The sequence below is a fragment of the Bradysia coprophila genome, unplaced genomic scaffold, assembly GCF_014529535.1.
Source record: "Bradysia coprophila strain Holo2 unplaced genomic scaffold, BU_Bcop_v1 contig_70, whole genome shotgun sequence".
Classification (NCBI taxonomy): Eukaryota; Metazoa; Arthropoda; class Insecta; order Diptera; family Sciaridae; genus Bradysia; species Bradysia coprophila.
In genome coordinates this window covers 1,719,635-1,791,723 of record NW_023503941.1, presented here as the reverse complement: position 1 = coordinate 1,791,723, position 72,089 = coordinate 1,719,635, and the positions used below count along the sequence as shown (strand labels likewise).

Sequence of the window (72,089 nt, the reverse complement as noted above, 5' to 3'; positions counted from 1 at the left end):
TAAGTGGCAAAACACCGTGTTAATTTAACTTTGCCAACGCACTTCAAGCAAAAGTGATCATAGTCGACAGCTGTCAGTGTTTTACAAATGTGTGACATACTGTCAACTGTCAAGTTTCAGTACCCTATTAACAGTACCACACATGCTTGAAGTGCGTTGACTTTGCTCAAGTTTTACCCGAAACCTTTAGTTTTAGTTTCTATGTGAAAAAGAGAAAACACTCGTAGGGGAACAATACATTCCCCTGTCAATTTCAAATAGTGCCTGTTTGAATGTGCTAGGGGTGTCGGGGAGTCTATGGTACATGGTTCTGAAAGAACAGGTTAAGACCACTCTGAGGTGATCACGAAAGCGGTGACACACAAATTGCGTCAACGGCTACGAAGTTTATATGAAAAAGGCAACTTAACAAATTTTGTTAAATTGCTAATTTTTCTAAAACAAACATTTTCTTTAAGTTGATTTCACACAATGAAAGTGTAAAACAGGTATGGTCTATTGTCCGCCCGGAGGACTCATTTTCATATTATTTTGACATAAAATGTGAGTACGTTTAAGACGAATTCGCCGATCGACCATACCTGTTCTAGACTTTCATTGACTTCACACACAATCTGCACTGAGTGCGTTTATCAATTTCGGTGTCACCCACCCTCGTGACTGTCTTAACCTGTTCTTTCAGAACAGGGTGCCACATTTTCGAAATCAATTTAATGTCTCTTTTTACAAACATTTTGTGTCAGTGATCCCTTTACACTTTACACGTTTTTTAGTGGTTGGCAGTTAGCACACGCGTTCTATTCTTGACATACGAATTCCATTTGTTCATGCACCCAGAACACGAAAGCATACTGGCATACCCTTTTTAATAGCGATTATTTATTTCTTGAAAAAGGGCTGGCAGTTGGAAGTGTCTTAATTTCGGGTCTTAGGCAACGCACTTCAAGCGTGAGTGGTACTCTATATAGGGTACTGAAATTTCACAGTAACACACTGTAAAAAACAATTTCATACAAAATAGTACTCTATTTGGTAACTTATTCTTATGGCAGATAGAATGTTAACATCTGCGGCAGCGGCTTTGTTCAAAAAAAATTGATATACTTTCTTATAGCGAGGTTGTGTTGGATCGAACATTCTGAAACATGCTACTCAATCAGAACAGCGTTGAAAGAAAAGACAAAGATGTACAAGGTGGTCACCCAGAATCAGAATCAATTGGACGACAGCAAAAGACAACAATATTGGTAATATTCGTATTTATCCGTAAAATCCTTACATCACTCATTACAACTGTCGTGTGTGACTAGCGTGACTACCCGAATTCCAATCCATACGATACAAAGCCCGGAGAAAAACCGTACAAACTGGAAATTAAGTGGCCTTACGTATTTATATTTGCGTATTTTCATGTTGCATTTGTGATTGCAATTTTCACGCCCATTACTGCTCGGACCTTTTTGTGGGGTAATAAAATGAACGAATTGAAAAATTTGAAAAATTTGAAAAATTAAAAAATTTGTGAAAATATTAAAAAATTTAAAAATTTTGAAAAATTTAAAAAAATTTGAAAAATTTAAAAAATTTTGAAAAATTTAAAAAATACTAAATTTAGGAAAAAAAATTGAGGCGAGCAGAGCTTACCAAATACCAAAAGCGAACAAATTTGTTCTACCATACCCATCCACACACACACACTTAAAGGTGTTCTTATATGGGGCCTATATGGGAATTTCGAGGAGCCTTAGCTCCGAAACGAGGCCGGTTCCCCCCAATTTTTTTTTTCTGGAATGTCTTAGAATGACGACTAGAATCTACTCCCAAAATTTCAACAAAATCTAAAGAAGACTTTAGAAGATAGGAAACACGGACGGACGGACGGACTAACAAAGTAACGTTAGGATTTTTTCATTTCGTTTAAAGTACTGAAATTGACCAAAATGTATGGAAATGGGGCTTCTTGGAAGATTTTTTGCGTGGCCAAATTTTAAGCTGCAAGAACGTGTGATAGCTCGTTGAACTCGTACGGACGCCTAGTTTTTTTTAATGGTAATTTGGAGTCATTTGTATTTGAATTGTAGAACTTCAATATTTGCTGTATATATGGTTCCGCAGTCTACGACAAAAAATGTTTTTGAAATTTTTTCTAGTAATAGGACTTGCGTCACGGGCGCTATGCTAACGCGCGCCCATGATTGTGCTTTATACTGTCTGTCTCGCTGGGACATTTTTTGTTGAAGCGTGTGGCAAGGTTGTGTTTCGAGCTGAGGCGAGGAATATATTTCACACGACACGCTTCAACAAAAAAATGACCCAGCGAGCAGTACAATGCTTTGTTGCCTTGCGGCCAGAAAATGTGTCATTACTGTCTTGCTCAGAGCCGGTCTTTCGCATTCTCTGGTCAAATTTTTTGTTGAGGCGTGTGCGATGTGTTCGGCTCGAAATACAATTTCAACACACCACTCAACAAAAAAGGTCCCAGCAAGACAGTACGGTACTATTTCATGCTAGCGATGTGAAAATCCTTATTTTATCCACTATGAAGAGTTGTGAAAATGTCGTTCTGTTTTTATTCTGAGAGGCGTCATTTTAGGTGAGAAAATAGTCATTTTCTTCTCTAAAATGGCGGGTTCAGCGTGTAGAAATGATCATTTTCTCACCTGAATACCAAAACACGTATTTTATTTTATTTTCTTTAAAGTGGAAAAAAATAAGGATTTTCGCCACTATGAAGAGTTGTGAAAATGTCGTTCTGTTTTTATTCTGAGAGGCGTCATTTTAGGTGAGAAAATAGTCATTTTCTTCTCTAAAATGGCGGGTTCAGCGTGTAGAAATGATCATTTTCTCACCTGAATACCAAAACACGTATTTTATTTTATTTTCTTTAAAGTGGAAAAAAATAAGGATTTTCGCAAAATGCCCACATGAAAAACGTTGCGTTCACCTTGGGGAGAATTAGGAAATTCCACCTTGAGCGAAACTTTCCTATTTTCTCCCCTTGGTTAACAAATAACTATTCTTTTTTCTGTGTTGTAGGGTTCATGTATGGTGTGGTTTCCTCCTATGGTGTTACGGCTGGAGCACATCGTTACTGGGCACATAAATGTTACAAAGTGACGCGTCCATTGTTTTTCATTTTCTTGTTTTTCCAAACTACATCTCTGCAATATTCGGTCATCGATTGGGTGAGAAATCATCGGGTACATCATAAGTACTCGGATACCAATGCTGATCCCCATAATTCATGCCGTGGATTTTTCTTCTCTCACATCGGCTGGTTGATGTGTAAAAAGCATCCGGATGTGAAAAAATATGGGCAACGAGTTGATATATCTGATCTGACGTCGGATCCGGTGTTACGATTTCAGAAAAAGTAAGCAATTTTGCCGTTAGGTTTTCTGCGCTGTACGGCAGAACCAGGCATGAGCGCCGACGGAGAAACCTCGGCGGCGGCTAGCCGAAAAAAATTTCTCGTTGGCGGCGAAAAAGTCGGCTGGAGGTTCCTTTTAACTTTTTTTCAAAATAAAAACGTTTAGATAAATTCATGGAAAATGAACTAGTAAGCATGAAAAAGAAATTGTACGGAAAGCGAAAATGTAGGTAGATTAGGTTGTTCAAAGTGCAAGTGGAACTGGTCTTGTTACAAGCAAGTCTCTAAGTCTAAGGTTCACTAACACGTCAAGTTTTATTGCCTCAAAACTTGAACTAAATGGAAAATCATGCTCCGGTACACTCATTTAACTCATTAAGAAAATGGTTTTCGAGAAGAAATCGAAAGCTCACGAAAATCAAGTAAAAATTGAAAAGAAAAAAAATCGAGAAAATTCGCAAAGATCGATAAAGTTTTCTCAAATTTGTGAATTAACTGATTGTGCGCCTTCGGCTCGTTCCGCAAAGGTCATACTTGCCAAAACAACAAACTTAGAAGCAAGGACGTAATATGCCATTCTGGAAAATTCATGAAAATTCAAGAAAATTTTCAAAATTTTCTTAATTTTGTAAAAAAAAATTCAAAATGTACTTGAGCTGCTTAGGATCAACAGGAATCTCGGTTTTCAAAATTATTTCACCCATTCACCTTTCGAAATCTTTATTTCATTTTCCAGCCGTTTCAAGCCGGCTTGAGCCGTGTTTTTGGAACCGGCTCGGCTGCGGCGCGGCTTGCTCAAAAATGGCCGGCGGCGGCTTGATCGGCGGCTTGATCGGCGGCTTATTTTCGGCGGCGCTCATGCCTGGGCAGAACGTTGCGGCCGTTCAAATGTTCGCACTATTTATGTTTTTGTTTTGAATCCGTGCAGGTACTATTATCTGTTGGCCATGGTCTGTACATTTCTCCTGCCCATTTTTCTATTTATGTACTTTTTCGATTTGTCCTTCTGGACAGCGTATCACTGGCATATTTTTCGGTATATACTCTCGTTGCACCTAACCTTAAGCGTCAATAGTGTCAGCCACAGTTGGGGTAGTAAACCATTCGAAAAGTGAGTTCACTTCACAATCTCCTTGGATTATTACCATTCCGATGAAATGCCTTTTCTCACAACAGAGATATTAAAGCCACTGACACTTTCACCATCGGACTCTTGGCATTCGGTGAGGGCTGGCATAACTATCATCACGTCTATCCGTACGACTATAAAGCCTCGGAATTGCCAGGCTGTTGGTGGAATACTACTACTCTTTTCATTGACTTCTTTGTATGGTTGGGATGGGCATATGATCTAAAGACAGTGTCTGATGAAATGGTTCGACGTCGTGTTCTACGAACCGGAGACGGAAGTCACCGATACTCAATAGAAGAGAAGCAGAAAACGACAAAAGAATTGGTTCAATCATGCACGGGAGAGTGTAACGACGGAGAAGGAGAGAAGCTCAAAACTACGGCCGATCATATTAGTGATCATTACTGGGGATGGGGTAAGTTTTTGTTGTTTGTCGTAAAGGTTTAAACAATTTGGAAATTTTCCCCAGGTGATGACGATATGCTGCAAGTAGACATTAATGATGCGAAGATTATTAACCCGAAAGACGAATAGCTAACACAATCGAAACCAAATAAATTGATAAAATTGATGCACGCACATTATTAATTGAATAAAGCAGTAATACAGCAACGAGGTATACATGGTCCTGGTCCAGTGCCCATTCTCTCCGATTTTCGCTGACAGATGTCTTGACGCCGATGCGTAACAACATGACATAGCTTGCAAACATTTTGGCAATCAGTCTATCTATTTTCTGGTTACCTGGTAACCAAAACTGGAAGAGAAATCAGTTTTCTAAAAGAAAGCCTATTCTCTATGTTTTATATTTCGTGGAAAGGAGCGTAAGCTACTTGTTTCACATTTCGTATATAAGTGAACAAGCTCCTTGTCCTGCTTGCCTGCGAATAGCATTTCCATTAGTAATTGGACTATTCGCAGGCGCCTGCAAATAATCACTTCGTTTCTTAAAGCCCCGAAGCCTAATTTTGTTGTTCAGAAGTTGTTAGACTCTTGATTATTGGCAAATGATATCCGCAGCTATTCCCCCTAAGCCTGAATGTGAAGAGGGCGACGCGACACCTGACCACAAGGCCCTTTATCGGTATAACTAATTAAAAAATTTGTTCCCCATGATTCCTGACATACAGAATTCTTTCAGTATTCAAGCTCAACCGATTGCAACCGTTCTATATAGCCGTAGGTGCCAAAGGTTCCTTGGAACCAAATGGTGCGATAGAAAATATAAAAAAATTAAGAAACTTTTTCAGGGCTCCGAGTTGATTAATAATATCCGAAAATATCAAAAAACATCGAAATTTAAATAAGGCCTGCCCTATTTTCACCTGAACCTGATGTAATTTCGACCTAATCTGAATTAACCTGAACCCAGAAACGTGTAGACAATCATCAGGTTCGATTTGTCAAGTCAGATTTGAGGTTTAAGTAAAACAGGTTTAGGTCAGGTTTGTCTGTATGAATTAACGTTACCTGAAATGACAAAAAAAAACTCATTCACCCACTCACATATGCATCCCCACGACCACTACCAATGACTATAATTTCAGATAAATGCCTGACATTATTGTGGGAGATATGTAGAAAAACTATTTTTGCCACCCCAGACCAGATCATTCTTTCGCGAGTTCTAGCGTAAAAATAGTCTTACTTCGGTGAGGAAACTTTTTTGTTGCAAATTATTCGCGAAGGTCAACTTAATCAACCGCTCCATAGGACTGCGCCAATTTACTCTTACGATGCATTGGCAATAGATAAAGACCATTCCATTAGTTTTAGGTGTACTGGTGAATCTCCAGTGGAACTGAACGTGAAACACACCCTAAAAAAACATTTCTGATTTTTTTTTTGTAAAGTGGAAGCATTATAATTTGATCGATTCTATTCATTTTTAAATAATTGTAGTTTTCGAAGAAATCATTTCGAAAACATTACAGTATAAAAGCTTACACATGCGCATTAGAGCTGTTTGCTCGCGGTATACCTGCGGGTAATCCGTTCAAATGCACGTGTCTAAGCTATTATACTGTAATGTTTTCGAAATGATTTCTTCGAAAACTACAATTATTTAAAAATGAATAAAATGAGTAGAATCGATCAAATTATAATGCTCCGACTTTAGCCACGCCAGCCAACTAATACGTGCCGGCAGGACTAGTCTAGACGTGTTCTTTTGTTTTGTTCAGTTTGTTCGTATGGAACATTTTCAATAGTAATGTGGTTACAGGTCTTTCAAATATTGTTATTGTCGTTTTTAGTTATTTGAAACAGCTGCTCAAACAAATATTTAAATCAATCGGCACGTATGTTCTAGTACTTACAGTATAGGTATGTACCGACCGTCACCCACCCAGAGACGCAAAAATTACTTCGTTGTTATTTGAAAGACCTTGGAACAGACTTAACCCAATGAATCTCAGTTACCCTAGATTAAGATGTTTGGAAATGATTCTTGCAAATTTACGTGAAAAAAAACAATCCCAAACATCCACTGGTGTGGATTTAAACAAGATTTCTTAGCAAGTCGGTCTTCTGTCACTTCATAAAAACAATATTTTGACAAATTGACAGTGAAATTGACAAATTGATCGAAAATATCAATTGGTTAACAAATTATTTCTCACAAGACCCACTAGATGGCAGTTACATCGCTGATTTTTGTCGAAGTAACTAAAACAATTCCCACAATCTGTATCGTCCTTATCGAGGCAACGAGTAGCAACAACATCCGGTTTAAAAAAAATGTATTGTGCATCTCCATGCACACTCAATTTTTTGTGACAGATCGTACAAGTAACGTAACGAAGGACTAAACAAATTGTGGCGCACCTACAGGTCGGCGTTCAAAGCTTTGTTTCTTGAAAAAGCCTTGTTTTTTAGACTGCTAAAATTTAATATAACTAAAATTAGCCTCACAGTCAACTTTTATTCGAATACAAATTACTTATGTTTTTGACAAAATGCCCCTCTACTAATACCTGTCGACAAAAATAGCGTTGAAAAAATTATGTTCTGGAAAGTCTGCATCGCATCGGTCGCGTTAATCAAGATTTATTGTCACTGAAAGAACATTTCTGTGTAAAGTGTGAACATTTACATATCAATTTTTGTTGGCTTGTATTTTCAATTCATTTTCTCGCTAGTATCGTGTTTGCAAAGACAAGGATATTGTCTACTGGTATTAAAGCATAAAAACGTTGGAATTTTCCATTTTTCATATAAAGGATCGGAATATACTATACTTATCCTATGTTCTCTCTGGTTACATATTTAAGGGTGAAATTGTGAAATTTCGATTACAAACAGTTTAGAATAAACGAACGAAGTCAACTACAGCATTACGAATTTTGAATACACAATTTACCACGTTGACAGTGAGAAAATACCAAGGTAAATATAGTGAGGAGGTAATGTCATTCAGACGCGCGGCCTAGCACATAAGTTCGATGCCAGTGACATCTTTTTTTTAAATGATTGACTACTATTTACTTGTATTTCACAAAAATATTTTCACTATGTCACAACAGATGGTCCGACTTTCTATTCCATTTTTGCTTTCAATGAAGGGATGAGATGGCGTTTTTATCGAACTTTCGTGCCACCGCACATCTGATTCGGTTATACATGACATTACCTCCTCACTATATTTACCTTGGAAAATACGTCGCATGTTTTGATCGCAATGACAATATATTGCTTGACTAGGCAACCAGGGCTAGATTTTGACATATTTGTCAATACGCTATTTTATTGTATAAGAGGTCGTACAGAAACTAAAAATTCCAGGTGGAAAATATGTGATTTTAATGAAGTATTTGTTTTGTATCTAAAAATGAGTTAACGACGTGTTGTTTCTGAATGATAAGTGTCAAAACACCTTGTCAATTTAACTTTGCCAACGCACTTCAAGCAACAGTGATCATAGTCGACAGCTGTCAAATAGATTACTTTTTTGTATAAAATGGTTTTTTACAGTGTTTTACAAATATGTGACACACTGTCAACCAGGGCCTACTTTTTAGAAACTTTTAGAGAAAATCGAGAAAATCAAGAAACTTTGAGAAAATTCGAGAAATTTCGAGAAATTCAAGAAATTAGTTTCCAAAAAGTAGGCTCTGCTGTCAACTGTCAAGTTTCAGTACCCTATTTACAGTACCACTCATGCTTGAAGTCCGTTGACTTTGCTCAAGTTTTACCCGAAACTTTTAGTTTTAGTTTCTATGTGAAAAAGAGAAAACACTCGTAGGGGAACAATACATTCCCCTGTCAATTTCAAATAGTGCCTGTTTGAATGTGCTAGGGGTGTCGGGGAGTCTATGGTACATGGTTCTGACAGAACAGGTTAAGACCACTCTGAGGTGATCACGAAAGCGGTGACACACAAATTGCGTCAACGGCTACGAAGTTTATATGTGAAATAGAACTTGACAAATTAATTTTGTTAAATTGCTAATTTTTCTAAAACAAACATTTTCTTTAAGTTGATTTCACACACAATCTGCACTGAGTGCGTTTATCAATTTCGGTGTCACCCACCCTCGTGACTGTCTTAACCTGTTCTTTCAGAACAGGGTGCCACATTTTCGAAATCAATTTAATGTCTCTTTTTACAAACATTTTGTGTCAGTGATCCCTTTACACTTTACACGTTTTTTAGTGGTTGGCAGTTAGCACACGCGTTCTATTCTTGACATACGAATTCCATTTGTTCATGCACCCAGAACACGAAAGCATACTGGCATACCCTTTTTAATAGCGATTATTTATTTCTTGAAAAAGGGCTGGCAGTTGGGAGTGTCTTAATTTAGGGTCTTAGGCAACGCACTTCAAGCGTGAGTGGTACTCTATATAGGATACTGAAATTTCACAGTAACACACTGTAAAAAACAATTTCATACAAAATAGTACTCTATTTGGTAACTTATTCTTATGGCAGATAGAATGTTAACATCTGCGGCAGCGGCTTTGTTAAAAAAAATTGATATACTTTCTTATAGCGAGGTTGTGTTGGATCCAACATTCTGAAACATGCTCAATCAGAACAGCGTTGAAAGAAACGACAAAGATGTACAAGGTGGTCACCCAGAATCAGAATCAATTGGACGACAGCAAAAGACAACAATATTGGTAATATTCGTATTTATCCGTAAAATCCTTACATCACTCATTACAACTGTCGTGTGTGACTAGCGTGACTACCCGAATTCCAATCCATACGATACAAAGCCCGGAGAAAAACCGTACAAACTGGAAATTAAGTGGCCTTACGTATTTATATTTGCGTATTTTCATGTTGCATTTGTGATTGCAATTTTCACGCCCATTACTGGTCGCCATTTTTTGTGGGGTAATAAAATGAACGAATTGAAATATGAAATAGTGCTTTATACTGTCTCGCTGGGACAATTTTTGTTGACGCGTGTGGGAAGGTTGTATTTCGAGCTGAGGCTAGAAATATATCCCACACGACACGTTTCAACAAAAAAATGACCCAGCGAGACAGTACAATGCTTTGTTGCCTTCTTGCGGCCAGAATATGTGTCATTACTGTCCTGCTCAAAGCCGGTCTTTGCGACTTCGACTTCGACTGCGACTTCTACCAACCTGTTGAACAAGCTGTTTTCAGATCTGGTTTCAGCACAAACGACCATTTGCAGGTGATGAGAGCGCTTATTGAGAAGTGTCGTGAATACAACAACGACATAGTCTTGCTGTTCATTCATAGACTTCGAAAAAGCTTTCGATTCCGTGGAAACATGGTCGATATTGGACGCATTAGACGAATGTAGAGTAGACTCAAGGTACTCCAACACAATTCGATTTGTGTACAGAAATGCTACTTCATGTATAAAACTTCATAAGAGCACGGACAAATTCAGAATCGGCCGAGGTGTAAGGCAGGGTGACACCATTCCACCGAAATTATTCACGGCGATTCTGCAGAGTGTTTTTAGGAAGTTAAACTGGAGTAAAATGGGAATAAAGATAAATGGAGAGTACCTGAGCAATCTCCGCTTCGCTGATGACATTGTACCGATAGCAGCGAATCTAGGTCAGGCTCAGCTTATGCTACAACAGTTAAGTGAAGAGACAAGCAAAGTTGGCCTCAAGATGAACTTATCGAAAACAAAAGTCATGACCAACATCGGGGGCGATAGAGAAATCAAAATCGGTGACACTGTCATTGAACGAGTCGACAGCTATGTATATCTAGGACGTAAACTGAAGTTAGGTCTGGACCATCAGACTGCAGAAATAAGACGTAGGATTGGTCTTGCATGGGCAGCGTTCGGAAGACTCAGACTAATTTTCAAAAGCAAAATGAATAACAGTCTGAAACGTAAAGACGTTTTCGACACTTGTGTCCGTCCAGTGCTCACTTATGGAGCGGAAACGTTAACTTTAACGAAAGCATCCGAAGATAAATTGAGAGTGACACAAAGAGCCATGTGGAACGGAGTATGCTTGGAATAACACTCAGAGACAGAATGACGAATCAATGGATTCGACAACAAACCAGGGTCGTTGATGTCATGGAAAGAATAGCATCTCTGAAATGGAGCTGGGCGGGACATATTGCAAGAAGGACAGACGAACGTTGGACCAAAAAGATCGTGAACTGGCGACCATATAAAAGACGAGCTATAGGTAGACCACCAGAGAGATGGACAAACGGAATTAAGAATATTGCAGGTACAAACTGGCAGCAAATGGCAATGGATCGTACGAAATGGAAAGAAGTTGGAGAGGCCTACATCCAGCAGTGGATAGAAACAGGCTGAAAAAGAAGAAGAATGAGGAAAAAATACGGATTTTCGCAAAACGCACACATGAAAAACGTTGCGTTCACCTCGGGGAGAACCCCTTGGTTACCAAATAACTATTCTTTTTTAATTGTAGGGTTAATGTATGGTGTGTTTTGCTCTTATGGTGTTACGGCTGGAGCACATCGTTACTGGGCACATAAATGCTACAAAGTGACGCGTCCATTGTTTTTCATTTTCTTGTTTTTCCAAACTACATCACTGCAATATTCGGTCATCGATTGGGTGAGAAATCATCGGGTACATCATAAGTACTCGGATACCAATGCTGATCCCCATAATTCATGCCGTGGATTTTTCTTCTCTCACATCGGCTGGCTGATGTGTAAAAAGCATCCGGATGTGAAAAAATATGGGCAACGAGTTGATATATCTGATCTGACGTCGGATCCGGTGTTACGATTTCAGAAAAAGTAAGCAATTTTGCCGTTAGGTTTTCTGCGCTGTACGGCAGAACATTGCGGCCGTTCAAATGTTCGCACTCATTTTGTTTTTGTTTTGGATCCGTGCAGGTACTATTATCTATTGGTCCTTTTCTGCACATTTCTCTGGCCCATTTTTCTCTCTATGTACTTTTTCGACGTGCCCTTCTGGACAGCATATCACTGGCATATTTTCGGTATATACTCTCGTTGCACCTAACCATGTGCGTCAACAGTGTCAGCCACATTTGGGGTAGTAAACCATTCGAAAAGTGAGTTCAGAATCTCTTCGATTACTATTTCTGTGAAATAACGTTTCTCACAACAGAGATATTAAAGCCACTGACACTTTCACCATCGGATTCTTGGCATTGGGTGAGGGCTGGCATAACTATCATCACGTCTATCCGTACGACTATAAAGCCTCGGAATTGCCAGGTTGTTGGTGGAATACTACTACTCTTTTCATTGACTTCTTTGCATGGTTGGGATGGGCATATGATCTAAAGACAGTGTCTGATGAAATGGTTCGACGTCGTGTTCTACGAACCGGAGATGGAAGTCACCGATACTCAATAGAAGAGAAGCAGAAAACGACAAAAGAATTGGTGCAACCCTGCACGGGAGAGTGTAACGAGGAAGAAGGAGAGAAGCTCACAAATTTGGCCGATCATATTAGTGATCATTACTGGGGATGGGGTAAGTTTTTGTTGTTTGTCGTAAAGGTTTAAACAATTTGGAAATTTTCCCCAGGTGATGACGATATGCTGCAAGTAGACATTAATGATGCGAAGATTATTAACCCGAAAGACGAATAGCTTAATTGAAACCAAATAAATTCATCAAAGCGATGCACGTACTTTGTTGTGCAAATATCATTTGATGCAGTAATACAATTCTATCCAATTTTTGCTGAGGCTTAATGGTTAACAACATGGCACAGCTCGCAAACATTTTGGCTATGGATTTTCTATCATTACCCGTTGACCAAAAGTGAAACACAAATCTATGATAATGTTTCATAGACATGCATTACCTTCCGAAAATCGTAATTTCTAAACTTCATGAATCTTCGCCAGTCTCCTTTCAACCATACGGCACAGATTTCTTGTACTGTTGCTATCAGAATTCCAAGCCCAACCCTTGCAACCTAAATCAGTTCTCTATAGCGCTGTATCTGTAGTCCTGGGTGCCAAAGGTTCACTGGAACCAAATTGTGCTGATATCCAAAAATATCAACAACAAAAAACATTTAGCTAAGGCTCGAGCAGGTGAGGTTGTATCTGAACCTTACCTGAGTTACCAGAAGCCTGTTCAGTTTTGACCTGAAGCTGATATAATTTCGACACGATCTGAATTAACCTGAAAGCTGAAACGTGACGATAACCATCAGGTTCGACTTGTCAAGTCAAATTTCAAGTACACCAAAAAAACTAACAAATTTCAGGTTACCTGAAACCTGTCAGGTTTAAATAAAACAGGCTCAGGTTAAATCAGATTTGTCTTTATGAATCACGTTACCTAAAATTAATGTTTTTTCCCTGAAAAAAATCTCCTTCTCCATACGACTCCTCAAGACCACTACCCACGACGAAATTTTGTAAACTGACCTTTCTGTTTCGTTACACCGAAAAGCGTGAGGGGAAACGAGATAAATATATTGTGCTTAAAACGGCCAATAAAGTATGAATCATACGATCCGATTATATTATTCGGAAAGTCGGGTTTCAGGCTTCTTTCCAGTGACGATTTCATTGATTGAACTTTCAGTTTTTTCCTTGATTCCAGCCATTAAATTAATGACATTAATAGACGCGATCAATTAAATACATCAGGTCCGGCGAGACCTACAGACAAACTAGTCAAGTCATAATATTGAATATGAATCAATTTGCAATTTTTTGTTCGCTTTGTGTCCATTAAACCCGACATTCACCTTGCACACACTCTGCATGCAAATGGATGACTCAGTTACGTCATTTGCCTAATTAGTGTTTTAGTTCTTGGTTCACATTCGTCTAAGGCTGTCATCACCTCTCTCAATTCTATAAAAAACGAGCCATCAGAACAGTCGGAGCGTTTGCTGCGACTGAGCCCCGTACAAACCCGTATATCTATTGCGTACGTGACCCTAGTGCGTCTGTCACCCTACTTTGACCGTAAGCCTATTGCGCCGGTTAATGTAGTTAAAGTAAAATTATTATGTAATATGTACATCTTACAAATTGCGCATAGCGCAATTACGAAGCCCCGTACGACGTTCCTTTCAAATGAAACAAAAATTTCAAATCGCCCTAAAATTTTATTTTTTTGAAGGGCCTAGTCCGAGGACCCAAATTTAAAATTTTTTTCAACTACATTCTATTCGGCCTTTGATTACCTTCCAAATGAAACAAAAATTACGAAAAACGGATGAAATTTGCTCGAGTTATATGTAAAATACACATAGGGCCCTAGTATCGGCCTCAGTCCGAGGACCCAAATTTAAATTTTTTTTCAACTACATTCTATTCGGCATTTGATTACCTCCCAAATGAAACAAAAATTACGAAAAACGGATGAAATTTGCTCGAGTTGTATGTAAAATACACATAGGGCCCTAGTAGCGGCCTCAGTCCGAGGACCCAAATTTAAAATTTTTTTCAACTACATTCTATTCGGCCTTTGATTACCTTCCAAATGAAACAAAAATTACGAAAAACGGATGAAATTTGCTCGAGTTATATGTAAAATACACATAGGGCCCTAGTATCGGCCTCAGTCCGAGGACCCAAATTTAAATTTTTTTTCAACTACATTCTATTCGGCATTTGATTACCTCCCAAATGAAACAAAAATTACGAAAAACGGATGAAATTTGCTCGAGTTGTATGTAAAATACACATAGGGCCCTAGTAGTGGCCTTAGTCTAAGGACCCAAATTTAATTTTTTTACAACAACATTCTATTCGGCCTTTGATTACCTTCCAAATGAAACAAAAATTACGAAAAACGAATGAAATTTGCTCGAGTTATATGTAAAATACACATAGGGCCCTAGTATCGGCCTCAGTCCGAGGACCCAATTTTTTTTTTTCAACTACATTCTATTCGGCCTTTGATTACCTCCCAAATGAAACAAAAATTACGAAAAACCGATGAAATTTGCTCGAGTTATATGTAAAATACACATAGGGCCCTAGTAGTGGCCTAAGTCCAAGGACCCAAATTTAATTTTTTTTCAACAACATTCTATTCGGCCTTTGATTACCTTCCAAATGAAACAAAAATTACGAAAAACGGATGAAATATACTCGAGTTATATGTGAAATACACATAGGGCCCTAGTAGCGGCCTTAGGCCAAGGACCCAAATTTAATTTTTTTTCAACAACATTCTATTCGGCATTCGATTACCTTCTAAATCAAACAAAAATTACGAAAAACGAATGAAATTTACTCGAGTTCTATGTAAAATACACATAGGGCCCTAGTAGCATTTCACTTCTAAGGCCCTAACTCACGGTCCACTCACCCGATTTTAAAAAACTTTTTTTTCCTGGATTGGTATTGACATCATTTACATTTCCATCGTTTTATTTGCCATAAATATCACCAAAAGACCTTAAATCACTTAAGTGGCCCTAACTCACGAAGGGCCGACCCGAATATGCCCATCTTCGAAGTTAGCCTCACTATTTCGACTATCTTTCAGGGAAATTTTTTTGAAATTGGATTTGATTTACTCAAGATATCGACGTGACAGACGGACAGACGGACAGACAAAATTTTTATTGCAGATTCGTCATCTATGAACATAGGCAAACACTTTGCCCTTACCGTCTGCTTCGAATTCCATCAATTACACACGGCATCGTAATCCTATAAGCCCCTTTGTCAGTGGCGCTTCTTCATAGAGACCAATTGGACCATGGTCCAGGGCGCTGGTAAAATGGGGCGCTGGAATATGCGAACAAAAATTTCATACTTTGCATGAAAATTCATGGGATGTTGCCTCAAAGGAAAAAAAAGTCCGCTGCGCGGCCTTCCTATCATAACACTGACATCTTTCGAATACAGTATGAGGAAATTACGCAGACCGCTCAAGTCTTTATCGTCATCCCGCCAGTGTAGAAATTGATAGTTTACTTTATTGATTTAGATCATATCTCTAAACGAGGAATTGAAGGAAATACTAGAAGTTGAAAAGTTACAAGGAATTGACTGGAAATACGAGAAATTTGACGTAAATGAAAGGAAATACGGATAAGTATGACAAACGAAAGAACTAAGCGAATGAAAAAAAAAACTTGATCTTCTCACTCGCTGCAGGTTTCCGGTCCTAGCTATTCGGTTTGTAAAATACAGTTCACTCACTGATTGATCCTTTCATTTACTTTCAATTTCTCGTATTACCAGTCAATTCTTGTAACTCCTTCAATTTCTAGTATTTACTTCAATTCTTATTATTTACCGGATACTTCGGCAGCTACGACACATTTCGACGGTTTTTGTTCGTTTTCTTTAAATTTGGAGGAAATCTTAGAAAATTATCGGAATAAAGAAAAGGAAAGAAAAATTTTAGAAAAATTGTTTCTAAAAAGTAGACAATGAATTGGATAGTAACAGAAAATATCGTGGAATTCTTAGAAATTATTAGGAATTATAGGAAATAATAGGAATCAAAGTGCAAATCCGCCAAAACGGAATGTACTTTTCTCCTCGTCTCTGGTTCAATTTACAGTCGGAGAAACATAGATTTCGGGATTTTAAGAGGCATCATCGTTTTCATCGTTTTTCTGTATTCTCTCATTTCGCATGTAATTTCAAATGGCAATTGAGAGAATTATTTTCGAGCTTAACCGCAGAATAATGTGAATGGATTAAGGGACTGGCAGTCCTACATGTCCTGCTGCAGGACACGAAACATACATTCAGAATCCTTTTTCAAAAATGTAGACCAATGACGACCGCAATAACGACCACGAGTTTGCTAGCTTTCAACAGAGAATAGATTTGGCTGTAGCAGTTTGAACAGCTCTGAGGAAACTGAGCAGTTTATGGAAATTTCGTTAAATTTTTCTGCTCACTTTTCTTGGAGTTGGTCATTGACCAGTGGTTAAACGAATACAACGAAAACTAAGTTTTATTTAAAGCTTACACATTCGTAACACATATTGCGGTCGTACATTTTTTAAATCAGATTCTGATGAAAAGATATTAACAAAAATGAAGTACGTGACACACAAATGGCTGTAATTTTAGCTAAGCATTGATGCCTCCTAAAGAAAGAAAAATTTTCTCGGGGTATTTGTTCAATCCTGGAAGACTGAATCAGATATGATCAAGGGTAGTGTTTGGTAAAGGCTTGCTTGAAGTCGAAGACGCATGTCTCAATTTTTTTACTCTAATCTCACAAATAAATTTTGACCTATAAATATATTTACAAAATAAAAACAATCAAAAACGAGGCGCTAGATTGTAATGGTCCAGGGCGCGCAGTATGCTAGAAGCGCCTCTGCCCTTTGTACTTCGTACGGGGCTAAAAACTCAGCTGCGGAAGTAGAGATTAAAGGAAGAGATTAAAGCCAACCTGACACTTTCGGTCAAACCGTTCAAATCTGCCCATAAAAATAGTTCAGGAAATCCATTTTTCCAATTTATTTCATTTCAATTGTTGAAATAACTTATCTACACTCGAATGTGAAATTTTTGAGTGAGCCTCCTAATCTAGCGACGGATCAAACGATGGAAATAGCTTCTTGTGTATTTATTGACCTCGGTCTCGCCCCGAATGGTTGAATTTCCCACCAGAAGTATCATTTCCATCATTTGTCCCATTCGGTAACTATAACGGACTGTAATCTCCTGAGTATGATTTGTCTTTCACTCTCTGACAAGGCATTACTGGGTATACGACTGGTATTGAAACAGGGTATGGAAAATCCTTTTTTCGTCCATGTCTGAAAAGAGGGTATTCCACACCCAGTTTTAATCAGGGACTATTTTGTTGGAAAAATGAGAAAAATTAGGAAAAGAAATTGTAAAAGGTGAATCAAGGCAGAGAATATAGAGAAAAATCGTAGATAACAGTGTATTATCGTATTCAAAGACGATTACAATTTAATAATGCGAGAAGTATCGCGTTTGTAATCTTGTGCCTTTGGAAAAACTCAAACCTTAAACCATTCTTGTTCGGTGGACTTTGTTCCATGTCTTGGCTTACGCTCCTTCTGATTAAGCCAATAATTTGTAGCTGAACTGGGATCACACTCTACTAAATCACACATGCGCGTAGATATTGTCGAAAAATGTTTGCTGCGATAGAAGTTGTCTGTCAGTGTCCTTGTACTTGTTATAAACGTCTGGAAATCAATTTAAAGCTTACTACCAACTGTGAAGGATGATTGATCTAGGGATATGTCTTACTGATAACATTTTCGAGACATCAGCTGAATGTGGTTTTATTGGACATGCTCTGGCTAGAGCCAACTTTAACACATCAAAATGTTTGGATGAGTCTCGTTCCAACTTCAGAACATTCTGTAGGGGATCTTTTCTTTCCTCAGGGCTAAACTTTGCAGCTTCAAAATATTCGATACGAAAGACGTCAGAATCCATCTCTTTGAGAACTACTAGTGATACACTCATTATGTTGTGAACTAAACGTTCTCATTGCACTCACCACTACCAAAATATTCTAAACTACGAGCTATTGTTCGTCAAAGTTTTACATTAATTAAACCGTTGAATACTTGATGGATGGATCTAAATATTTCGAACGAATAGTACCACTCTAACAAACATGGCAGACGCAGACGCGTCGAAAGAAATGTTGTTAAGATCCAAGGCTGTATACTTTGGGGAGGTCACGCAGATGCAGATACGCGGGTTACACACCACGTTTCATACAAAAAATTCACCACACCATACAAATTCAATTTTGGTGAATTTGTTTGTATGGAAAAGGTGTGTTCCCGCGTATCTAATAAAATGGCGATCTGCGTGACCTCCCCAAAGTATACAGCCTTGATTAAGATCTACCGGTTATGCGTTGTTCGCTTTGTTGGAAAAAGAATTTCAGACCGAAATTCCAACGCTGATAAAAAATGTTTTAAAATTCTTTGAATACAATTGTGCGTTGATATTGGCAAAGCTTGATGATGCTTCCATAACATCGATTGAAGAAAATATACGAAACGACATATCAGCTGCAATTTTGCTACCAGGGGAAAAGTTAGAGGACTATCTGGGACGATTCACTAAGTGCCAAGGAAAGTTTAAATTTTTGGACGGACGTCGGAAATGGTTAGCATTAATAGCTCAAACTTGTCGTCGTTTCGTAAAAGCGACATTGATCCACCTCCAGCAAGTGTTCCTTCACTTAACGTTCCAGTGCCGACTGAAAATAGTAATTCTCATTTCCAAGTTCTAATAAATGCCTTTGTTTAGTGTTTCGAATCGAGTCCTCTGACGTTCCATGTGGTCGACCAACTTGAATTGGGCCAAGTAGTGTTGAAATGCCCAGTTTCCGAATGTAACCATTGCATTTCCTTATAGGTTTGTTCCAAGGTCATTTCGAAATCATGTCCGGAGCGATAGCGGAGGACTTGACGCAGTCTAACTTCCAAAAAAAGAACGAAGAACTTTTTTTGAGACGCGGCAACTATATATAGGCGAGAATTTAAGTTTCTTTCCTTTGGCCTGTCTCACCACAAATCCTATTCTATCTTATTCGCGCTTCAAATACGAGCAAAACGAGCTATCACTCGACTATGTAACTTTAAAATTGCCGGAGATACATCGTTTTGAAGTTGGTCATTTTGATAGAAAATGCACCAAATTGACTTTTCCCAAACAATCAAAATCTTTCAACTTACTCTGTATGTTTCTGTCTATCTATCTATCTATCTATCTATCTATCTATCTATCTATCTATCTATCTATCTATCTATCTATCTATCTATCTATCTATCTATCTATCTATCTATCTATCGACGGTCGATCTCGGAAACTAGTCAGCCAATCTCCATGAAATTTTGCAGGAACCTCAGGGTGGGCATAAAAATGAAAATGTGATACGCCATTACCCCAGGAAAAACCAGAATTTTGTTTTATTGGCCGAAGTGGTTTCTGAGTGTGGTTTTCGAGGGTCGGGAACGCGTTTTCGGCTGTAGCTTAGCTGTATTGAAACCGACAGAGGCGTGCGACCCATCAAATGAAAGGTATTCGTAACACGATTCGAACAAAAAAATAATTAAAAAAATCGGGGCAGATTCGTTTGAGCTAGAGTGATTAGAGTGACCAAATTTTGAGCTACTCGAGCGTAGGATGAAAGGACTAATATTTTTTTGGGTTATGAGAGATAGAGAATTACTTTCTTCGGCAAAGTCTCAGAGTTTTACGAGTAGAACAGAGGGGCATATGTGAAAATTGTCGAAAGTTGGAAATGGGTGGGTCAATTGGGGTTTTGGAGATATTTCTTGAATGGTGGCAGATAGAGAATTACTTTCTTCGGCAAAGTCTCAGAGTTTTACGAGTAGAAAAGAAGGGCATTTGTGAAAAATGTCGAAAGTTGGAAATGGGTGGGTCAATTGGGGTTTTGGAGATATTTCTTGAATGGTGGCAGTTAGAGAATTACTTTCATCGGCAAATTTTCGATTTTCGTCAAATTTTCGATTTTCGTCAAATTTTCGAATTTCGTCGAATTTTCAAATTTCGTCAAATTTTCGATTTTCGTTAAATTTCGTCAAATTTTCGAATTTCGTCAAATTTTCGATTTTCGTCAAATTTTCGATTTTCGTCAAATTTTTCGAATTTCGTCGAATTTTCAAATTTCGTCAAATTTTCGAATTTCGTCAAATTTTCGATTTTCGTCAAATTTTCGATTTTCGTCAAATTTTCGAATTTCGTCGAATTTTCAAATTTCGTCAAAATTTTCGATTTTCGTTAAATTTCGTCAAATTTTCGATTTTCGTCAAATTTTCGATTTTCGTCAAATTTTCGAATTTCGTCGAATTTTCAAATTTCGTCAAATTTTCGATTTTTGTGAAATTTCGTCAAATTTTCGAATTTCGTCAAACCAAAATTTTACCAAAAAAATCTGCGTCGCATGTGGCAGATAAATTTTCCTGCTGGTCTGTTCCTGAGCAGATTTTTTTGGTAAAATTTTGGTTGTTTCCAGTCAAATTTTGTTTTGGGTAAAAATTATTTGGCAGATGATGAGATAAAACTACGCCAGCTTGTTTGAACTAAAATTGGGTGTAAAATTTAATTTTTGCGTAACGAAGCTGAAAGCGTCAACTCTAGCGATATCATTCATTTTAGAAATTGTACTTCAAAGACTGCGTCACACTTTTCTCGAAGAGATTTTTGTTGGGATACTGTCTAACGTAATATTACCAACATTCATCGTACTGTTTCCGAGTTCTAATAAATGCCTTTGTTTAGTGTTTCGAATCGAGTCCTCTGACGTTCCATGTGGTCGACCAACTTGAATTGGGCAAAGTAGTGTTGAAATGCCCAGTTTCCGAATGTAACCATTACATTTCCTTATCGTTTTCACGATATCCGAAATATAACAAAACGAAACGTCCTCGGCGGGGTGCGAGTGGAATGGAGAGTTAGAGAGATTTTTATGCTCGGACTCGCTTAACTTAAATTTTCCTTTAGTTTCGTAAGACTTGATTTCCGCTTACCGAAAATGTACTCCGTGTGAGAAACAAAATGGAATTTTTTCAACTTTTGCTTTGTTTAATGAAAATTGATGAAAAATGATGAAAAATAATGAAATTAAAATGTTCGTTGAACTTATAGAATGTGTGGGTGCTCAACACCGTTTAAGACAGCGACAATACTTGTGTTGACAGTGGTAGCACAAAAATGTTTGAAGTTCATTCAGTGTTTTCGACGAAGTACAAATATTTGTCCGAACTTCAAAAAATTGTGTGCAAGCGCACTACAAAAACTGACAACATCTTAAACGGGATGGACGAGCCACAAATTTTTCGAATTTTCCGCTTTTACTGCTTGAAAATTGTCCACACTCCCGTTTCAATTTCCAAGCGATAAATTCGATTATGATTTTCCCAGCCTGGTGAGCTACACCTCATAATGACTTCCGGCGAGACCTCGATGTCAATGACCGGTCGACCGAAAACTGTTAACGACAACGTTGCACTATGCGTGTACGTACAACCTCTTGGTATGTTGCCAGTTGTTTCCACACGTTCGATGCTGAAGTCCGATACACAGAGGCGAAAGACTCGTGTATTGTTGAGATGATAGTCAGTACTGCATGACTCTGGCTTATGAAAGCCTTCACATGAACAACCCGTACCGCCGATTATGTAGATGTATTCCTTTCCGTCCATGAGGACATAAGTTGCGGTGTGGAAATCGGTCGGTGGAAACACATTCAGAGGATATCCGTATATGGTGACATGCTTGTCATTCGACGTACCCAACATCTCTTCGTTAAATTTGTCGTTCTGATAATTCTTTGCAACGGGAAAATTACTTGGAATAGGAGGTGCGCAGAAGGAGTGACCTTTCACGACACGTGGTCTTTCGATGACGACAACATCATTGTAGATTTGGAAGTCCGGATCATAAGAATCTTCGTGCTCGCCTCCAATACAGACTAATCGTCCATCCGGCAGATATGTTTGAGTAGCACCAAATCGAGCAAAACACCAGACTGGCTTATGGAAGTCCAGCTGATGCTGCGAGTCTTTACGAGCATTATATCCTGTCAATTGTGGATTACAGATCATATATTTCCAGAACGGCTCCTCCATTAACGTCGGATTTTGCGTTCCGAACCGAAAATGTCTGCTTCCAGCCAGCTTATTCACGAATTCTTTACGTTCCTGTTCATTCATGTTACACTGGCGATAATTATGACGAATCTAGATGATAATTATACAAAACACCGAAATTAGTAAACACTTTAACTGCTATGCGACTCACAGGAATTTCACCTTGATATTTTTCGGACACGAATCGTTGAAAATATAAAAATATTTGTTGAGGCACTAACTTTCACAACAATGTCCACAAACAGACTAACGCCAAACAAAATTGATCCCAAGCGCAGTACAAAATATTAACCGACTCGGTTAGGGGTTATTTACTAAACGTTATGCAACCACTTTTATAGTGTTGGTCGGTATATGCATTCATTAAGGGAATTCACGAAGTGAAATATTAATCAGAATTTTTACTAATGACACCCGCATCATACGATAAATTAAAAGTTGGAAATACAAAATTTTGAACAACCGACCTCTCGCTTATGAGGCGAGTGCTCAATGTATCAAACCACGGAACCACGTTCAGTCAGGTTTCATTAGTAAAAATTGGGTGACAGGAAAAATCTTCGAGTGTATTATCGTTGCAGCGGCGATAATATCGTTTCATGGACGATAATATCGCTGCTCGGACGATATTATTGTTTCAGAAAAAGGATATTATTGTCGTCAATAATATCGTTTCACGGGTGATATTATCACTGCAGAAACGATAATATCGTTGCATAAAACGATATTATCGTCGCAAAAACAATAATATCGTTTCAATCGGCGATAATATCGTTTTCTGTACGATAATATCGTTTCATGGGCGATATTATCACTGCAGAAATGATAATATTGTTGCATATGAAACGATATTATTGTCGTCTGATACGATATTATCGTCGCTCGGACGATAATATAGTCGTTGAAAACAATAAAATCGTCACACCGACGATATTATCGTTTAGGAAAGCAATGCAACATTCACAATGACAAAATATACTCAATATATTTCACACATCCCGTATATCTTGTATATCTCCAACGCACTTCGAAGTGTACAGCGAAGTGCGTTTATATCTCGTATAAGTTTGCCAGTTTTGGTCAAACAAAATGCCATACCAGTGTTAGCGGACGATCTCAGGAAGCAAGGCAAGGAGGCAAGGTAATGAGTTTTTCAATTGGTCCAATGTCTACCGATAAGACTTTGAAAAAAAAAATCGTATTGATGACGTCATAATTTCAACGTGTTGTCGCTCAACAGTTGTGTATCTGATCTAAAACCTAATTAGTTTACCGAAGTCCTGTGATCGGAGACATTTTGTTTGACCAAAATCCGTCGAGATGAAATTGAAGTATTTTTCAGTTGACAGTTGTCAAAATAAGCGAATATACAAAAATGTACGAGATATACCGAGTATATATCCAGGTTCGTGAATTCCCTTAAGTAACACATGTACGGCACGGATATGTTATTTTAGTTTGTGTAAGCAAGTGACTCTCAAGGACCACAAAACTGAAAGAGAAAGTACTTTTATACCAATACTGTTACAAAGCAGGGTCTATTTTCGATAGCAATTTGAATAATTTTTGGAGAATTTCTTAACTAGAGCTAATTAATTAACATCAAGATCACCGGTGTGATAATTTTTGCACATGAAACAATCACGTTTTCAAAATTTTGTTTATCTCGTTCGAAGAAATATAAGAAAAAATTTGTGACTTTCCATTTGGTTTTACGTTTTGGGAAAGCGCGCGAAATAATGTCATACAAATATTTGAAAATAATTGAAACTCTGCATTTCTCAATTTCCTTTTTCTCTTCGTTTTGATTGAAACATAGTTCGATTACATATATATACATACACTCTTATGCGCGCGAGACAGCAGTATCAGCATGAACGTACGTAATGTAATAAATACGAAGTCTTTTATGTGGATTGAGAAACTGTGGTATGTAAGGGGCCATTCACAAATTACGCACGCTCTTAAGGGGGGAGGGGGGGTTTGACAAAAGCGTACGCTTCATACATTTTTGAAATTTTCTCCATACATTTTCGCGTGCAAGGGGGGAGGGGGGGTCTGAAATTTCGAATTTAGTGCGTGCGTAATTTGTGAATGGCCCCTAAGGAAAGCGAATAAAAGTTTCAAAGTTTAAATTACTGTAGTGGTCAGCTGCAGAAAGTACTCTATTTTACATGAAAATGTTTTTACAGTGTGTTACAGTTGCGTGACTGCGTGACACACTGTCAAGTTGCAGTACCCACTCATGCTTGAAGTGCGTTGGCACAGGCAATCTTTACGTGGAAGTGTGACACGAGTCCTTTTATCCAATTACAAAAGGAATGATATCGGGAATAGTGAAGCTTCGATACGCAATGCGGCATACTTTGAAGATTCGACTTTCTTTTGTTTAAAATCCTTTCTTTCAGAACATTGCGTATATTAACAATTTCTCTTGCACTGGTTTACAGACAGACGAAAAGCTGTCTTTTATTTCATTTTTTTAAACAAATTTTTTGAATCAGCTCTTCGCTTACACTTTCCTCATCATCTGCCATTTGGGACGTTTTTCTTTTTGCTTGTCGAAGCTGTAAAAGCGTCACACCCACCGATATCAGTTCCTTTGTAAATGGATGGGTTGGACAACGGCAGTCACAGAGAACGGACGTGTTTATGCGTTGCTCTCTAAAAGTGTTTCTTTTGTGTGGCTGTGTGTGAATTCATTTTCGATTTTGTCTAATTTCTGTGCCAACTTTTACGGCTTTGGTGTTTTTATTTTGCTGTAATGTTTAAATGGTGAAATTATTTTAAAGGTTTTATTAACGAAGTCAAAGTGTTGTTCTCGTAGGTCATTTTCTCTTTGATCAATAAAGTCGTTCTCGCCTCATTGTGCGATATCAACAATTGTGTTATTTCCTTTGTTATTTAACATGTGCTTCGTGGCGTCGGTTTACGGATTAACAATCGACTCTACCAGAAGCTAATGCTAAATTACGTGCTCGATTAATGTACGAAAATGACACATTGCCGTATGGCATCTGGCAGTCAATTTTAGTGCAGGTAAGGTACAAACGCTTCGGGTTCTCATTTGACACCCCAAAACCACATAGCAAATTTTTACAAATTTGCTGTGGTACAATCCCAAGATACAGAAACTATCTTGTACTCCAAAATGACCGCGAGGTTTAACAGATCTATTGATTGATACGTTGTATGGATGTCAAGGGATATGACGAAATACGAATCATTCAAACGCTACAACCTGCAACGCCAGAACGAGTTCAGTCACATGGTGGCATGGCGATTTATACGAAGAGGCAACTCATGGCCTATGGTGATTAGACACTTGCTATTACCTAAAACTAATAGCCGTAACCGTAACAAAGTCGGAAATATCAAAAAACCCAACATTCGCTTTCTCCATAAAAGAAACCATATCGACATAATGTCAATAGTAGAAAGAGCTACAACATGACAATGTTGATAGCGCCATCTTTGGGAAAATGTACAGGTCAATTAGTGATGGTTGTGGTATTCGCATACCACCCACGGCTTGGAGAATTCACAACGTATGGGACGTTAACACACGGTCGATTTGTGAACAATCTAAGTCGGGAGAGATATGATGTAAAATCACAGTCCATATGATCAAGAGACTTGTACAATAGCACAACAGGCCCATCTGAGGCTTAGGTGCTGGGCTTACACCCTCCCATCTAATCTAATCTAATCTAAAATGGATAATAGGACTTGCGTCACTCTGCTACTGTATGTGGTTTTTGAGCGATATCAGTTTTTTTGTTAGTATTGCGCCATATTTTTAATTGAATTTCCGTGGCTTTGCGAACCTGTGCGATTGCACCATCTCCTAAACTCAGCCGAAAGACACCTTAAACGGTTATAGCTCCCAAACTCTATAAATCTGTCTTGCACCAACGCACTTCAAGCAAAAGTGCTATTAATGACAGCTGCCAAATAGAGTACTATTTTGTATGAAATTTTATCCCCACTCTTTTTACAGTGTAAAATTTTGTGTGGAGCACTGTCAAGTTTCAGTACCCTATTTAGAGTACCACTTTTGCTTGAAGTGCGTTGCTTGCACACGAACTTTCTATCTGTCATATTTTCCGCATTGTTGGTCACATATCTCAATAGCTTAAAAAAACGCTCTTAGCTTCCAAATTATAGACTTTTATGAAAATTCCACCAAATTAAGTTCTTAGGATTCCGTCTTTGGCATACTCTGAAATTTTCACTCAAATCTACCGAGTAATTCAATTGTTTCACCTTGAGAAAGTAAAAAAGATTGGTAAAATTTATCGATTTCAAAACGTTTGAACCTCCGTTTCTTCATTCAAATTTCGAAAGTTTGAAATTTAATTTCTCGACCAAATCTTAACCGATTTTGACGTGCGATTTGCTAATCCGAAAGTTTTGATGTTGTTAATCTTTTGTTTTACAAGCCCGAGCACAAGCCTCCTTCCGGGGAGTTTCAATCTTCAAAGAACTTAAATTTCCGAGAATTTCCAGACTTCCTACCAATTTCTCACTATTTTGCAAGAGACGTTAGCATTTGAATCTGTCAGAGTTTCAACAAATTTCCGACTGTTAGAATATCACTGGATTTTATAGCGCAAAGTCCCAAGGTTCTAGTCGCTAATTTTTCATCCATCCGACGTGAATAACCTATTTTCTCCATTCAAATGCGGTGACAAGATGGCGTTTTGTTGACAATCTTTTTGATGACAGTTTGGGTGAGAAAATTTTTCTTTTCTCAACTATTGTTTTTCCTATGGGGTGTGCGTCTGGAACAAAAGTTTTTTTCTCTTCGCAACTGTCAATTTGGCTTTGGTTTTGAAAAATAGCGGAACAAATTGAGGCATTTGTTTCGCTATTCATGCCCTGTATGGATGAAAAGTTATGTGCTCAGCTCGGGAAGAAATAGGAAATTCAAACTCGGCCGAATTGCAGTCCTCGCTTCGCTCTGGACGGAAACTATCGAAGTTGATCTATGAAATGGTTCGTTTATGTTAGCTTAAGAGCCAGAATTGTGGCGGATACAAACGACAAAGTTTCATTGATTAAACATTCTATCCTCAGTGTATTTCCTCTATTCCAACCAGTCCAATGATGGACTTGATCAATTAAATAAATTAAGTCTGACGAGACCTGCAAGCAAACTAGTCTCTCGGTGGATAATATTGTGTGAGCAAATTCGAAACTTTGTTTGCAAGCTCCGGAGTACTGGCGGCCAATATTCGTCTCGCCATAAAATCTAGCGGTTGACCTGTTGGATCACACGTGTAACCACCGGCTTCTCGGACAATTAAATCTCCTGCAGCAATGTCCCAAGCATGAATGCCAAACTCGTAGTTACAGTCAGCAGCGCCTAGAGCCACCATTGCCATGTTCAATGCAGCAGATCCGAGAGCTCGAATGCTTTATAATTGAATGATTTTCCAGATCAAAAACCAATTTTACTTTCGTACTTAGAGGAGTATACTACATACCCATGAGCGGATTCGACAAGTTTGCGAATATTGTCCATGGTCACATTCAACTTTTCAGCGTCTCGGCTGGTACCAAACTCTGCGGTGATTAGTGCCTTCGACAAATCGGTTTGACCCGACACGTGAATTCGACGGCCGTTCAAAAATGCGCCCTCGTCCTTGATGGCAGTGAACTTTTGATTCAAAATTGGATTGTAGATGATGCCGATTTGTGGAGTTTTATTGACTAGCAACGCCACCGACACACCTAATAGGTGAGTAGAAAAATCATCAAAGTTACAAACGACGCCGCTTAACTTTACCGCCTCTTACACGAATGCGGGAAACTGTGAACAAAGTTCATCGTTCCATCGACAGGATCGATAATCCAAGTCGGTAGATCGGTCAGCTCGGCTTTTTTACCGTCACTAGTCTCCTCTTCACCGATGAATCTGAAAAGAAAATTGAGCAAACGTGGCAGCACGATTCGGTTCGACATTGCGAATCACATCAATATATTTGACATATACCGATGCGTTGGGAATTCGTTGGACAGGTTTGATATTAACAGCTTTTCCACTTCTTGATCGGTTTCGGTTAGCAGGTCCATGTCGCACGATTTCTGTGAGATCGTCTTCTTTTGATCATTTCGGCTGGCAATTATCTGGAATCAAATGAAAATGTCGAATTTCACATTTTGGACCAACGTTGCATTTCATCGATTTCGTTTTGTCTTTGCTCTCAAGAACTTAATTACACTTAGCTAATGCTAGTCCGCGCTGCTATGTCATCTCTGTCACTAGGAACTTTTAAAATATTTTGACTATTGGAGTGATGGAGTGATGGAACGCTAGGAACCAAACTCTAAAGATCTCAATATTTCCCTTACCGAAGGAAGTCCTTTACATCCGAGAGTTTTCGCACTGGGAAGAAGACAAACGTTTTGGATGGAATTCTAGGAACTGACCTATAGACATCTCAATCTTTCCTCAAATCTAGAAGAAACTAAAATAAACTGAAGAAAGGCGATTTTTTGAGTGAAAATGGTGAAAATTGACTTGGGCGGTCAATATTTCTCAAATTTTTTTTTCAGAATTTTTTTTTAGAAAACTTCTGATGACCAGGGAAATGAGTATCAAAGCTATCATTGGGGAATTCACAGAAAAATTTAGAATACCCATGAACGTTGAACGGGCAATATTAGGGCGTATCGAATTTTGCAAATTTTAAGGACCGCGATAGCCTGTGTGCGGAAAACGTAGATCATCGAAAACTGTGTCCGGGCATGTGGTTGATGGATCCGATGGAGCCATGGAAGAGTTCAGCTACTGTCATGGAATATTATGCATACTTACTGGCCAAGGTGTCCTCGACTCAACTGCACCGGTTGCAGTGTCTGCACTTGCTTCGTGGGCGACGTGGCCACTCTTAAAAATTCCATTCACAAATGTTATAAAAGTGATTTCAAGTGTATATCCGATCGGGACATGCCTAGTGTACTGGTAGTGCTCGACCTCCTCTACCACCTCATACCACAGGCTAAACAAAATCATTTGTCTCTCAGGAAATATAAGTCAAAAACCAAAAGGTCACATTTTCGATGTTAGGCAATCTTGGCAGTGACACCTTTTGGACCATCGGTTTCTTTAGTAGTTTGGTAGAGTCTTCAAAGCTCTACATTCCGCTAGAACATTGTTTTCAAATATACTCTCAACTTTCCGAATTATGACCATCGGAAACTTAAGGTCGCCCGGGGGGACTTCTTCCATGGCTCCATCGGATCCATCAACCACATGCCCGGACACAGTTTTCGATGATCTACGTTTTCCGCAAAATTCGATTCGCCCTAGGCAATATGCCCAAAGGGAAGTGTTTTTCTCGTAGTAGAGTCTTGGCGCTTGCGAGCTGGGGATAATATACTACCAAGACGAATGTAAGTAGACCGACAACTGGAAATTATTGGTATAGTTTCCGACACCATCGATCAAAATATTTTTAAGCAGTTGCTTTCAAATCTTGTACTATATTTTATTATATAAAAGACCATTATTACCCTGACATTGACATTATTTCTGTCGTCGTTATCGATAACAAATGAATATGAGACAGGTCAAAGTGCTCACAAAACGATGAAGAAAATACTTATGGTTTTGAACAAGAAAATGCAATTAACTCACTATGACTAATTGAAACCTTGCAGTTTGTTTATCGACGACTATTCATTCATTATCGATAGTTAAATTTTGCCACCCATTCAACTCTGTCAGTTATGTGGAATTCAGTCAGCAGAATATTGTAATGTTGATTGTTGCGCATGCATATTACTTGTGCAATGCATGTTACGTTGTGAATGTCACAAAATCTCAATGCTTTTGCTTCCTAATTCAATTATTGTCTATTCGACGTTCTCTAATCAAATTTTCCAAATAGTTTCAACACTTACGCTCCCAGCTTCATCGACCAGGCTCATAACAACTTCGTAGCATCTCTTTACATCAAATTCGACGTCCATTTTCCGTCCCTTCGTTTTTATCGTACTGCCCGAAGATAGACTTTCCAAACACTGCCACAAAATCGCTTATCCTTATGTATCTTCAACGACAACCCGTATCACAAGATCAGCCCTGATGGTCACCGAATACTCCGAATACACGACTGTGTAAAATCAAATAATCGAAATCTACGAACTGCAAGAATGTTTACATTTACGCTGATTTGTCGTTCGAAGCAGAGATAGCAACTGATTGAGTGAATTTCCATTCAGAACGTGTGGTGTATAGATGTGTGAGAATGTGAGTGTTACACCGGTTTGTTAACACATTGCTTCAGTTGTGTAAGTGAGAATTTTATGAACGAAGTTCGTGTGCGTATGAATGAATCACAAATTGAATGAGAGAGAACGTATGGGAGATCCATCAAAGAAAAAGTTAACAAGCACACTGAAGGGCTGTCCACGTACATCGAATAATGTGGTAGAACCTTATTGCGAGTTACAATACGGACAAATTGAGGGTAATGTTCGGAATTTCCCTTGCCTGTATCCAAGCATAGTACTGCTCCAAGCACCACCACTCCATTTTTTTCAACGTCGAAAAGTCTACAAATTTTCAAACATGTATGCGATCGCACCAAGAAATCATACGACCCTGTCCTTACAAAAGAAATGCACGGCCTACTTTGCTTGCATAAGCCTCCGAATATTTCTTATATTCACGCTAGAAGTTGAGCTGTGGTCCAAGACTTTATTTTTCTAGTTTCGATACCACTTCTCTTGTGTCGGTGTTTTAACACAGATACGTGTCATACTACAGCATAGCTTCAAAATAGACCTTAAATTTCCTTCGTATAGCCAGGTGTCGACGATTGCCAATCGTATACACGCACACATATTTGTAAATTTGGAGACTTTTCGATGTTGGAAAAATGTGTGTTCGTGCTAGGAGCAGTGCTATGGTAAAATCAAAGTCGGTTTGTTCCGATGCTAATTTTTATCTGTAACCATATCGCAAGCATGAATCAACGACTCCAGTTGCTTACATAGCGACAGAAATGTTATACGCACTCACAGTCACTATTTCAGTGGTATTCCCAGTGTGTGGTTGATTTATTATCGGTTGTGCTGCTTGCTCTATCATCAGTTTATTGTGATCCTTTCACCAGACCATATCAGTCATGAGTGCCGCTGAAGTGAATCGAATATTCGAAGCCATCGAATCTCAGTATGAAGTCGATGGAACGATTGATCCTCAACAGAAAGCGATGCTTTTCATGGAAATGAAAAAGTTTATCGGAGGAGAGAAGTTTGTCCAACAAATCAGTGCAGCGTTCCAGCAGATCGAAAACAATTGCAATGGCGAGATGGTTGAAATTGCTCCAGCATATAGTTTGAGTTCCGATAACAATGCACCGAAAGCAATGGGAACCGTTGTGACTTCTCGTCGGAATAAATTAAAATTTAATCTTGCTTTGAAAGTGTTTCACTTGTTTCAGTTTTCTTGTAATATTGATACAAGTCCGATTGATGATTGAATTGAGTGTGGCGGACAGTGAATAAAAATTGATTTGAACGGAAAATATTTCTTTGCATATTTACAGTCGGTTGGACCTACGTACCCCATAAGATTGCCTTGCCTAGGCGCTTGCAGTTAAAGAAAATTGTGAATTTTTTGACGTATTTGTGGTCACCGCCCCACCATAGTCAGATACTACAAATGTTGCGTGAAGCACTGCTAACGCGGCTTCTAGGCCAATCGAAATCGTACAATCGGTTTTCTCGAGTAAAAAGTGGATAAATCCCAATGTAAATTATTAAAATTTTTGTTCCTTTCATTGAATTTTATCAACCGAACATATTATCTACCGGAAACACACACTAATTGTCAATGACATTCAAATTCAGCGAATTTAGTTTCATGATTCATGCAAGTCTTTCATTATGCAGACACAATAATTTTTGCACAGATCGTAGTCACTCCATAACCGTTATGGATGTAGCGCTTTGAAAAGCCAGATTATTTCTCAACTAGTGATTAAGCTGAGAGGTCACGTGCATATAGTTAGCTCTTAATGTACGGTTAGGAATCTATTTGACATGTTGTCCAAAGACCTACAACCTCCATAGATCAGTGTCAAATAGCGGTATCTTCTCTCAAAATGTGTCAAATGAGTTGTCAATTTCACAAAGCTAACCTCAAAAGATGTTTCGTTCACAAAGCCGCCGCTTGAAATGGATGAAAATTTGTGTGGCGTCTCACCATCCAATACTTTTTTTGTTCGATTTGCGGTTAGCTTTGTGAAATTGACAACTTATTTGACAGCTCAAACGACATTGACAATGATCTATTGTTTGGATTGCAAAGGCCTACAACTGTAGGAAAGTCATGTCTTTGGTTGATTTTTAAGTTGGGGCTTTCCGAAAAGTTATTTGTAGTTGACGTCAAAAACCTTATTGCAAGAGTTCGACTTCTCACAATGTGTTACACACACACACACACACACACTCTGTGCATCCAAAAATCATCCAAGGAGAGCCCAACCTGGTAATATATGCAAGGCTGTAAACTTGGGGAGGTCACGCAGACCGACATTTTATTAGATACGCGGGAACACACAACTTCTGATGATTTTCCAAGTAAAAAAATGAAATCCGCCATTTTATCATCAACTTTGGTGTGTCACCCGCGTATCTGTATCAGAGAGATGTTAATTTGACGACTGGGTCGTTTCGACGGACAGAGGGAATATGTCGAATGACAGTTGGGTTTTTGAGAGAGAATTCAATACATTTTCTCTCAACCAATTTTAAAATCATTCGACATATTCCCTCGACATATTCCCTCTTTCCGTCGAAACGACCCAGCCGTTATATTAGCATCTCTCTGATCTGTATCTGCGCGTGACCTCCCCAAGTATACAGCCTTGAATATATATGCAAAGAAAATGAGCAAACGTTTGAACATAAACCCAAATGTTTGAGTGGTTTGTTCCGAATAACTGTAAGCTGTAACGAACACGGCTTCATCCACAGAGATCGGTTTTCCAGAGAATAAAAGTGGCATTGGCAAGAGTAAAGGTGCTTTCAGTCTAAAAAAAAAAATCATCCGTTTAGAAGACAAATTCATCCGTTTACAACAAATGTTCATCCGTTTACGTAAACTCCGCCTACATTCTATTGTTTGAACACATCTGTCAAGTACACGGATGAACTAAATGGACGACTCTGAGTTGGGCTTAAGTCTGAATTCGCAGTCATCCGTTTTCATTCCGTTTTGCATCCGTGAACATGACAGTTGGCATTTCATACAATAGGTTTCTTCCATCGTATGGTAAAAACGAATTTTGACAGGCCGAAAACAAACGACCGACATCCACAAAGGCAAACATAAAGTGAGGTTGTGTTGGCTTCTTTGTGGATGACGATTGACATTTTGAAGGACCTTGGAAGAAACCTATATAGCCATTGGAGCCATTGTTACCTTAAATCGCTTATATGTTTTCGTTGTCAATAATAAAAGTATAAACCAGGTATGGTCTGTTCATACAAACCTACGCTACATGTCCTCCGCTACATACAAAGTTTGACATTCGACCATACCTTGTGTTGACGTTCATTCAACGAAACGAGTGAGATTTTTTTTTTTCAATTTTTCTGAAAAAACCCCGCCAATATAATGATAATGTAGTTTCATTCATCACGCCTGAAGACTACTATCGCTGTTGTATGTGTGTATCAGTCACTGACAGATTCACATTTACACCATGTTGTGTGTGTTAGTATGCCATTAAGTTTTTCCTGTCAAATAGTGAGAGTATATAATCATTCCATTCTCATTCATTGAGTGAGGTGTCAGTTTTAATTTGGAAGAAATTTGTTTTTGAATTTGTTGTGCCTTTCGACTCAAATTGAATTTCTGTGTTATAATGTCCGCAATTCCGTTACCAGAGCCGTTGAAGAGATTGTTTGAGTGAGTATTATTGGTCTTTAGTCAAACATTTTGCCGTTAGTGAAGATCAGATGTTACTGATAGAGATCATATCTACCGGCTAGTTATGTATACAAAAAGCGTTTATTTATAACAGCTTTGACTGTTGCCACTGTGGCCAATAAGCGTTGATTATAGAGAAAGCAATAATTGACAAAATCTTATGACAACTAATTCATTTGTAATCGGGAACAATGACCGAACCAGTTGTGACCGATGAGTCAAATGCATTCTTGTTTTGAAATAAACAAAGAGATCGATTTCAATTCCAAAAATATGATTGCAACGACAAAATTCGGTTTCGCTTTGTTTAAATCACTCACTGGTCTGAATAATGCAAGCAGAGGCTAGAGGATATGTGGTTACAATCGATGATAAGAAAAGCCAACAACATTCTGTGCTGTTCTATAATACACCGACTTTTGCGGTTGGTGTATGGTTGGGAGATAAAATGAATGAGCATTGCTCAGTGAGCAATAACCTTTTATCTGACTTATCATCTCATTTGCGCACAATTTAAGTTGTGACAAGCTACAAATGGTATTCTTCAACACAGTTTTCAGGAACCCAATTCTATGGTGGCGGGACAGGATATCGTCAGGAACGATACTATCGTTCACAAAACGATAATACCGTCATGTGGACGATATTTTCGTTTTCTGAACGATTTATAGACCAAAGAACGACATTATCGTTTTTTGGACGATAATATCGTTCTTTGGACGATAATATCGTTCTTTGGACGATAATATCGTTCTTTGGACGATAATATCGTTCTTTGGACGATATTATCGTTCTTTGGACGATATTATCGTTCTTTGGACGATAGTATCGTTCTTTGGACGATAATATCGTTCGTTGGGCCTTAATATCGTTCAAAAGAGATAATAAAAACGCCGTTAAACCGAAATGTCTACTGCCACCTATAACTAATAACTTGACCATCAATCACAAATTTTAATTTAGAAACTTTCACGAAACTTTAATACTTCTCTTTAATACGGTTGTCGAGGAGTCTTGCAATAAAACACTGTTATCGAATGAATTATCTCAAGTGCGGCTGATAAGTCACTTTTTCGAATTGATAATCGTAGTAGCGTCATCTCGTACAATCAATGTTAGGTCACTGCAGTATTTCGAAAATGATTTTAAAGCGTTTCCCCTCAAACCATAGTCCTAAGAACTGTTATTGCAACGAAGGGGAACAGTTAAATACAATGCTGACAGCGATCTGGGCTCGTCTGTGGAACATTTCTATAGACAACGCGTTTTGTCATCCAGAAGCTCTAAGTCCTGTGACTGGCACGGTTTTCTAAATTCATTCAGAATATGAGCAATAGTATGTTCCTTTCATTGTAACCTTACTGGCAGGCGTCGGACCGCCTGATTCCTGAAATGCACGACGTCAAAACAAACATTTGAAAGATGATTCAAGGATCATTGAAATTACTGTATCGTTACGTCTTCTTAAAATCTGAACACTCCTATTATGGGCCAATGTTCTTTACAATCAACAGTCGTTGTTAACTCATAATAGCCAGCCAGCGTGTAAACTTCTCAATCAGTATACAGTGGACGTCAATGAAATGTAGGCATTGTTTTTCAGCTGGTTCACTTATTCTGTTTATATGTGGGTGAAATAGTGAAACGCACGTGCGTGATAGTGGTAAGACGGTATAAAGACGTATGAGCAGTCTTGTTATAATAAATGGACCAGCTGAAGCAAATTCATGCCTAAACACCACTGTAGTAGTTATGATCAGCTATATCAATGTGCTAAAAAAACCGATTGACATTTTAGGTACGTTGACGGACATAAGGCCGAGTACATAAAAAACTTGAGTGATGCCGTTGCCATCAAGTCTGTATCAGCATGGCCAGAAAAACGTCCCGATATAACGACTATGGTCAATTGGACCGTTGACAAGTTGAAGGCCATCGGTACAACGGTTGAATTGGCTGATGTTGGCGTTCAAACACTCCCCGATGGTACAAAGCTCGCTCTGCCGAAAGTAATTTTGGGCATTTTGGGAAACGTAAGTATTTCACACATGATCGATGGGCTGTGGTCTCATATTGTTTTCAAATTGCTGATAAAAATCGCAGTCTTATCTGTTGAATGATTCGTTTCGACAACAATTGATTGGATTATCGGTTGTGTGGTGAACAAACAAGTAAACATGTGGTTTGTCGGTATACGGGTTCATATCAGAAATTTTCCGTTGAGCGAATATATGGGCTAAAGGAAAAATACCAACGACGATCATCATGTCCGGAGCGTTAGCGGAGGACTTGACGCAGTCTAACTTCCAAAAAAAGAAAGAAGAAAATTTTTTGAGACGCGGCAACAATATATAGGCGAGAATTTAAGTTTCTTTCCTTTGGCCTGTATCACCACAAATCCTATTCTATCTTATTCGCGCTTCAAATACGAGCAAAACGAGCTATCACTCGACTATGTAGGTTTAAAATTGCCGGAGATACATCGTTTTGAAGTTGGTCACTTTGATAGAAAATGCACCAAATTAACGTTTTCCAAACAATCAAAATCTTTCAACTTACTCTGTATGTTTCTATCTGTCTGTCTATCTATCTGTCTATCTATCGACGGTCGATCTCGGAAACTAGTCAGCCAATTTCCATGAAATTTTGCAGGAACCTCAGGGTGGGCATAAAAATTAAATTGTGATACGCCATTACCCCAGGAAAATTCAGAATTTTGTTTAATTGGCCTCGAAGTGGTTTCTGAGTGTGGTTTTCGAGGGTCGGGAACGCGTTTTCGGCTGTAGCTTAGCTGCATTGAAACCTACAGAGGCGTGCGACCCATCAAATGAAAGGTATTCGTAACACGATTCGAACAAACAAATAATTAAAAAATTCGGGGCAAATTCGTTTGAGCTAGAGTGAATAGAGTGACCAAATTTTGAGCTACTCGAGCGTAGGATGAAAGGACTAAAATTTTTTTGGGTTATGAGAGATAGAGAATTACTTTCTTCGGCAAAGTCTCAGAGTTTTACGAGTAGAACAGAGGAGCATATGTGAAAAATGTCGAAAGTTGGAAATGGGTGGGTCAATTATGTTTTTAGAGGTATTTCTTGAATGGTGGCAGATAGAGAGTTACTTTATTCGGCAAAGTCTCAGAGTTTTACGAGTAGAAAAGAAGGGCATTTGCGAAAAATGTCGAAAGTTGGAAATGGGTGGGTCAATTGGGGTTTTGGAGATATTTCTTGAATGGTGGCAGATAGAGAATTACTTTCTTCGTCAAATTTCTTCAAATTTTCGATTTTCGTCAAATTTTCGATTTTCGTCAAATTTTCGATTTTCGTCAAATTTTCGAATTTCGTCAAATTTTCGAATTTCGTCAAATTTTCGATTTTCGTCAAATTTTCGAATTTCGTCAAATTTTCGAATTTCGTCAAATTTTCGATTTTCGTCAAATTTTCGATTTTCGTCAAATTTTCGATTTTCGTCAAATTTTCGATTTTCGTTAAATTTTCAATTTTCGTTAAATTTTCGAATTTCGTCAAATTTTCGAATTTCGTCAAATTTTCGATTTTCGCCAAATTTTCAAATTTCGCCAAATTTCCGAATTTCCGTTATAAACTGTTATAAAAAGCAGTGTTCTAAAACTTCTAAAACGACTGATATCCCAACAAAAATCTCTTCGAGAAAAGTGTGACGCAGTCTTTGAAATACAATTTCTAAAATGAATGATATCGCTAGAGTTGACGCTTTCAGCTTCGTTACGCAAAAATTAAATTTTACACCCAATTTTAGTTCAAACAAGCTGGCTTAGGTTTTCTCATCATCTGCCAAATAATTTTTACCAAAAAAAACAACCAAAATTTTAGCAAAAAAATCTGCGTCGCATGTGGCAGATAAATTTTCTTGCTGGTCTGTTCCTGAACATTTGCCACTTTGCGACGCAGATTTTTTTTGTGAAATTTTGGTTGTTTCCAGTCAAATCTTTTTTTGGTAAAAATTATTTGGCAGATGATGAGATAAAACTAAGCCAGCTTGTTTGAACTAAAATTGGGTGTAAAATTTAATTTTTGCGTAACGAAGCTGAAAGCGTCAACTCTAGCGATATCATTCATTTTAGAAATTGTACTTCAAAGACTGCGTCACACTTTTCTCGAAGAGATTTTTGTTGGGATGATTGTTAGTTCAGAAAATGTAAAATGTGTGGTACGACTGTTGTCTAATCGGAACAGTAAACGATCCAATATAAGCACTTAAACATTTCAACTTCTCATATTCGTCGTAGATGCTTCCAAACCACAATAAGACCCTTTTTTCCCTGAAAGTACGTGCAATTACCTTTCTAATGACACCTCACACGACCATGCACGTTTCGTGTACCTCGAGAAATTTCTGTAAGAAAAGTGTAAGTTTTCCGTCGTTTTTCGGTTGAAAACTTCAACTGTACATATCTTAGTGTGGATGACTTTTAAACCCAATAAGACCCTATTTTCCCCGGAAGTACATGCAATTACCTTTCTAATGACACCCCACACGACCTTGTACAGCTCGTGTAACTGGAGAAATTTTTGTAAGAAAAGTGCAAGTTTTCGGTTTTTGATGACCTCACACTAGCCACACAAGCTTCGAAGAATTTTTTTGAAAGTGGTTTTGGCTTCTGGGATTGAATACCTTACTGGGCACATATCAAACATTCCAATAGAAAATGCGTCTGATTTCGGTCTTCTGTTTTTCAGAAGAATCCCTCTTTACAGGTCAAGCTTTTAGCACCTCGTTCAAATTAATGCAACAAATGACGCCCCCTCTAGGAAAGTCTTGTGGGAAATGTATTTTACATTCACTACCACAAACCCTAAAAATTAAGAGTTAGAAATGGTCAACGAGGGAAATTGACCAAACGTTTTTCACAGATCTTCAACTTCATCCTGAACCGACGACAGAGTCAGAACCTCCGTTTTTTGATGGTAGTTCCCGGATCTTTTACATGAGCTGTGTTTCTGAGGTCGAGTTGGGAAGTATGATGCACGCACAATTCGTTGCACCTCTGTCGCTTCTAACTCTTCTTAGCCCAAGAACTTCAAAATTTTGAAGGATTTTACATGTTTCTGTGGGTTGCCGTCTAAATTTTTGGAATTATTGGTGTGAGTGTAGGCTGGTTCCTAACTACGACAATTAGCAAATGGAAATTCTCGATTTGACACATCCCTTATTGCTACACTGCCTTTAGGAACGATGTTTCTGGCAATATTTATTCAAAAACCTCTCGTACCTTGCTTATCTCTTGCCTTAGCTTCCATTTGTTAACAGCTGAACTTGACTCAACTCATTAAAATTTTGTGTTGTTTTTAGGATCCAACAAAGAAGACTGTCTGTGTTTATGGACATTTAGACGTGCAGCCAGCACTGATTGAAGATGGCTGGGATACGGATCCATTTGTGTTAACCGAAAAGGACGGCAAATTGTACGGCCGTGGATCCACGGATGACAAGGGACCAGTTTTGTGCTGGATCCATGCAATCGAAGGATTTCAAGCGTTGGGCATCCCAATTCCGGTCAACATTAAATTCGTGTTCGAAGGAATGGAGGAAAGTGGAAGTGAAGGACTGGACGAATTGTTGTTCGCCCGGAAGGACGATTTTCTCAGCGACGTGGATTATGTTTGCATTTCGGATAATTATTGGCTGGGAAAGGAGAAACCGTGTATCACGTACGGCCTCAGAGGAATCTGCTATTTCTTTTTGGAGGTGGAGTGTGCGTCGAAGGATCTGCACAGCGGAGTGTTTGGCGGTACTGTGTAAGTTTCAAATGCATTTTCCAATGCGTTGGGCGACACGATGATAACATTTTTCTTTCAACACACACATTAGACACGAAGCCATGACTGATTTGGTTTATCTGCTGGGAACATTGGTGAGAAAAGATGGACACATTCCAATCGACAACTTATACAGAGAGGTGGCACCACTGCGACCGGACGAAAACGAAACGTATGAAAAGATTAGCTTTGACGTCGACGAATTCAAAAAGGATGTGGGCGCAACGACGCTTCTACACAATGAAGACAAAACGCAATTGCTCATGCACAGGTGGCGTTATCCATGTCTATCCATTCATGGCATCGAAGGCGCATTCTACGAACCAGGCCAGAAAACAGTCATACCACGGAAGGTCACCGGCAAATTCTCCATTCGCATTGTGCCGAACCAACAGCCGGACGCAATTGAGAAGTACGTCTGCGACTACATCAATGCGAAATGGGCGGAACGCGATTCGCCGAATAAAATGCGCGTTTTTATGTCGCATGGCGGTAAGCCGTGGGCTGAAGATCCGAATCATCCACATTATGTTGCGGCCAAGCGAGCCACTCAACATGTTTATCGTGTTGAACCAGACATGACATGCGAGGGAGGTTCTATTCCGGTGACGTTGACGTTCCAGCAGGCAACCGGGAAAAATGTGGTCCTGTTGCCAGTTGGGGCAGCTGATGACGGTGCTCATTCTCAAAATGAGAAATTGGACGTTCGCAACTACATTGAAGGGGTGAGTTGTGGAAGATACTTTCCAAGGCACAGGGTCGGATTGACTTTCTTTATTGTGTTTTCCAGACAAAACTTCTTGGATCGTATTTGTATGAAGTGGCACAATTGGAATAAAGTCCACCCACATGGACGCTAAAATGTATTCATATCCATCGAAAACGCAGTAACAATAAAGGCGGAAAATTTTTAAGTTTTTTCTTTGATTCATTAATTTGTCTGCCACTGACACTGGTAATTACAAGAACTAGCAGCACGGCTTAGTTTTTGGAATTTAACGACCGGAGATGTACCAAGAAAGATGTTTACACAAAATTAATGTAGCGAAATAAGTAGCACAATTCTCCAAAGTTAGCGTTTCAAAAACTATTTTTGAAAAATTCCAATTGCTTTTTAGTCCAGGTCGATATGTCGAAAAAAATGGCTCCGTGCGAATTACGTCTAAAAAAAATTTGTCTCATAAGTTTGCCATAAGAAACATTTTTTCCGGAAAATGGAAAATCGTTTTTCCGGGCAGAAACGCCATTCATATGAAAACCTTTAAAGTCGAATTTTTCTGGTTCCCTCCTGGTTTTTCCTTATACTGTTACCTTAACCATCGAGATAATTCAGAAAGGAACCATAAAATGGTCAGAATTCCCTGCAGATCTATAGTTCTAGGTTTGGTAAGGCAGCGGACCATGAAGACGTCACTTATTTTTAGGAGCTGGCCTCTGGTGATTTCAAATTTTTTTAAAGTCGAAATGTTAGCCGAAAAAATGGCCAAAAGCGTAAGAAATGTCTAGTGTTCAAAGAAGTCCTGGAAACGTAAGGATTCGACTTTATTTTGGATGGGTTGCTCCGTAAACAGTCACAAAAATAATTTCATCCTGGAACGGGACCTACAAAATAGTTGTGTGACACGAAAAAGCAATTTTCAGACCGTTTTTCAGGCTTTGATGCATCTTAAATTAAATGGTTTTATTCCTAGCATTACAGTCAGAGGCAGTGAAATTTCAGCATGAATTTGCTTCAGCTGTTTGTCAGCTTATCCACGCATACAGTTTGTTCTTTACATTTTTACACAGTTTCTAAAGATTGTCGATATGTCAGAGTTTTTAATGTACCCAGTCAATTAAGTTTTTCCCAAATTGCGCAATATTTGAATTCGCGATAGAAATTTTAAATTTTGCGCCAAAAATTCATAATTTTGGAAGAACTTAATTGACTGGGTACATTTAAAACTCTGACATATCTAAAACTGTGTAAAAATGAAATGAACAAACTGTACAATCAAAACTACGTGAAGTGTATAGGGAATGTGCAAACAGAAATTCAACACAATTCTCCTCTACTCACCTTGCCTTACAGATGAATATTTGGAGCGAAAAATTCAAAAAATATGAAAAAATAAAAACATAAAAAAGTCAGGTGACAGTAATTCGTGTTGTGATATCGTTATTTGCCGATTTCTTCGTTTAAGTAAATGAAGGAATGTTAAATTTATGTAATTCCAATAAATTTGTGACGTTTACATGTAAGTGTGATACATCATTTTTTTGCTTGTTTTGAAATTTTTTCCGCCAAACCATCATCTGTAAGGTTGAAGCTGCTACACACACGCGCGTGGTAGTAGTAGTTTGTGTGGATCAGCTGAAAAACAGCTGAAGCAAATTCATGCTGAAATTTCACTGCCTCTGACTGATTCAAATTCACCATTACAATAATAATCAATCGAATCATATCACATTCATTCATTTATGTTTATCAGCTACTATATATGGATACTACTGCCCACTCACGATCAGACAGGAGCAGACGACGAAAATACATTAAAAGGAGGGACCTAAGTCCCGTTATAATCGTTTACGTATTCGTTTCATGCATTTTTATTAGTAAGCGTTTTGTACCAAAATCAAAGGCCAGGTCCCTAGTCAAACAAGCGCTCCTGCCTGGGTTACTTTTACTTTGCCGTGACTAAACTCTACCGAAAAACACTTTTACATGCTCCGGACCTCACTTTGGACGCAGGGTTTTCAGTGACCGCATTATTTGGAAATAGTGGAATTTTCTATGTTTTTTCATCTAGATTTTTACGGGGTACATGAAAATGATGAAATTAAGTCTCATTATATATGGAATCTGTCTGTTGGTTGAAAATGATTTGCGGACACAAAACCTACATCTTTTTTTGTGTTCCGAAACAACCACTCTTAAAGTGCAAGTTTTTCACGTTCCGAGCGAATTATGAATTTAGGTCCCTCGTCAAAATCGACTGCTCTTGCCTGGGTTACTTTACTCTGCCGTGGCCCACTGGCTTCCTGAACCAAATTTAGTTGAAACGTGATTTTTCTTCACAAGTGACTTCTTTGGGGTATGTACGTGAAAGTGATGAAACTATGTCTCATACATGGAATTAAAATTTGTTGGTTCTGGTATAAAATCGGCCTCCTGAATGATCTAGTAGCACTATATCTTTTGCGAATTAAATTTTTCAACTTATGTCAGTGTTCATTTGAGTTCATTTTCATACAGTGTATTAGGTCCCTCATTTGACGATTTAATAATGAACCGCTCCTGCCAGGTTTACTTTTACTCTGCCGTGGTTTAGTGCCATGATGAAGAAAAGTTAGGGTGCCGCTGAGTTCACGCTTTTCATTGAATATCACGAGAACCCGACTTCATCAGGGCACTAAACTCTACCGAATAACACTTCATGCTTCGGACCTCACTTTGGACACAGGGCTTTCAGTGGTCCCTAGACTAAAAAGCGTGAGCCAAACCCTTACCAAAAAAGCACGACAAAAATAGCTAAGTCTTAGAGCAATTAAGTGGTGGAACCTATGAATGAGGAAAAATCTTTCTGTCATTTGACCTCAGAAATGCAGTTCATTCCAAACTCTTTAGAATGCCATCGAAAGTGAGGGTTGCTAGGAATCTCGCGCCGCGTCATTCACAATAATTCACATTTTGACACATTTTGTATAAGGAAGATGTCACTTTGTGAATTATTGTGAATGACGCGGCGCGAGATTCCTTAACACCGTTTATTTATGTCATAATATGAGTAAGTTCATAATGTCGATGAAACTTTAAGGGTGTGTGTATACTAAACATTTTTTTTATTGATTTTGATGTTCTAGGAAATTGTTTATTATTGGAAAAAGAAACGGAAACGACATTCTGCTGAAAGTTTTGCACACATTTTTTTGACGTGAACTGGGCTAGTGTATACCGATGTTTGGGCAGGTACATGGAACGCTGCATCATCCGACTCTTCTAAGAATAGCGTGGTGATGTTACAATATGAATATCGATAAGAAGGAATTCTTCCAATGAAATGAATGAATTTTAAATTCCATCAATTTATTTGCTACATTTTTTTCTACGCCCTATATCCATACTTTATCAACCAGAATAATTAAAGATTTTTGGAAAACAAATTTTTTTCCATTTATATCAAGATTGTTTGTACAAAAATCGTCAATTTTTTTGGTTTTCGTTTTATTTGATTTTTGTCTAAACTGTAAACAAGCCGAATATATTTAGATATTCATCAGACACGAGATAACTATAACAGAACGTTCTTTTTGTACCTCGATTAACGTCCCATTCTTTGCCAGTCTACGCTTATTTAAAAATGCAAGAACTTTAGAGTTCGCACCAATTAAAAATCCAAATTTATTAATCGAATGTCGCTAAAAAGACATAGTTACCGCGGACGTGATTAGATTTGAAATGAAGATTGCGCATTGATTTTATACCAAACGTCTTCTACAATACTAAAATAACACACATCCGTTACTGGATGCTAACATGATGAATATGCATGCGGTTCGGATTTTAAAACTCAGCAAACGATAATATTGCGATGATAAAAACGTATATTTGCACGCTGAATGGTTTTGCTAAATGAAATCTCGTAAAATCGTCTTGCTTTATTAATTCATTAGCCAATCAATAATTAATTAATTCTGTAATCCTGATGAGAATATCTCAAAGATCGTCCAATATGTGAACATGGGCGAATCAGATGATGTAAACTATCGACAGATCAAGGTAAACAGTGAACGTATAAGGATTGGATAATGTGTCATGGACGGTCGATTTTAGGCACAATTTAGCGAAAGTACACGTGTACAACTTTCCATCATACAATGGGACGAAAATCCGAGGAAAATTTAAAATTTCCCTCATTTTCGGTACAAGTAGCTTAAAACTACGACAGAGTAAAGTTAACCAGGGTTTATTTTACTCTGCCGTTTTAAAACTGTTTTCGGTTGTAAACTTTCAGATATACGTGCAAAAAACCATAACAACAGCACTTACTCGACCTAATCTCTGGGCCAGGTCTTACCCTTCTTTTTACGTTACAAAACGGAAAAAAGAATTTCCAAATTCTGTTGCGTTTTACTGATTGTAGCGTGTTCGGAATGTTACATAGTAAACGCAATAGATGCAAAAATGTCGGACAGTTGAAAAAGTGTTTCAATTTTAGGGTTTCAGGTCAAATCAGCATAAACGACAGGCCGCAATGGTAAGGCAAATGTTTCGTCTAAAATTTTTGTTTTCTATCTAACGGTTATTCCGAAACGCTTCTCTCTGGTTATCCCGTTCACGCTGTGCCCCGTTCATCTGATAACTGTCGATGATTTGCGACTGAACTTTGCAGAGGAAGTCAATTCTTCTAAGAAAGACCTTTCGACTACTGTTTCGATCTGAGAGAAAATTTAAATACGTCGTTCGACGTTTTGCATTAATATGCAGTTCAAAAATACCATTTCTCATCAGGCCATGGCGACAGTGGTACTCGATACAGTACTCTATCGAACACAATACCGATTTGCACAAAAATAAGTCTAGCGAATCATAATTGAAATAAATTTCAATTTGTTCCTAAACTCAATCACTCGTGGCCAATGAAAGTGTAAAACAAATATGGTCTATTGTCCGCCCGGAGGACATACAAATTTGATTTTCGTACTTAAACACACTCATTTTCATATTATTTTGACATAAAATGTGAGTGCGTTTAAGACGAATTCACCGATCGACCATACCTGTTCTTGACTTTCATTGTTCGTGGCCAGTGTGTGTGGTTAGCCACCACAAAGCTGGACATACGAAGTATCGTACGTGTCAAAAATTATTCTATCTCTATTCAGTCCCATAAACTCTGATTCTACGAGTGACAGGGCTCATCCCATTACCAGTTCGGAGCGTGTTGAGCAGCTGCGCCACCTCGGAAAAGATTTCTCATTGTTTGTTTTCTTACATTTCACCAAAACTGAAGTGTTGTGATGTAATGCCCCCACCAATCTGCTGTTCAATTCAATGGTGGTTCATGGCTGAATTCCGCGGAAGCTGAGAATCTCGTCCCCGAGCTCTTTACAATTACTTAACTGTAAGTCGTATAGGGAAACGTTTACTACGACTATCCGGATAAAGAAAATATAATCCGATTCGGGTGATGCATCGGCTTACCTTAAACACATCTTCGAGACCGTCGAGATTTTAGGCCAGTAATGTGTATGCTATATAAAAGAGTCAAATTAATTGCAAATCGATTATGGTTGGCACTTCACGGGACACGTATAGCTTCTAATTAGAATTACAACCGCACAAAGCTCGGGAATGAGTGCCAATATCATGGACACAAAACCGAGTTTTTCATGTATAAACAGTCGAGATAACGTACCGGTGACCCAAAAATGCGATCTAATGAAAATCCCGACGAACATCCACTTGACTTACAAGGAATTATGTCGTCGCCAAAAATTAACACCTCTCTAGACGATTTATGATTGTTGTTCATTCGCTTAAATACAATAATATTGTATACACCTTGCTCTACACACCGACCTATTCCCTGTCCCTCGATCTTGTCTCACTAAAGTATTGTGTTCTACAACCACTTGATATTTATGACCATTGTTATAGTGCCATTGTTATGATGAATAAACGTTTGTGAAAAGGAGCCGAGAGAGTCCTCCATATAATATTTTGCCTCTGCGATCCTTTTCAAAGTGATTTTATTGCTTTTCGAAAACATTATTTACAAATGTAACGTAACACATTTTTGGCTGAGATTCATAATAAAAAAAAATGGTTGATTTCCGACTGAAAGCAGCAGGAACAACAACAACAAAAACACAAAAACAATTCTTCGACAGAGACCCTTTGGATAATATTGTCGCCTTTAAGAAATTTCTAAAACAATAACTGAAGACAGTCGAGAAAAAAATATTGTTTTATGTGTTGGCGCCGGTGGTGATGATACGCAAACTTTTTTTTGTGTGTATCTATCTACGGTTTCATACCTACCGATACCTAATAGATATTACCGATAGATCGGTGGATACATGTTCGATGGTATGTTTTGTTTGAAGTTATTTTAAATCGTTCGATTTAAGTGAGATAGCCGGACAATTTTGAATAAAATATTTTTCATGAGTGCTTGATTTCATCTTAGGCCGTTTACGCTCCGTTTACTCTTGAAACAATAAAAAAGTGGCGTGGCTTAGCTAAACGAAGCGTATACGGCGTAAGAGGAAATCAAGCATTATTGTCTACCCTCAGCAAGCCATGAGAAAATTGAGTTTTGTTAACTTCTCTCTTCCTTTATTCATTCTCTCTCAAATTCATCCACCTTCCCGCATCCACTTAGTTACCCGCATAACTCGTATAATCCACTTATCTATCCCGCACTGGCCAAGGTTCTGAAAGAACAGGTTAGGACAACTCTGAGTTGATCACGAAGGCGGTGACACACAATTGCGTCAACGGCTGCGACGTTTACATGTAAAATCTGTAAAATGGAACTTAACAAAAACTAAATTCTGAATTTTCGAGAAAAATATTTTCTTTAAGTTGATTTCTCACACTATCTGTTATAAAAGGTGTCACCCGCCTTCGTGGTTGTACTAACCTGTTCTTTCAGAACTGTGGCTCTGGCTACTAAGAGGTCGTCCGAATGGGTTTCAGCAATCAAACTCAGCACCAACTATGCCAATCTCAACTGCGTCCCAGACGTCGCAAGCTCTTCCAACCTTTGTCGTAAATGCGGCAAAGAGAGTGAAACCATTCAACATGTTACTGCAAGTTGCTCGTCGAACAACCTGCTGATTACGTCAAGACATCATAGTATCAAACATTTTATTGTCAACCTACTTGAGAATGATAGCATTCACCGAGGAAGTGTACGCTGTTGATATACCGACGGAAGAAGTCGATTCAGTGATATTATTGCCTTCCACCCGAACTCTAAGAAAGCATACATCATACATCCAGAGGGATTCTTTTGAAAAACAGCCTACCTACTTTTCCAGTGGACATTTTTTTATGTGCCTAGAAAGGACTTCGACCCTAGAACCCAAAACCACTTTCAAAAAAATTCTTCGAAGCTTTTATGGCTGGTGAAAGGTGATCGAAAGCCGAAAATTTGCACTTTTCTTACCAAAATTTCTCCAGGTGCAAGAGCCGTACAGGGTCGTGTGGGGTGTCATTAGAAAGGTAGTCACATGTACTATTGAGCCGAATAGAGACTCATTGGTTTTAAAATTAATCCACACTGAAATATGTGCAGTTGAAGTTTTCAACAGAAAACTTGCACTTTTCTTACCAATATTTCTCCAGTTACACGAGCCGATATGGTGGTGTGGGGTATCATTTGAAAGGTAATTTTATGTGCTTTTGGGCCAAATAGGGTCTTATGGGGGTTTGAAGGCATCTACGATGAAATATGAGAAGTTGAAATGTTAAAGTGCCCATATTTCATCGCATATGCTTCCAAACCCCATAAGACCCTATTTGGCCCAAAAGCACACAAAATTACCTTTCAAATGATAACCCACACCACCATGTACGAATCTTCCCAACGATTCGATATGGAACGAACGATATCAACCAGGACCAAACTATCAAGGACGAAAAAGAAAGAATCTACCGCAAATGCATCCCCTTTTACACCGAAAAATACGTGCAATCATTCGGCGAGAGAGACTGGTGCGTTCGCGGTCTGTGGTTTGGAAATCACGGACCTCACTCAATAGAATTTTCTTTGTACAAAACTGGACACGTCACACGGAAAAGTACTTTTGGACTGCAGTTCTTGTGATCTTGACACAAACTTTTTACTTTATTCGTTTCTACATTTCTATTTGATTAGCCACATCACGCTAATTTTGCTCAGTTTTGTCGTCATTGCCGCATGACATCAGATAGCAGAGGCTAACTAAAAAAAATGCCTAATGCCGGTGGTAACCGTTGTAGAAGGTTTATGATGTCAGCCACTGGATTTTACCTGATTGTTTTGGTTTAAATAAATCTTTGACTAAATCTGTTTTCTTAATCACAATTTAGGGAAAATTCAACATAAACTCTATGCAAATACCGAGTCGAATGCGAGGCGATGCCAATTATCGAAATTTTTACGGTGCCTCCGGTAACTGTTACAGTAACTAAATCTACAAATGAATGGATTTGCATTTTTCTCGTTATTCGGTCCCTTTGCATGAAAAGGTTATTTACGTATCTGTTGTCGATGGTTGATACACGGGCAAAAGATACGCAAAGATACGTAAATGGCTATTATTAGCTATGGCTATACTGGATGATGTCCGACGGCAATACACCTTTTGAATTTTCTTCAAATTCTCATACCCGCTGCCTTCTAGAATCTAGATAGACAATAAATAGAATTTCTCCGCCTCTTCCTCTCATGAAGCCTGTTCTTCTGCCTAGCTCCCACCATACAAACGCCTGTCATATCCGTTTCATCTCGTAATAAATCCATATTCATCCATTTGACAACATAGTCATTAACTTTCAAAAATTTTGTAATTTCATTCCCTAAATTCCTTATTTAGCCAAGTCAACATTCCGTGCATGTCGCCAGTACACTATACATACATTCTCTGCGAGTAAACCGTTAATTACAAAGCCGAGAATAATACTGATGACCACTCCGACCCCCTGTTGATTCAATTTCTTTAAGTAGACAAACGCACAAAGTCTATACCACCACACAACATATACCTATTGCACATATCCAAAATTAGCCTCGTTCGCATAAGTATACCTAATATTTGTTTTTATAAAATCTCAGTTATTTGCCATATTGAGGAAACAATCGTAAAAAAAAGGTTCGATGGTAATTTAGCTAATTTCCACTTCCGTTTATTGTCTCACAGACGCAAAAGGCCAAATAGGATACAATATGTTTTAGAGTGCATTCCATACATTTAATATTTTATATGGGCCGTTCGAGAGGGCCATAATAATAACAATAATAATAGACACCACAGCGAGACACATATACACACATTCGACCAAAAGCAAGTCGCATAAACACAAGACATTCTTTCGGTTATTCGTATCGTGTGTTATCTTCTTAACTAAGTGACTTTTTAGTGCACTATTGTACAATAAACACAAGTTATAATTCCAAATAAGAAATCCCTTCCAATTATTTAGAACCGCGCTGCGTCATTGGCAATTTAAATTTTGTTTTCGGAAAATGGTTGTTGCGTTTAACATTGATTTTATCATTAAAAATGTAATTTTAGTTTTATTCGTTTTTCGGACGCGTACAAAGAGTCACGGTCTCACAAAATTGCTCGTATCGTTGGGTCATCCAAGAGAAATGTTTGATCCAAATTTTTAGGTCCGTTCCGTCCGTTCCAAGGTTATTTGAGCTGTCAAAGCATCATCCATAACCAAAACATTTTTGTTGGCAAAAGCGTTTTGGTTCTATGGATGCTCTCGCTCATTTTCGGCTTGTCAAAAACCGTTTTCACCAGCTTGCCAGCTTGATTGTAATTCAAAATTGAAAAATTCGTAAATTTGGTAGTTGGTAGTTGACCAAACGTAATTTTCGGCAGTAATGTCCGCTATTCGAGAAAAACGCACCGACTGACCTTAATTATTCTGTCTGCTTCCCTATCTAAAGCTAGATAGAAAAGTGGCAGAGAGGTTTACTGTTCAACAGGTGGATATCGACTGACGAACCTATTCTTCCTGCTTGCCTATTTATAGCTCAAGTATTTGGTAGTTGGTAGAATTTGAGAAAAATAAAAAAACCTCACCAGGCTTTGCCCGGTTCTCCTCTTTATGGGAGAGACGTCCATTGGCTGCAACCGACTTCGTCCAAATCAACCTTTTTATCATAATAATTTTTCTGAAAATTGTCGGACGGATTTTAAAGCACGGATTTATGGACAATTACTCTTGGATTGAAATCCGAAGTTTGCTCATTAAATTTGTTATTGCCTTAGAAACGGTAAGGACTGATAACGTTTAAATGCTCTTTACTTGTACCATTTGGGTAGATGTAACTCTCTGTGATTTGTGGTATTTTCAAGAAAGAAATAATTTTTCATTGTAATACCAACGTACGGGTGTCGCCACCGAGTCAGAACAAATGCCACGCCACATGTTTGCGGTCCATTTCGAATAAAATAACGGAATACATTTTATTTTACATCCAATGCCATATTTGTCGATCCATTTCGGTTATAATTTTAGTGTCAGTTGACTTCTTTCCAATAATGCATCGACTTATTTTATTGAATGTTTTAAGTTCTATTGGCATTTACACTCTTCAGTTTATCCGTTCCAGCGCTCAGTCAATTAATTTCGAATTTAATTATGTTGTTCGAATTGAAAGTGCGCCGGTTTTTATAAATCTGTTCGTTTGGATGACTCTTCAAAGAGGATTATGGAGGCACACTTTGAATTTGTCACTCGACAGAAATTGCAGTCCTCCTGTATTTAGATTTATCCTTCCAGACTTCTTCATAGATTCCGTTTATCTCCTATAAAATTACTCTAGCTACACATAGTGTAGCGACGCGAAGGAGACCTAATTCAAAGTTTTGTTTTGTTCTTCTGTCAAGTTTGACACAGTATAACAATTGAAAATTTAGAATAACACGCTCGGAATTTTGAAGACCGACACATTTTCAGTTTATGTGTTTAACTTATGAGTTTTTGAAAATACATGAAAAATCCACAAAACAGGAACTGTGTCGGTCGAGGGGGACACCACTCGGGTAATTGATTACACACCCTGCTCGGAATTGACGGAGAATCCGGTAATTAAACGGAATTGACAAGAATTGAAAGGAATTGACAGGAATTAATGGGAATTGAAGCGAATTGAAAGAAATTGACAGTAAGTACCTTTAGAAATTGAAAGGGAATCGAAAGAAACTGAACGGAATTGAAATGAATTGAAAGGAAGTGTAGCGAATCCGGCAATTAGTTGAATTGATCCGATAATTGAGGTAATTAAATGGAATTGACAGGAATTAAAAGGAATTGAAAGGAATTAATGAGAATTGTAAGAAATTGACAGTTGGTATCTATAGAAATTAAAAGGGAATGAGGGATTTAAGTTTTGACCGATTCGACGCAGAACGTTATTCTAAGCAAACAATTGCTCTACGGTATGCCTCTAAAATGCACAGATTTTTTTACAAAGTGCGACCCTAAATCGACCCAATTTTGTCAGCTGCCTAAAATGTGCCGGAGGCCGTTTCCAGTCTCGATGCAGCAAGAACTACATGGGTATCGACTTATTTGCAGTCTCTTATATGACAAATTTGTTCGAAATGTTTTCCAAATAGATAGTTTGCGCAAATGACGTACAGGCTATAAGTCAACTTATAAATCTGAATTTATAGGTTATAAGTCATAAGTCGCATTGTTATAAGTCAAAAGTTTTAGAGATGTTGACCTGTAGACCTTGTAAAGTAACAAATCTTTAGGAACCAGTATAAAGTAGATTCAATAATCCCAAAAATCCATAAATTAACCCACAGAAACCTGAAAAATGTATCAAAATTCTGATGTTCTTGAGCTGAGAAGAAATTAAGAACTGTGGAGATGCAAAATGTTTTCGTCATTCTTCCTGATTTGACCTCAGAAATAGACTTGCTGAAGAAATTTCTTCCTGTCAAACCATTCTAAGAAGCTTAGAATCTTAGAATCATAATTTTTCTATTGCAGTGATGTGTTGCATGAATTCAGCTTCTGAGGTCAAATCAGGATGAACGTTATAAGATCGAGTTTTCGTTCTCCTTGAACTCTCTATAAATAGTAAAGATTTGGCGCTTCATAATTTGAATTTTGAATGAATGAACAAATGATTTGCAAAAAAAAATCCAACGCACTCTGCTATGAAAATATCGTGAAAATATACGAAGCCACTTCAAGTTTTGAATTTTCAGCGGACTTATAGATCATTTTCATTATACGGTACTCGTCAACGTAACCCCACTAAATGTTTCGTCCAGTACTCCTTAACCTCAATTAATTGACGTTGACTGCGTTCAATTTACTGGTTTTTACATGAAAATCGTTCGTTATTTTTCGACATGTCTGACAGCTGGGATCGTGTCTGACGTTTACAAGGTCATGAAAATGATCTATGGCGTGAGTTCTTAGTTTTGCCCCGCTGAGAAATTTTCCTAAGACGTCGACTAACACTAAAATCATCTAAATGCCTTAGAAGTGCTATCAAACTTAATTTATTGGACTGCAATCACCGTTACCCTGAATTTATAAGAAAAGTGCAGAGTCAGTTCAAAATCAGGATATGGAAACATTTTACCTGAATTTATGGGTTCACATTAAAAGCAGAAAAAAAACCTTTTTTTCTGTAAATATTTTGTTTCCGAGCCAAAATTGATTATAGTTTCAAAGTCAAACCAAAATTGGAATTGGTACCTACGTTTGTTTTATTAATTGGCTGTTGAAAAATTGTTCAAACATGATCGATTATATTATTTGACGTTATAATGCGCTGCACAGTTGCTATCATGGGCTGATGTAATAGTATCGTTGACTCTTCTGATATATTTCTTATTATGTAGAAAGTGAATGACAGTGCGTAGCAAATAGTTAAAACCCGCTAAAACACACGGAATATGAGAAAATATTTTTTTTTTTTGACAATTCGGAGGTGAAAATATCTATTTTCTACCCTCTTGTTTGGACAGGCGTGGAATAGAAATTTTCTACCCCAAACTGGCAACTTTATTTAGGTTGAAAGATGGTTTTATTTAGTGAAGAAACACATTTACCATTGTGTTCACATTTGGAAGCAAGAGAAACTTCCGACTCGCTTCGCTCTGGCCACAAAACTTAACTTCTTTCTGTTTGGAATTTTCTCACGTCTCGGTAAACAAATAACTGTTAACACAGTGTGAGTGTTACAGAATGGAATATGGGGCTTTTCCACCTTCTGTGATAAAACAAACTTTGAAAACGAGTAATTTTTTGTCAAATTCACGTTGTTGAGAATTTTACTTCTCTATTTGATTACCGGTTGGCTGTACTGCTACTTTCTACTAAGCATTGGTAGCTGGAAGGGATATTCTCCACGCACTAGTAGGGCCAGAAATCTCTGCCTATCTACTGAGAAATAAACTTTTTTTTAGGGCTGTTGCCCGTTCAACGTTCAAGTTTATAATAATATTTCGAACACACGCATCGTCCAGTATGAAAGCGTTCGAACGGTTAGAGTATCTTAATACTTTACAACTCAAACGACCTTCAAGCTAAAATTTTCGTCAACAAGATTACTTTCATTACATTTACCGTACCGATTCAGTAATTCAATCTTGAACCATTTGTCCAATAAAAGAAGCTTCGATCAGCGAGTAAAATTTTGAAAGAACAAAAGAAATTCATGTTGCATGAAGTGTCCTACAAATTCATTGAAATTTTTCTCGCACAATTTTGTTTGCATTCATACACAACACTCTACACTACACATATCCCATTGATTGTAATAAATTTTTTTTGATACCAACATTGAAAAATGATACTTTCGCCCCGCATATGAGGGGCGAAAGTAAAAAAATGCATCCCACGGGGAGAAAGTACTTAACGAAGAGCGAACGCAACTGAACGAACAGCGAAAGTGACTGACGTCACAGAAAATGAGAGAAATGAGTCGAGTTGTCAACAAAATCCGCTCATATTATGCAGAATACTTTGATCAAAATTGTAAAACACTGTGCGCCAGTGTTCTTATTGAAATTAGCATACAAAGTTGATACTTTTTGTTACTGAATGATTTGTTAGTTATATCTTAATTTTTGTGTGTGTTATTGTTCTGATGGCTAAATTATTAAATTTTTCATATACCAGGGGGCTGCCGCCCCCTGGACCCCCGCATTTTCTGGCTAAATGCCTTTTTTTTCAACATTTTGTTGCGATGTTTGCGATACGTATCAATTTTCAATGTTGGTATCAAAAAAAATAGTATGAACGACTCGGGGCAAAAGTAAAAAAATTCAACCTGTGCGATTAGAGCCCTTGCCTTCGGCGCGGGCTCCAACTCTCGCACACGGTTGAATTTTTTTACTTTCGCCCCTTGTCATTCAATGTACTATTGTGTTGTAATCTCTCTTTTTTTTCGGTTATCGATACATTTTTATCTTTTGCCCAAAGAAAACCGCATCTATATGATGTTGCGCACCGTGGCGCCAATATATTACAGACTCTCATTCAGTTCTTTTTTTTCTTCTTTACTTTTAGTTTATGCTGCTTTCAGAGCTGAAAATGAGATACTAGATTAGACGTTGTAATGATTGCAAGTGTGTTTGTGCGTATCTAAAATTCGTTTTCGTTTTAGTTAATGGGATTAACTTGGAGATTTCTGGTTTGTTTTTCGTGAATCTAACGCAAGGTCTATCTCAAATAAATTAAAATCCTAAAGAGACACATAATCTGCGCGTATAATAAATGAATAAATTCAAACGAAACAAAGAACATTATGCTTTCCAAACGACATGCGACCCGTACGATTCTAGTGCGAACCAAAGATTCATTTTTGTCAGGGCAAATATAAATTATTCTTCTGTGACGGTGTGATTGTGATGTGTCAAACATCCCTTATTTCGATGTTTATTTTGACGAGTTGATGATTGTGATCCTAAGTCGAAGGCGCAAGCCGTGAATGGAAATAATGCGGTATCCTGGTATCCTAGATACCGGGAAGTCGTCGGGGCGAAAAATTGGATACCGGGAAATTTAGCCTTCGCTGAAGGCGATTTTCTTTTTTTTACTGTAAAATTTAGACCTCACAGGGAAATGGCTATCAGCGGGAAGTACTCATCGGGAAATATCTATAACTAACCGGGAAATAGCTGTCACCGGGAAGAACTCACACCGGGAAATTTTATCAGCTCGAAGAACTTATCGAGAAGTTTCTACCAACGGGAGTGTTAAGTCTCTATCAGCGGGAAGTACTCCTCGGGAAACTTTTATCAGCGGGAAGAGTTTATCAAGAAGTTTTCGTCACTATTTATCCCGATCCCGATGAATTATTCTCTTCAACGAACTAAACTTTTGATGAGTTACTACTTCTGGTGAAACAGTTTCTAATAGGGTGCATAGACCTAAGAATTTAATTTAATTTTGCTCAAATTAAAGTTTCATTTAGAATTTTTAGTTTGTACAGTTTCAAAGAATGGTTCCATTTTTGCATCATCAAAAGTCAATCTTCAAAAAATTTCTTTTCTTTATTTAGGTAAATTAAGGAAGAATTTCGGAAAGATTTTTTTTTTATTAAATAAGGCGTATGATTATACTGCACTTAGGCCGCCTGTGGGCCCATTGTGCTCACCCTTTTGGAAAAGTAAATTTATAAAAAGTTGGTGCCGACGTGCACTGCATATGTATTTAGAGCGGAAACTTTCCATACTACAGGTATGTAGTTAAGAATATCCCTTCAGTGCACTCTTTTGATTTTACCGTATGTTAATGGTGATGTACAAATGTACAAATGCTCGGCATTGGCACCTGTAGTAGTAATTACACAAACAAACGATTACGTGGAACGCTTACAAGCGAATATTCCTTCTGGAACTCCGATTGCTATTAACAAAGCTCGACTTGTTCTCTTTTACATAGCTCGACTAGAAATTTGTCGTGTACCAAATCCCGACAAGGCCTGATATGTTCAATTTCTACTTAGCTCGACTAGAGCCGTGAATTTTGTCGTGAGACAGGGCCCGACCAGGGCTTACGTTTTTTTTTTATTATTATTATTATTACATAGACCGACTAGGGACGTTTGTTACACAAAACCCGACTAGGGTTTCGTTGCATAGCTCGACTAGAACTATTTTTTGTTGTGAAACAAAGCCCGACTTGGACACGATGTAATTAATCGCTATAGCTCGATTAGAACTATTTCGCCGTGAGACAAAGCCCGACTGGGGCATCGTTTAATTCATTTCATAGCTCGATTAGAACTATTTATTGTCGTGAGACAGCTCACAATGAATTTAGGCTATAAACCCGAGAAAACAAAAGTCGGAAAGATAGTATCATCTCTCTGCTCTGTCAGAAACTTTTTTTTCAATGACAGACGCTTAAAGAAGGTAAAGACATCAGAACGTCCCTAATTATTATGAAATATTTACCTGTTCAACGAGGGAAGAAAAGTTAGAAATTGCATTTTCTCGGGTGACTTGTGGCCCTTGCAACGCACTCAAATGCAATTTCCAACTTTTCTTCCCTCGTTGAACAGGTAAATATTTCTTAATAATTAGGGACGTTCTGATGTCTTTACCTTCTTTAAGCGTCTGTCATTGAAAAAAAAAGTTTCTGACAGCAGAGAGATGATAATTTGTCGTCTGGGACAAATTATCATCTCTCTAGTTTTTGAAAATCGATTAGGATTTACTTAGCAAAGAGCAGAAAAGTGTTAAATGTAACTTAACGTTTTTAATCACATTGCCACACATTAAGGTTGTCAAAGTTACGAAGAAAGTAAACGATAAGGAGTTATCATTGATTTTATGTTCTGCCGGGGTTTTTCAACCTATTCGATGGATAATACAACCCAATCAATTTTTTGTCCAATGTGTTTTGAACAGATATTGACTACCAACGACATATCAATTCCATAAATTCCATAATGGCACTCGCACATTAGGCCCCGTGTATTTCGTGGAGGACGAAAAATAATCGCACTTAAGTAAATAAGAAATTCCATAAATCTTCTGTTATTCGCTTAAAGTTTCCGTAACTAATTCGATTTTTAAATCGAATTTTATTTTTAATTTTTTTTTAGACATTTTCTAACTCTCCATACGCATATTTGACATTTCACAGTTCCAGACGCCGACAAACGAAGAGAAAAAAAAATTACAACAAACTGATAAGGCCCCAATCATATTTAAAAGAGCCCCGGAGGTGAATCTTTCAAATGATTTTTTTTTTCTTCTTCTGTGTGTTCATAATTCATTCATTTATATGAAGAACAGTAGCCACATTTTCGATAAGAAATCCATTTGCGGCATCCAGCAATATCGTTTGAGAGATGTGTTCTCTTTTAACTAAATGGAGGTCTTTTATGTGTTTTAACGCGTCGCGACAATGTTGAGTTAATTTTAGGTTCTTATTTTGTTGTGTTATCGCGTCTTCCGTTTGAAAGACGAAAAACGATTATTTTTTTTTACGTTCGGTTCTCCGGTAAAATGTTGTTAACATTTTAACGGATCGAACGAAATTTATTGTGGTCAGATCGTTTTTTGTTTTTGTTTTAATTGAATGCCTTTATTGTGTATGTATAGTATATCCACCCATGTTGGCCCTGTAGAAACAGTAGAGTCAATGTTGTAAAGAAAATCGTTGCTAAGTTCTCTCGCTACTTAGTTCTTACCTGATTTTGAGTGCAGCGTTGGCTATAGTACCCTTAGAGTAATTATAGCTAGAGAGGAAATTTGTACGACGAAATGTGGTCCCAACATCAGTTGGTATAATGTAATATACACATTTCGTAAAATTTTACACCAATACATGTAGGCGTTGACGCTATTTCGATTTTGATAGTTCAACCAATAAACATTTCGTATTTCATGTTGGGACCACATATTGTACGTAATTTTGTTCGAAATTTCCTCTCTAGGTACTCTAGTACAGACATACTTTTCAACCTAGTTATCGGTACAGAAATCCGTCGTATTTCAATTCTCGGTGGCACAAAGTTTTTTTCGCACTCTAAAACTACGTGCAATAATCGTCTTCATTACGTTATTAAAAACAGGCAAGAAACAGTTCAATTCCGTCCCGGAATTCCATAAAATACCTAAGTCCGAACGCGGTGTAATGAGTGAATAGCGAATCTAAAAAAGCTGTAATTGAAGGGATAGAATAGGAGGTAATATTACACAGAAAGCGGAAAACAGCCCAACGTTGTAAAACAGAAAATTTATGGAGGAGTAGGCTGTGCCGTAAAGACGTCGGACGTCTTTTTTAAGCTTTCAGAACTTGTTTTGTTTTTCTTTCCTTTCAATGATTTTTTTCAATTTTGAGGCGCATGAATGTGTTAAAGTGAGTCGCGTATCGTTTTTTAGCTTTGAAATTTCGAGCAGAGAAATGATAAGTTGGTACGCCTGGAGCATTCCTTCTACCTCGCCACAGGCATACCAACTTCTCATTTCTCTGAGTTTCGCGTTATATTCTACCTGCGAAAAACGGGAAAACCGCTACGCCACGCCGCAGTGTTAAGTAACATATGTGAAATTGTTCTGTTGTAGTTGGATGCTATATGTCTATAGCCAGTATAGATCACCTTCAAGTAACGGTACTTTCAGACGTAACCTCACTTAAGTTTTGTTAAATATTTTGTTCATTTATTCATTTTTAAATTTTTTCAACGTGGATGACATTTCAAACGTCCTTGAAGACGATCGAGACTTAGGGTGTCCACGCACTTATTCCGTTTAGCTCTCCATTAACGAACGAACAATGGAAGCTGTTTCCACTTTTCATTGTTAAAAAGTAAACGGAAAGTCGTGGAAAGTCTGTCACATGTTTGTAACGTAATGTTGGTGTTTAATTTAGGTTTTCAGCTCATAGCTATTTGGGCTGTGTTCTATTACCGATTTGGTTTGGACTGCGCATTTTGGAACGAAAATTCGGATGATTGGATGAGTGACCGGCGATTGATTGAATGAACGCACGAGTAGGTAATGATTGATGTGCGAAAGGTAAATTCATTGAAATTTAGCAGCTAGTACAGCCAAGATTGACTGGCGCGACTGTTGTTAGTTGCCACAGTAATATATTGTGGTATATAAGTGCAAGCATCTCGAGAGGCCACCAGAGCTGTTTCGGTGGAAGAGACCACTGGAGTCTTCTATTAAAAAAACGGTTCTGATCACTACGCTGCAAAACAGTATAATCAAAGGGCTAGAATATAGAAGATCCCACAGGGCACAGGAAGCAAGAATAGTTATTTTCATCATAAGGATAGAAACCACGAAATTACAGTATACGTGTGCATTCGTATGCCGAGAGAATTATTTTGCATAAGTATGTATATTTCGTCGAGACGAAGAATAGACGCAACACACATACGTATGCAAAAATAATTCTCGTGGGATACGAATTCACACACATACTGTGATTGAGTGTGTTGTCTCCATATGATGAACACAATTTTATACGAGAAACAGAAAAAACAACAAGAGCAAAAGAAAGTGAGAGAGTTAGCTCCGCCTTCGTATACATCAATTCAAAACAGGTCGCATGCGAGTAAAACATCATCTATATCCCTAGACCTGTTTACCTAGACCTGTCTGTTTTCGTATCATGAAGCGTGTAAAATATTAAAAAGCGACGGGGTTTTTGCATTTTGTGCGCTGATATGCATTTGATGGACTAAAATACGACCAAAACCCAATCGCGCTGCAATGAATTTAAAACGACGGTGAAAAGAAGATGCGATACATTCACAGTCGTCAGACGAAATTAACTGACTCTTTGACCCGAAGTTATTTGCTCACACCTAACTCCCGCTAATCAAATTAATTATTTTGATGTTAATTCGAGTTTATAAATGGAAATAATTTAATTAAAATTGAGAAAGATAATGTCGAAAACTCAATTTTGAGAATTGTAAAATTTTACATAAATTGAATTAACTCTTCGGGCTGAGTGTTCCATAAACAAAACTTTCCGAGTGATCACAACCGGGATTCATTAAATAATTTAAAATAATAACGCAATAGAGGGCCAAAAAACGTTTTTTCTTCATTTTGTGTTATAAGCATTTCATTTTACAATATGTTGTCGTTTTTTGTTGTTGTTGTTGTTGTTGTGTGTTCGTTTTGTTTATTTTATTTAACAAATTATACACACACCGTACGATCAAGCATCAAAACTCCTCCCAAAAATGTTTTCACACCTGAACGAGGTGTTATATGCAGAAGTTAAATATTTGTCTAACTAATGGTTTTCTTTTCTTTGGAATTGAGTTGAGAGGATGGTTTTGGTGTTGCATAAAGTAAATAAAATGATGGAGAGTATTATTATGCTAATAGAATTGCCATGAGAATCAGATATAAAACAGCTTCATAAAAAATAAACGTTTGATACGTTACACGCACACACGGGAAAGAATGGTTTTTTTTTTAAAAGATAAATGTTGATCCGTCCAAGATGGATCACGCAATTAATTGAAGAAGAAAAATCTAGAGAAAACTCGAGCAGACTCTGTCATATTGATCACCAATAGCAAACATCATCTGTCCCAGTATTTGTATGTGTAGTTTCTCCTTCGGAAAAATGTGATGAGACTTTAATAATAATTTCGGTGTAATGATCAACAGAACTGATCATTTGGATCCAGGCGAACAAAAGACCGAACTAAAGCCCACCTGGCTATCTATATAATGTTTGCAACTCATTTTGCTGTCGTGACACTAGTGTCTGTCACGACAGCAGCTGTTAAAATCAAAGTATAAAGATTATAAAGATTTTTCATCACACGAACTACGAAAATTGTAATTTGAGCTTCCTAAACACGTTCAAACTGATGAAATTTACCAAATTAAGCTGAAATATGCGGGGGTCCAGGGGGCGGCTGCCATCACAACGACACCAAACGGAACACGTGTTGTTGCTGTCATTTACTTTCGCATCTTCGTTTGAGCAAGGTTCTGAAAGAACAGGTTAAGACACATATGAGTTGATCAGGAAGGCGGTGACACACAAATTTTGACAAATAGATGCTATTTATTGAACATACTCATTACAGATTGTTTGTAATGTCAACCTGATAAAAACTATTTTTTTTTCTTCAAGTTGACATTTCAAACAATCTGTAATGAGTATGTTCAATAAATAGCATCTTTTCATGCTTCGGGGCCGAAAATGAGGGCAATTTTTCGAATTTTCTCGGGTTTCCGGCCCTCTGCATGAAAACTCACATAAGCACCTGTTTGGGACGGTTGATTTAAGGCACTTTCGCTTGTAAGCATCACTTCGTTCGGCCTACAATCCGCGAAATTGCCTAAAATCAATCGTCCAAAACAGGTACACAAATAACCAATTTGTCAAAATTTGTGTGTCAGCCGCCCTCGTGGGTGTCTTAACCTGTTCTTTCAGAACCTTGCGTTTGAGAACCGAAAGTACATTCGCACCTCTTGTGATATCGTGGCTTACTGAGAGTTGAATTTTTAAACTTTCGCATCTCACTCGGGAAGCGAAAATTAAAATTTTCGTAGTTAGTGTAATGACAAACCCAATGCTTCACAACACTGTTCCAGCAATATTATTACGCCAAACGTCACGGATACAACATAACAAGTCTTTTACTTTAATATAATGAGGATCTGCGCGACCTCTCCAAAGTTTAAATCCCTGAATGTTATGTAATGGAATGCATTAAATAGCCTCAATACGAACAATACACACACTACGGATAATAGCGGCAGAGTCAAAATTACCCAAAATTATATCGGCTGAATTTGAATTTTTTGGACAAAATGATGTATGGACGACTTGTTCATACATCACTTTTCGATTGGACCACGGGAACCACCCGGAACCACTTGCAAAAATCAAGGAAAATTTCGACTCTGCCGCTATTATCCGTAGAGTGTGTTGTTCGTATTGAGGCTATTTAGAATGCATGTGGAACAAAACAATGGAAACAAATGAAAAGAAAAAACTTGTGTAACGTTTTATAAATGTCTTTCTTCTTAGTACTGCCGAGGAATACAGCAAATACTGGGACAGTCCGCTATTTTCTATTGGTGAATAGTATAAGGAAATCAGTCAAAAAAGCTTTAAAGGGTAAATGTGACGCAAGTCCTTTATCTTACTTACACAGTAACTGATATCGCTGAGGGTGACGTATTCTGCGCTTGTACGCAAAAGTTTTATCTACAAAAAATTGGGCCAAACAATTTTTGGAACCAAATTTTACAAAAAGAAATTTGCAGCCAAGGGGGAATCAACAAGTTGCTGTTAATATGTTCCGCTGTCCAAAAAAAAATTTTTAAACTTTTTTGGAAGTGGACCTGCGTCACATCCGCTTACTAACGTGTGGGCATGATAGTACGCCAATTGAAGAAAATAATACGCCAATGAAAGGTGGGACAGAGTTTTCTCGCGTATTGCTCAAGTCTAAAGAGAATACTGATCATAGCAAAATATACTGACTAAAGTTAAGGCAAAATTTCAGCGGATCGCAAAAATACAAGATCCAAACTTCGGGTGAATTTGAACAATAGAGTTGATTGAATGTGTTGTCTGATACAAGGTTATTTCAGCTGCCAAAACGTCATCCATTGAGATTTAACAACGCACTTCAAGCATGAGTGGCACTCTAAATAGGATACTGAAACTTGACACAAAATGGTACTACATTTGGCAGCTGTGACTATGATCACTTTTGCTTAAAGTGCGTTGGATAGATCACTAAAATGACCGCTGGCGTGAGGATCGACGGTTCGGTTTTGTGTGCAAACCAATGACAACCAACTTTGCTTCTAAGGGAATTCCCCTTAGTTCACTTGCATTCATTTCAAAGAATTGGACGCACTCATTTATTCATTACTATGTGAAATTGTGAAGTTGGTTTCGATTAGTTTGCACACTTTTCCCCACCATTCCTCACGTTTCCCTCATCAGTTTCACCAAACGAACAGATCTATTTAACAAAAAAATAATTGTTGACGAACGTTACAAAAATGTGAATTTTTTTCAAATTCGACGTAATAGCAAAATAGACTTTGGGCCTTTCCCAACAAGTTGAGACTAATCGCATTGTACCTATTGGAAAATGTTCCCACACTATAAATGCTTGAAAAATCCCCTACACGTGAATAAGCTTTACTCAACAACTGCTCGGGCGGCACATACCTTTTCAACATAAAATTAAAAAAAAGTTTTTCTAGTAAATGATCAGGGGGACCAAAATAAGTAGTATAAGTAGTAAAATAAGAAAATCGGTTCTTGTCGCTGTGCTTGGAGTGCGTTGCTACTGAGGAAAAATTAAAATGATTCATTTTCATGAGTGAAACGTAACGCGTTGAAATTCTTGATACGTTTATAGGTAAAATAGCGGGTACTGGCACGAGTCATAGCGAAAATGTTTTAATATTTGTTTGCGTATTTGTTTTGGACGATTGATTTTAGCCTATTTTTTGCATGATGCTATAAGCTGCACCGCTGGGAGTTATTTCCGAAAATGTTTGGATAGTTCACCTGGCTTGCAACAGCGCCTATCCTCACAAAAGTAGCTTCATTATAGAAATTGTATCTTCCGCACACAATTGACAGGTTACCGAAACCCAAAAAGTGTAATTTTCTTACCTGTTTTTCTCCCGATCATCGAACAAAATTCAAACTTAAATTTACTGTCGCAACATAACAAGAACGTTTGTCCGTTTATTTAGCATCGATGTTAGCTCATTGAAACTTACATTTTTCACTGTGTCTCGTAAATGTCATTATACCTATTACAGCGTAATGATACAGCAAAATTACCAGCATTTACAGCAGTCACACAATCGACAAACTTTTTGCATTCAGCGCCTAGACTGTGATCGTTGATAAGACTATCCGCCAGCTCTTTATATTCAGATTGATATTCCCTGATAACATCTAACGATCTTCCGAATGCCTCTTCAATGGAACAATTGTACTTGAGCACATGAAATCCGACAATGTTCCACACCATTTTGGTCATGTCCTTATCCTGATCGAGAAACTCTTTCTCGAATGAGTACACATCGTTAATCAATACGACGCAATAATTACACAGATCCATTAAACGTTGAATCCGATCATCGTACCATAATTCATCGGAAATGTGAATTTTCTCCGAGTATTCGATTAACGCGATTATCGTTCTCACTGCACCGCTCTCCAGGCGAGTCTTCAATCAAACATCTATTTATCGAAATCGATTCTTCAAGCAAAAAGAAGCTTACTTTGACGATCACATCCAGGTCGAGTAGTTGTATCTCGATTAGTTCATTTTCTTTGCTGGTCGCCAAGCAATACGACCGCCACGCTTGTAGGAATCGTTTTCTCTGCTCCATTTTCATATCTAGCAAAATGTCTTCGACAACAAGATACGTGCACACAATAAACTGCCTGATATTAAGTAGCGAAACATTGTGCTCTTCGCCAGTGACATGGATGGCTTCCAATCGCCTTATACAGTTGATGGCTTGATTTGTAATTTGCTGTGTAGCTTCTTTGGTACGGCCAATTTCTACATGGTCGTCACCAACGAACAAATAAGACAACCACTTCACCAACCGTTCGAAACTATGAAAAGATTTTTTTTTTGCAGAAAATAGTTGTCGCTCAGCAAGCTATAACATGTCTGCAAGCGAGGCGATTTAGCTTATCACTTACCGATTGATGTCCTTGCAGAAAGGATACATGTAAGATGTAGTCATGATACTAGCTTCGCGTATCCGTCGTTCATAATGGCATTTAGATAGAAGAGAAAATTGAAAAATCCAGTCCATCCATTCGTTCACCCGAGGAAGTTGCTTGTCGAACGGGTTGGCACGGTACGTAAATAAAGTATTGAATTTTGGTATCTGATAACATCTATGCTCTTTGTCTTCGGACACTAATTTTACGGATTAAAACGAGATTATGAGACGTCACACAGTCAACTCGAACCAAATTTGTGTGACAATTTGCTTCAGCTGGTTTTCAGCTGGTCCACTTATACAACCTCACATGCGTGTATGTAAGGATTTACCACTGTTACGCGCCTGTATGACTTGACTATAGGTCTGTTCGGCTGGTAGGAATTTCGCGCCGCGTCATTCACAATAATTGACAAAATGAAACATTTTGTATAAGGAAAATGTCACTTTGGGGTTCATTGTGAATGACACGGCGCGAAATTCCTCAGCACCGTCTGTTCCAAGTGCAAACAATGAAATGTCAAATTTCATCCACAAACCACAACCAAACAAATATTGTTTACAAAATGTTCGCAAAAGCGTTGAGGTTATAGGCTTGTTCCAAGTAACTGAAAACACGAACTTTGACAACCCGAACAACGACAATTTCATCCATAGCAACGTCGCTTACGTGATATGTTATACAAATCGAGCAACGTCGCCTACGTGATTTACACAGAGATATTATTGAGGTTATGGTTCTGTGGATGAAATTTGACAATTCATATGGCCTTGGAACAAACCTATGGCTCTGTGGGTGGATGAAATTTGACATTTAATTGCACTAAAATTACTCTTGCACTTGCACTTGGAACAGACCTATTAAACTCGTATAAACCATTATAAAATTTTCTTATGTTAAGCTGTCAAACTTGACAGAAGCTACAGTAAGGCAGTGAAATTGTATCAATGGACCAGGTAAAAAACAGCTGTTAAGGAAGTTGCGTGTCAATTTTGATTGGGGTTAACTGTAATTGAAATAAACTTACTTGTAGAATACATTCTGTTTGCAGGCGAAATCCAGCCCGAAAATAAACTGGAAAAAATCAATTTATATGTAAAATTAATGGCACAGAAAGTAAAATTAAATTAGTTCGAGTTCTAGGGATAAAATTCGACTTAAATTTTTTTCTTCTAAACTTTGAGTTCACCTCACACCGTCAAATTAATATTAATTATTAAATAATGTAGAAAATATCAGTTCCTGGAACCATGCAAATTCTGACTTACATCTCGGCATCCAGAACAGGTCGTAAAGCCCGCAACGCAGCATTCTGACTCAAGCTTTCCAAAAAACCATCATTTAATAAAATCAATTGCGAACTCAAACTTTAGGAATTTTCCGGGGGATATCTACGCCAACATAAACGATAGAAATGTAAATGGAAAAATTTGGCGCTGAGCTCAGTCACTGAGTGGACAATTACTGTCTGAAGAGAAATTGTTTATTAGTCACAAACCTATAGAGAGTTTGCGAATGAACTATACTCATTGTACAATTTCGTAAAGCACAGCACGCAAGTGGTTCCCAATTCTTATTTTGACAAGCGCATGAGTCCATGAATGGTCATTCCATTTCATTTATTTCAGTTTTAAAGGTAAAATTACAAAAACAAAACTCTGGTGTGACGAAATCAATTCCAAAGGGCTACGAAAAGTCTAAAATGAAATATTTAGAACTATAGTTCTTCCTCACATTATGTAAAGTGGCAAAAAAGGACCTCGTGAACTAGTTCAGAATGGAGTGTTGATCTGATCTTCATTTCGAGGGCAACCTCATTAAAGGGCACGGTGAGCTTGAAATTTTTTTTATTTGACCTCTCGTGGACATGAAATGTTTTTAGTGGTTTTTGTAGAGGGCGGCAGCACGAGTAGGAATAACATAACAAGAAAATATTTCGATGGGAAAATTTTTAATTAGATCGATTTTTCGTTTTTCTGTGCCCTGCAGGAAGCTTCGAAAATTGTTTGAAACCTACTGGTGACTTGTTTGATCACAAAAATATAGTTACTGTTTAGCCTGAGGTCTAAGCTTTACAGCGATACCAATCATGACATTCATGACTACCAACAAACATCTTTTATAAAGGAAAGTCATTCTGCTATGTCGATGTGAATTTTAAAGGCTGTATCATACGTGGATTACTTATATTTTCTCTTAAAAAGTATTTTTAGTTAATTAACATAATTTAAGGTGTTAATAAAAGGTCAAAGGATGAGCTTGAATTTCATTCTGACAAAATCTTTGTTGGTACACCTGAACGACCACCCAAATTTCTTCGTATAATGTCTCATTTTTTAGTGGAAACAACTAAAATGTTGCAGAATTAGCTTAGAATGACTATTGGAGAAACTACGAACGAAACAAAAGAAAGGTTTGTTAATTTTTGACTCGAGATAATGCAGTTTACTCATGTGTGCAATTTACAAAGAAACCTATTTCGAGTTAAAAATCTTCTTTCGACCTTTTATTAACCCCTTAAATTATGTAAAATAACTAAAAATAATTTATAAGAGAAAAAAAAAGTAATCCACGTATGATACAGCCTTTAAAATTCACATCGACATAGCAGAATGACTTTCCTTCATAAAAGATGTTTGTTGGTAGTCATGAATGTCATGATTGGTATCGCTGTAAAGCTTAGACCTCAGGCTAAACAGTAACTATATTTTTGTGATCAAACAAGTCACCAGTAGGGTCCAAACAGTTTTCGAAGCTTCCTGCAGGGCACAGAAAAACGAAAAATCGATCTAGTTAAAAATTTTCCCATCGAAATATTTTCTTGTTATGTTATTCTTACTCGTGGTGCCGCCCTCTACAAAAACCACTAAAAACATTTCATGTCCACGAGAGGTCGAATAAATTTTTTTTCAAGCTCACCGTGAGGGCATATCTCCGATATCTCAGAGATCTTTAAGGCAGCTTTTACATAGTGAAAAAGCTAAATTCTATGTTCTGGCATATTTACAATCGCTAATCCGAACTGGTGTGCAAAATAACGTTTGCACACCAGTTCGGTTTAACGATCGTATTCTTCAGGTCAATTCAGGTTTTTCCAAAATTAGGTTTTCAGGTCAATCAAGTCAGGTCAAAATTGAATAAAACAGGTTTCAGGTCAACTCAGGTTCAGGTGGCCTGCTTCAGGTTTCAGGTTGACCTGACCTGCTTCCGAGCCTTACCGCCATATGGTTCCGAAGATATTGTCGAAAAACTGAAATACCTCAAGAGAATACGCCGAATAATGCTAATTTCCCTAAAATTTATGTCGGATTCGAAATTCATAATTTTTCACTACCTTTCAGGGGGAAAAAAAAGTTCAGTACTTTCTGAGATATCGGGGATATGCCCTTCTTAATAAATCTTGTCCTCGATTGTTTGAGGAAAGCTGACTACTCGAAAATAATGCCAAAGCGCAATAAGAAGTGAAAAAATGAAAAAGAAAAAGCTCGAACTAAAATTTTTAACTTTTCACTCAAACCAGTACCAGTGCTATACCACAATAATCAAAACAGCATTTTCTTTTCAGATGTATCAGAATTTTTGTAGTGATATATTACTCGCTGAGCTCGCAATTACATTTATTCCACTTCTATCTTAACACTATCATCCATTTCAATACTCTCCGTAACGTAACGTTCGTCTTGAACAAGCAGTAATGTTCGTTTATTTATATACGAATTTCGAATAGAAAAATTGGCACTTAGATTCCGTTTGCCAGTGGCGCTGGAAACCTTAATCCGCTCATGCCGATCCAGAAAAAAAAAAGTTTATTCAAATCGGGTTAGTGGTCCGTGAGTTAGGGCGCCAGAAATGTATTTTGCATATAATTCGAGTAAATTTCAATTACTGTGAAGTTAGCCCACGGGGTATTCACTACCGACTGCTGTATGTTCTCAATATGGAGGATATGAGGAGTTAGCCGGTGAGAGAGTTCTGCCCGTGAAAGTGAACGCATCCACATTTCTCTCAAAACGCTCATTTTAAAATTTAATTTCTCTCTCAATGTTAACAGGAGATATTTGACAGAGTTATATGTGATTTACCATTCGCAAAGAGAGAATTGTGTGGAGCAGCGTAATTATCATAGCTTGGAGTGCGGGAGGTACCGTGCTCAAATCCCGATGGGATTTTTTTTTATTTTATCGGTGAAATTGTTATTATTGTAATTTGTACAACATTTTATTATCATTATAGTTAGCAGTGTCAATACGTAATGTGTATAGGAAATAAAACACAATAAGAAACTTCAGCCCGTGAAAATTTTCTTTTTAATTTTTGTTCTTGTTCTTCAGAAGTGACCAGAAGGCAGCCTCGTACCCATGTCTTATTATACTCGTTTGAAAGCTTGTATAACAAGACTTCAAAATCCAAAAGATTTCGTTGGTACGAGGCTGCCTTCCCAAGATACAGCTTCCAGAATTTTTTGTATGGAATGAATCTTTGTTCGGGAGCCACCAGAAGGCAGCCTCGTACCCATGTCTTATTATACTCGTTTGAAAGCTTGTATAATAAGACAACTAGATCCAAAAGATCTAATGGGTACCAGGCTGCCTTCCCGAGTTATAGCTTCCAGAAATTTCTGTGTGGAAAAATTCCTTCATCTGGAACGACCAGAAGGCAGCCTCGTACCCATGTCTTATTATACTCGTTTGAAAGCTTGTATCATAAGACAACTAGATCCGAAAGATCTAATGGGTACGAGGCTGCCTTCCCTAGTTATAGCTTCCAGAAATTTCTGTGTGGAAAAATTCCTTCATCTAGAACGACCAGAAGGCAGCCTCGTACCCATGTCTTATTATACTCGTTTGAAAGCTTGTGTCATAAGACAAATAAATTCATAAGAACTAATGGGTACGAGGCTGCCTTCTTGTCGTTCTAGATGAAGGAATTTTTCCACACAGAAATTTCTGGAAGCTATAACTCGGGAAGGCAGCCTGGTACCCATTAGATCTTTTGGATCTAGTTGTCTTATTATACAAGCTTTCAAACGAGTATAATAAGACATGGGTACGAGGCTGCCTTCTTGTCGTTCTAGATGAAGGAATTTTTCCACACAGAAATTTCTGGAAGCTATAACTCGGGAAGGCAGCCTCGTACCCATTAGTTCTTTTGAATTTAGTTGTCTTATGACACAAGGTTTCAAACGAGTATAATAAGACATGGGTACGAGGCTGCCTTCTGGTCGTTCTAGATGAAGGAATTTTTCCACACAGAAATTTCTGGAAGCTATCACTCGGGAAGGCAGCCTCGTACCCATTAGTTCTTTTGAATTTAGTTGTCTTATGACACAAGCTTTCAAACGAGTATAATAAGACATGGGTACGAGGCTGCCTTCTGGTGGCTCCCGAACAAAGATTCATTCCATACAAAAAATTCTGGAAGCTGTATCTTGGGAAGGCAGCCTCGTACCAACGAAATCTTTTGGATTTTGAAGTCTTGTTGTACAAGCTTTCAAACGAGTATAATAAGACATGGGTACGAGGCTGCCTTCTAGTCACTTCTGAAGAACAAGATCAAAAATTAAAAAGAAAATTTTCACGGGCTGAAGTTTCTTATTGTGTTTTATTTCCTATACACATTACGTATTGACACTGCTAACTATAATGATAATAAAATGTTGTACAAATTACAATAATAACAATTTCACCGATAAAATAAAAAAAAATCCCATCGGGATTTGAGCACGGTACCTCCCGCACTCCAAGCTATGATAATTACGCTGCTCCACACAATTCTCTCTTTGCGAATGGTAAATCACATATAACTCTCTCAAATATCTCCTGTTAACATTGAGAGAGAAATTAAGTTTTAAAATGAGCGTTTTGAGAGAAATGTGGATGCGTTCACTTTCACGGGCGGAACTCTCTCACGGGCTAACTTCACAGTAATAAATTTCATCGGATTCTCCTAATTTTTGTTTCATTTGTAAGGTAATCGAACACTGAAAAGAATGTTGTTGAACATTTTTCTAAATTTGGGCTGCTACTCGGGCCTAAGTGTATTTTGCATTTAACTCGAGTAAATTTCATCTGATTTTCCTAATTTTTGTTTTATTTATCGGGTAATCGATCACCGAATAGAATGTCGCTGACAAAATTTTAAATTTGGGTCCTTGGATTGAGGCCGATACTAGGCCCTATATGTGTTTATACTCAATAAATAACAATTTTAGGTAAATTTTAACCTTGTGATACAATTTGAAAGAAATATTTTATTTATAAGAACAATTATGTAAATCTGGAAGAAATGAAAACATAAAAATCGCGAGTTAAAAAAATGTGATAACTACATTTAAAAGAAACGACGGCATTTTAAGTGTTATGGAAATTTTCACCTATAAATTATAAGTTA

General features: G+C 37.8%; 5 protein-coding genes and 1 pseudogene across 5 annotated transcripts in view; 3 read left to right on the top strand and 3 right to left on the bottom strand.

Moving 5' to 3' along the window:
* The window catches only part of LOC119083688 (acyl-CoA Delta(11) desaturase-like), a 5,995-nt gene extending 887 nt beyond the window's left edge, over nt 1-5,108 (top strand). The window contains exons 2-7 of the mRNA XM_037193473.1: nt 1,115-1,247; nt 1,311-1,467; nt 3,037-3,373; nt 4,299-4,481; nt 4,547-4,917; nt 4,972-5,108. Coding sequence (XP_037049368.1) covers nt 1,146-1,247; nt 1,311-1,467; nt 3,037-3,373; nt 4,299-4,481; nt 4,547-4,917; nt 4,972-5,036 — 1,215 coding nt within the window. The 5' untranslated portion in view covers nt 1,115-1,145 and the 3' untranslated portion in view covers nt 5,037-5,108. The remainder of the gene's footprint in view (nt 1-1,114; nt 1,248-1,310; nt 1,468-3,036; nt 3,374-4,298; nt 4,482-4,546; nt 4,918-4,971) is intronic.
* Nucleotides 5,109-9,512: 4,404 nt separating this feature from the next.
* On the top strand, nt 9,513-12,592 carry LOC119083689 (annotated as a pseudogene).
* An 8,879-nt stretch (nt 12,593-21,471) lies between these two features.
* LOC119083706 lies at nt 21,472-22,830 on the bottom strand. Its single transcript, XM_037193495.1, has 2 exons — nt 22,706-22,830; nt 21,472-22,633 (listed from the first exon to the last, which is right to left on the bottom strand). Exon 2 carries the CDS (start codon nt 22,604-22,606, stop codon nt 21,746-21,748), a length of 861 nt encoding a protein of 286 aa, XP_037049390.1. The 5' UTR covers nt 22,607-22,633; nt 22,706-22,830; the 3' UTR covers nt 21,472-21,745.
* Nucleotides 22,831-27,594: 4,764 nt separating this feature from the next.
* Nucleotides 27,595-30,762, bottom strand: LOC119083707 (inositol monophosphatase 1). The gene is made up of 5 exons (XM_037193496.1): nt 30,455-30,762; nt 28,542-28,675; nt 28,345-28,463; nt 28,033-28,279; nt 27,595-27,961 (listed from the first exon to the last, which is right to left on the bottom strand). Exons 1-5 carry the CDS (start codon nt 30,521-30,523, stop codon nt 27,703-27,705), a joined length of 828 nt encoding a protein of 275 aa, XP_037049391.1. The 5' UTR covers nt 30,524-30,762; the 3' UTR covers nt 27,595-27,702.
* A 3,546-nt stretch (nt 30,763-34,308) lies between these two features.
* LOC119083678 (cytosolic non-specific dipeptidase) lies at nt 34,309-41,198 on the top strand. Its single transcript, XM_037193462.1, has 5 exons — nt 34,309-34,475; nt 36,295-36,529; nt 39,825-40,270; nt 40,344-41,016; nt 41,082-41,198. Exons 1-5 carry the CDS (start codon nt 34,432-34,434, stop codon nt 41,127-41,129), a joined length of 1,446 nt encoding a protein of 481 aa, XP_037049357.1. The 5' UTR covers nt 34,309-34,431; the 3' UTR covers nt 41,130-41,198.
* Nucleotides 41,199-64,655: 23,457 nt separating this feature from the next.
* Nucleotides 64,656-72,089, bottom strand: part of LOC119083687 — a 10,797-nt gene continuing 3,363 nt past the window's right edge. The window contains exons 2-5 of the mRNA XM_037193471.1: nt 66,727-66,773; nt 65,673-65,895; nt 65,240-65,582; nt 64,656-65,184 (exon numbers count right to left, since the gene is read on the bottom strand). Coding sequence (XP_037049366.1) covers nt 64,735-65,184; nt 65,240-65,582; nt 65,673-65,895; nt 66,727-66,773 — 1,063 coding nt within the window. The 3' untranslated portion in view covers nt 64,656-64,734. The remainder of the gene's footprint in view (nt 65,185-65,239; nt 65,583-65,672; nt 65,896-66,726; nt 66,774-72,089) is intronic.

What these genes read in the sequence shown, in the direction of transcription:
- LOC119083706 (XM_037193495.1), bottom strand. Translation starts at nt 22,606, where the DNA reads ATGAATGAACAGGAACGTAAAGAATTCGTGAATAAGCTGGCTGGAAGC.
- LOC119083707 (XM_037193496.1), bottom strand. Translation starts at nt 30,523, where the DNA reads ATGGACGTCGAATTTGATGTAAAGAGATGCTACGAAGTTGTTATGAGC. An exon ending in TGGTCGATGAAGCTGGGAGC is followed by an intron (nt 28,676 to 30,454) that starts GTAAGTGTTGAA and finishes ATTTGATTCCAG; the next exon opens with ATAATTGCCAGCCGAAATGA. An exon ending in AACGAATTCCCAACGCATCG is followed by an intron (nt 28,464 to 28,541) that starts GTATATGTCAAA and finishes TTTTCTTTTCAG; the next exon opens with ATTCATCGGTGAAGAGGAGA.
- LOC119083678 (XM_037193462.1), top strand. Translation starts at nt 34,432, where the DNA reads ATGTCCGCAATTCCGTTACCAGAGCCGTTGAAGAGATTGTTTGA. An exon ending in CCGTTGAAGAGATTGTTTGA is followed by an intron (nt 34,476 to 36,294) that starts GTGAGTATTATT and finishes TTGACATTTTAG; the next exon opens with GTACGTTGACGGACATAAGG. An exon ending in TTCGCAACTACATTGAAGGG is followed by an intron (nt 41,017 to 41,081) that starts GTGAGTTGTGGA and finishes TGTGTTTTCCAG; the next exon opens with ACAAAACTTCTTGGATCGTA.